Source organism: Papaver somniferum, chromosome 5, assembly GCF_003573695.1.
Source record: "Papaver somniferum cultivar HN1 chromosome 5, ASM357369v1, whole genome shotgun sequence".
In the NCBI taxonomy this organism is placed as follows: domain Eukaryota; kingdom Viridiplantae; phylum Streptophyta; class Magnoliopsida; order Ranunculales; family Papaveraceae; genus Papaver; species Papaver somniferum.
In genome coordinates this window covers 170,978,926-171,049,143 of record NC_039362.1, presented here as the reverse complement: position 1 = coordinate 171,049,143, position 70,218 = coordinate 170,978,926, and the positions used below count along the sequence as shown (strand labels likewise).

The 70,218-nt window shown below is 37.4% G+C and overlaps 6 protein-coding genes and 2 long non-coding RNA genes across 10 annotated transcripts in view; 6 read left to right on the top strand and 2 right to left on the bottom strand.

Annotated features, from left to right (window-relative positions):
- The first annotated feature begins 29,614 nt into the window (after window positions 1-29,614).
- LOC113283638 (zinc transporter 2-like) lies at window positions 29,615-32,882 on the top strand. 2 transcript variants are annotated; one of them, XM_026532969.1, is made up of 4 exons: window positions 29,615-29,878; window positions 30,539-30,626; window positions 31,883-32,055; window positions 32,171-32,882. In XM_026532969.1, exons 3-4 carry the CDS (start codon window positions 31,890-31,892, stop codon window positions 32,572-32,574), a joined length of 570 nt encoding a protein of 189 aa, XP_026388754.1. In that variant the 5' UTR covers window positions 29,615-29,878; window positions 30,539-30,626; window positions 31,883-31,889; the 3' UTR covers window positions 32,575-32,882. The 2 variants fall into 2 exon arrangements, with proteins under 2 accessions (XP_026388754.1, XP_026388753.1); XM_026532968.1 differs by having other exon boundaries at window positions 29,616-29,878; window positions 30,542-30,626.
- LOC113283637 (transmembrane protein 87B-like) lies at window positions 32,851-35,843 on the bottom strand. Its single transcript, XM_026532967.1, has 5 exons — window positions 35,304-35,843; window positions 33,951-34,881; window positions 33,728-33,823; window positions 33,355-33,491; window positions 32,851-33,173 (listed from the first exon to the last, which is right to left on the bottom strand). The coding sequence occupies exons 1-5, from the start codon at window positions 35,609-35,611 to the stop codon at window positions 33,026-33,028; spliced, it is 1,620 nt and encodes a 539-aa protein (XP_026388752.1). The 5' UTR covers window positions 35,612-35,843; the 3' UTR covers window positions 32,851-33,025.
- A 2,030-nt stretch (window positions 35,844-37,873) lies between these two features.
- LOC113283636 (N-terminal kinase-like protein) lies at window positions 37,874-45,348 on the bottom strand. The gene is made up of 21 exons (XM_026532966.1): window positions 45,125-45,348; window positions 44,660-44,758; window positions 44,423-44,574; window positions 43,950-44,022; window positions 43,605-43,727; window positions 43,347-43,455; window positions 43,046-43,125; window positions 42,326-42,407; window positions 41,973-42,112; window positions 41,753-41,863; window positions 41,505-41,621; window positions 41,294-41,383; window positions 41,023-41,076; window positions 40,832-40,906; window positions 40,514-40,589; window positions 40,185-40,284; window positions 40,014-40,083; window positions 39,620-39,687; window positions 39,370-39,476; window positions 38,720-38,968; window positions 37,874-38,503 (listed from the first exon to the last, which is right to left on the bottom strand). The coding sequence occupies exons 1-21, from the start codon at window positions 45,248-45,250 to the stop codon at window positions 38,181-38,183; spliced, it is 2,424 nt and encodes an 807-aa protein (XP_026388751.1). The 5' UTR covers window positions 45,251-45,348; the 3' UTR covers window positions 37,874-38,180.
- A 315-nt stretch (window positions 45,349-45,663) lies between these two features.
- LOC113283635 (DEAD-box ATP-dependent RNA helicase 20-like) lies at window positions 45,664-50,253 on the top strand. The gene is made up of 14 exons (XM_026532965.1): window positions 45,664-45,978; window positions 46,852-46,944; window positions 47,034-47,198; window positions 47,289-47,384; window positions 47,848-47,922; window positions 48,087-48,248; window positions 48,349-48,429; window positions 48,515-48,613; window positions 48,775-48,870; window positions 48,956-49,087; window positions 49,183-49,257; window positions 49,377-49,466; window positions 49,561-49,635; window positions 49,811-50,253. Exons 1-14 carry the CDS (start codon window positions 45,664-45,666, stop codon window positions 49,988-49,990), a joined length of 1,734 nt encoding a protein of 577 aa, XP_026388750.1. The 3' UTR covers window positions 49,991-50,253.
- A 5,256-nt stretch (window positions 50,254-55,509) lies between these two features.
- LOC113278649 lies at window positions 55,510-56,320 on the top strand. Its single transcript, XR_003325604.1, has 3 exons — window positions 55,510-55,556; window positions 56,052-56,126; window positions 56,257-56,320. It is a non-coding gene; the product is annotated as an uncharacterized LOC113278649 (long non-coding RNA).
- A 9-nt stretch (window positions 56,321-56,329) lies between these two features.
- LOC113278648 lies at window positions 56,330-57,737 on the top strand. The gene is made up of 3 exons (XR_003325603.1): window positions 56,330-56,373; window positions 56,689-56,790; window positions 57,681-57,737. It is a non-coding gene; the product is annotated as an uncharacterized LOC113278648 (long non-coding RNA).
- A 3,596-nt stretch (window positions 57,738-61,333) lies between these two features.
- LOC113283634 (ribosomal protein S10, mitochondrial-like) lies at window positions 61,334-67,913 on the top strand. Of its 2 annotated transcripts, none has more exons than XM_026532963.1 (2): window positions 61,334-61,766; window positions 67,405-67,913. In XM_026532963.1, the coding sequence occupies exons 1-2, from the start codon at window positions 61,380-61,382 to the stop codon at window positions 67,441-67,443; spliced, it is 426 nt and encodes a 141-aa protein (XP_026388748.1). In that variant the 5' UTR covers window positions 61,334-61,379; the 3' UTR covers window positions 67,444-67,913. The 2 variants fall into 2 exon arrangements, with proteins under 2 accessions (XP_026388748.1, XP_026388749.1); XM_026532964.1 differs by lacking the exon at window positions 67,405-67,913 and adding an exon at window positions 63,305-63,396.
- A 799-nt stretch (window positions 67,914-68,712) lies between these two features.
- LOC113280033 (WRKY transcription factor 55-like) overlaps window positions 68,713-70,218 on the top strand; it is a 1,526-nt gene continuing 20 nt past the window's right edge. The window contains exons 1-3 of the mRNA XM_026528671.1: window positions 68,713-69,230; window positions 69,327-69,458; window positions 69,566-70,218. The exon at window positions 69,566-70,218 is cut by the window's right edge and continues 20 nt beyond it. Of these exons, the coding sequence (XP_026384456.1) occupies window positions 68,713-69,230; window positions 69,327-69,458; window positions 69,566-69,896 (981 nt within the window). The 3' untranslated portion in view covers window positions 69,897-70,218. The remainder of the gene's footprint in view (window positions 69,231-69,326; window positions 69,459-69,565) is intronic.

Below are 70,218 nucleotides of genomic sequence, written 5' to 3'. Positions count from 1 at the left end.
AAAAATGGTAGGCTTGCGATATGTTGCTTATTCTTTTGGATGGCATTATCACATTCCTCGCTCCATTTGAATTTTTCTCCTTTCTTTAACGTCCCGAAGAAATCTTTACATTTATCTGAGGATCGTGAGATGAATCTTCCTAGTTCCGTCAAGTTTCCATTTAGCCGTTGTACATCTTTGATCGTCACCGGGGACGGCATTTCCAACACATCCCTAATCTTCTCTGGATCGTCTTCTATACCTTTATCAGTGATTATGTATCCCAGAAACTTACTCGAGGTAACCCAAAAGGTGCATTTGGCCGGGTTTACTCGCATATTATATTTTCTCATGGTTCGAAATATTTCCCTAAGATCATCAATATGATTGTCTGCCACCTTGGTTTTGACTAACATATCGTCCACATAAACTTCGATGGTGTCGTGTATTTTATCCTCAAACATGTCCTCCACCAACCTTTGATAAGTGGCACCGGCGTTCCTCAATCCGAATGGCATTTTGGTGTAGCAATATATCCCTCTAGGTGTGAATAAAGACGTATGTTCTTGATCCTCGGAAGCTAGGGGAATTTGATTATATCCCGAGTACCCGTCCATCAGTGTTATCGCCTTGTACCCAACTATGGACTCTACCAATTGATTGATGCTGGGAAGGGGAAAATTATCCTTCGGGCAGGCCTTATTCAAGTCGCTGAAGTCGATACATATTCTGACCCCTCCATTCCTTTTAGGGACTATCACCATATTAGATATCCATTGGGGGTATTGAGCCTTCCGAATGATCCTCGCTATCTGTAGCTTTTTTAACTCGGACTCTACTACTGCCTGCAACTCGGGTGCAATCCTCCGCATTTTTTGTCGGATCGGTTTGAATTTAGGATCTATTCTTAAGTGGTGTGAGCATACTTCTGGGTCGATTCCCTCCATATCATGCATCTTCCAGGCGAACACATCCAGGTGTTCCTTTAATAAGGTTATTAGTTGTTCTGTTTGTTCGTATGATAGTAAGGTCCCAATTTTTAATATCTTAGGTTCCTCCTCGGTCCCTAAGTTGATTTGTCGGATAGCCTCTAAGGACGAGAAGTTAGTCTTTGATTCTTCGACCGACGTCGCCTCCTTTGATTGCTACAAAATTTCTTGCTCACCCGTTTCAAAGGTCGCAATGGCTTGTGAGAGTACCTTCTCTAACTCCTCCGCTGCTTTAGCCTCCTTAGCTTTGTTCTTTTCTTGGCGATGTCTTGACCGCCTTTCATCATTTTGTTGAATATCCAGCTGCATACATTGTCTTGAAGCCTGTGGATCGCCTAGTACTTTCACAACCCCTCGGTAAGATGGGAACCTTAACTTCTGATTGTATGCTGATGCCACACCTTTGATACCCGCAATCCAAGGTCTGCCAAAGATAGACTCATAGGGAAATACGACATCCACTACACAAAAAGTGGTAAGTGTGTACAAGTATCCCTGTCCGTCCGAGACTTTCAGAGTGACCTCCCCCTTTGGCACTGTCACTGTACCTTGAAGCCGTAAATCCGATAAGTTGAAGGGATCAGAACGTCATCTGATAGCTCCATGCTCTTGAACGTGTCGTAAAATAGGACCTCGACTGAGCTCCCACTGTCCATCAGTATCCTTTTCACCCCCATGCTCTTGAACGTCATCGGCTGCATCATCCAGGGTTCCATAGGCAAAGTTTTGGCTACACTAAGGATCTCTTTTCCCGCCCGATCCCTCTTGCAGATTCTAGAAGTGATACTGCCCCCTAAGTCGAATTTTTGGGTCTCCGAGTGTGAAATGGTGTTGCAGGTGCACTGAGTCCCTCGGTCGATCCTCACTTGATGCACGGGAGCATCGGGATGTTGGGTCGATGTCATCGCTGTCTTAGCAAACTGTTGTAAGTAGCCATCTCGGATCAAATGTTGAACAATATCCTTTACCTCTCGGAAGTTGTTAGTCGAGTGGCCTCGGTACTGGTGGTAATGGCAAAACTCGGCATGGTTTCTTGTCTCTTCAAACTGGATTCCCCTTGTATTTGGGTATCTGATGTCGTTTCGCTTTTCTACTTCCTTGAATATTTCCTCTAATGGTGCATTCAGAGGAGTGTACGTCCTTGGTTCATGACGAGGTTTCTTTCCTTTCTCAAACCATTCCTTCTTGCCCGAGCCTTGTTGTGGTGCCATCGGCCTTTTCTCTGATCGTTTTGGGTCTTCTCGAGGAACAGGTTCCACCGACGCATTGGCTTCTTATAATCCTCTATCCTGCGCTCCCTCTTGTATCTCCTCTAAGGCGATGTAATGCTCTTGCATCTTCCTCATTTCCCTTAAGGTTTGCGGTTTCTCAGTATACATAGCTATCCAAATGGGGTCGGATTTTTCTAATGAATTTTCGAATCCGAAAATCTGTTGGTCGACTGGTACTTTTCCGATATCGGTGCACAGCTTCCTCCATCTGTCCGTTAGAGATCTTAAAGGTTCCCTGAACCTTCGTGCTAGTATGAACAGTTTGTTCACCCTTGGGCAAGAAATGTTGTTATGCATGTATGTTTCGAGAAATGTTTCCACTAAGACGCCATAATTTCCAATGAACTCATTGGGCAAAGTATAGAACCAGTTCTTCGCCTTGCCTTCTAGGCTTGCTGGGAAAAACTTACACATAACCACGTCATAGTTCTTCCACTGTAGTAGGGACATGTTGTACATCTTGATATGCTCTTCTGTGTCGCCGGTGCCGTCAAATCTGGATCGCCGGTGCTCGTTCAAGTTCCTTGGTGAAAGGAGTTTTATGTGCTTCGCTAATCACCTCTTCCAACTTGTCGTCCTCGCCGTCTCCCGCCAATTTCTTGACCATCTCCTCAAGTTGCTTGAGCTTAGCCTCCGTCGCCGCCTCAGATCTCCCATTATGCACTTCTTCGTCGGTTGAAGAATTTTCAGGTGGACCATACCCGCTTCTCGTCCGGTTGGGGTCGGGTGCATGTCCTCGGGTCAAGGGCGGTGTTTGAGTTCGTCCTGATCGGGTGTGGCTGCTGGAAGCTCCTCGCCTCGATGACCCTCTTGACCCAGATCTATGATTTCGAAGTTGATAGTTTTCATGCTCCAACGCCAGGTTCCTTCTCTGTAATTCCCTCATCATATCCTCATGTCTCCTCTGATTGGCCAAAATTGCCAGCAGTGTCGGGTCGGTGCTCTCGTGACTGGAATGACCATTGCCTTGGTTCCCTACCGTATTGGGTGTTGGAACTGGTGGTGCCACAGGAGGAGCTACGGGGGGGGGGGGGGGGGGGGGGGGGGGGGGGGGGGGGGGGGGGGGGGGGGGGGGGGGGGGTGGGGGGGGGGGGGGGGGGGGGTTGCAATTGGTTGGGATGTGTCGGTGGTGTTTACAAAATTCTAGGTGTACTCGCTTAAGCCTCTCTCCTTCTCGTGTTACCAAATTCTAGGTGTACTCGCTTAAGCCTCTCTCCTTCTCGTTCCAAAGCCCTCTGATTCTCTGCACGTTGCCGAGCTTGTCTACGGTCCTCTCACATTATTCGTGCTTCCTCGTCTTCCTCTGTGTCCGATACAGTCATTCCGTCAATCATCTCCCCTCGTCTCATTTAACTCGGGTCAATTCTTAGTTCTCTCGGGGTGAGTTCATCGTCTTGGCCTAAGTCGACTTCCTCATTAACAGTTGTCATGCCTCCACCCGGTGCCCGGGACTCTACTTGTTGATGATGTCGACTGTTTTGTCGAGAGTCCGTTACTCTCTCATGCGCGCTAGTTCCGGTTACAGTACGATTCCTCAGAATCCTTCCCATCCCGGAAGTACTTGCCATCGGCTCGCCCTTCCCTACCTATGCCAGAAAAATAAACAGCACCTCACTTTGGACTGTTTTGGAAAAAGTTAAGGATGAAGTACAGCAACTCTGAATTTCAGAAGAAGAAAAAGTTCAACCAAGTACGATTCCTTTTTGCTTCATCTTGCTGAACTCAGCAAAAAAGGTCGTTTTGACAAATAATACAATCTTTAGAAATGTTGTTTTGTTACGTCTCTTTCGGTACTTTTATTATGCATTAATCATTTTTTGTCCCAACATTCTTTGTGCCAGAAATCATTAATTATCCTTACGTTCGGTCGGAAAAATTCTTTCTTGACTAAGATTTGTGGTGATGACCTCCGTCAATCGATCTGTCGGTGTCTCACCAGCACTAGTTGTCCTAACGAGTTTTCTCTTCCTTTTGGATTTGTGATGATATTGTAGGGCTCTTGTGACAGGGTTAAGATGAGACTATTGTCAAAGTACTCATCACACCCTTTCTATCCATAGCTTTTGGAAAACCCTAACTCAACGATTTCGAGCTGATTTTACCGCTGCTACTGTTGTGATTAAGTTACCCACGACCAGCGGGGTGGTGTTTTTTCTAGCTTCTACCAAACATAAAAGACAGTTCTTTTGGGATTTTCAAATCCTTCTGATCACTCGTTTCAGTCACAAAAGAAAACACAACCGATCAAAACTTAAACCGGACTTCTTAATCAGAACTATTTGACGTAAAGAGAAAGTTGTCAAAAGCATACCTCACAAGCTTGTTTTACAAGAGAATCTTGTAAGATAAAGGAAATTTTGATTAATATGCAACGAGAATCTTGTTTTACAAGAGCACGACAGCTCTGATTGTTGACACGAGTCTAAATCATAAGTTTGCAAACTCCACGAAAATTAAATGAAAACGAAAGTAACAGACCGAGTTTCGAAAAGGAAAGAAAGACAAGAAAAAAGCTTTAAAAGACTCGTCCATCAACTCATATTTCTCAACCATAAGAGGTTTTCACTTAGCGTTAACTAACATCGAATGATGTGTTTAGGAGCTTGTGAATCTCTCTTTAATGGCTTTGATGCAAGGTATCAAAAGATGTTACACGTTCCCCTTAGTCGGCGCCAGAATGTAGATGTGGAAAACCCTACAACTACATCCGAAGATAAGCATACACACTCCTAATGAGGTAAGCAAATAAGAGAAGCACAAGAACACAAGATATACGTGGTTCAGTATGATTACCTACGTCCACGGGGGTAAAGGGATGATCTTATTACTTGATTCAAGGTTACAAAGGACGTCTCTTCTTATAAACTCTCAAGTCTCACTCTTAAGCTCTTGGTGTTCTCTCTTCCCTCACTGATTACTTGCCTCTCAACTTTCTACATAGCCCTCTATTTATAGCCGTAAGTGATGATACACTCAAGTTACAGGGTAAGTTGTGTGCATCTTTCTTGATGTCCTTATCGAGTTAGGAATAGAGTTTGGCCCGACATTCGGGGCCGAGCCTAGAATACCTTCTCCTGATGTTCCTTTGCCCGATGTTCTCTACTTAATGGATGCTTCCGATGTCGCCCTTGATATATTTAGCCGAGACTCTCTTTGACCAGATTCTTCTTATCTCTTCAACTACTTCGTCAGTGCAGTTATTGCTCTTGTACTCGATGGCCGTCTCTTCAGTCACCTCCGACCTTTACACGTATTGTCTTCACGGGTTCCTTTGGTATCTCTTTTGTCGCGCCAAGGCCAAGTAAGGTGATTTGGTGCTCCGCGGTTCATCTGTTATCGATGCTTCACTACCTAGGATTGTCCCACCTGGATTTGTGGATTATTTACACCTACAGTCAACAAGATACGTTTAAGTTTGTAAACTCTAGTTTGATCATGGGTAACTGGGAGATACTAGTGACTACCACCTCTCTTGCTTTTGTATTCCGCTATTTTTCTTTTAATACAACTTTCTCATTCCAAAAAGAGGAAAAAAGGAAGAAGGTCAGAGTGACAGTACAATGCAGAAAAATAAAAAAGATGGGTTCGGGAAAAAGGGCGAAAACTCATGCTCCAGATAGGCGATATTATGATCCTAAATATTTTGTTCTTTTCCACGAATAAATAACGATCTAAATAATTATACGGTAGAAAAAATGTAATCAGACAAGATCAAATATCCAAGGATTTTGGTACACAGTTCTCCGGCTTGCAGTCATTTGGGATCACAACATTTGACCTCCCATCATTTCGGTTATAACTAGTTTCCTCACGCCCTCACAGCTAATGGTTCTCAGCCTACTCCTAAGTTCTCCATGGCAGCAAGATTTGTACACAAGCCTAACCAACACCAATACTTGTGTCATGAGTATATAGGTATGGTGCAATTCTATTTTGGTTTTGTACTACTACTGGGGTGGGTGTATCCCTTAAAACGATTAGCAACATGTTTCTGTAAACAACAATAGAAGCCATCCTGATTGATTGCACTCACCCTAATATCTTTGCATTCCGAGCAATATTATACGGATTATTTATTTTTATGGAACTACAGCAATATCAGCATCACCAGATGTTGAACCCTGGAAAAAAATCTTCTTTTTGTGCATATGGTAGTAAAAATGGAAGAAACGCTTAGTAAAAATGGAAGTTAATGTGTAAAATTTATATATGGTAGTATTAATGGAAATTTTATATATGGTAGAATGGGAAACAAGTTATAAATCAGGGGAGAAAACAAGGGTGGATTAATAAGTGCATATTTCACATATATTTTGGTGTCAATTCCATGCTAGTATTTGTTGGTTTTCTTGCAAATTATTGTATGTTACGCTTGTTTTCTCTTATTTGTGTTTTATTAGGTGAATCATCCAAAAAGAAGTGAATTTGCGCTTAATTGTGCAATAAAAGAAGCTAGCTACAAGTGGGGAAGGGATAGAGACCAAGTGAAACTCGTTCAAGTACAAGATTTCTACTTTTCATTTTGTAGAGGAAGAGAAGACAAAGGCAATGGCGAAATAACGGAGTCATTCTGAGTTCGTACGAAGAAGTTATGAGCAAAACAAGAACTTAGAAGACTAAAAAGGGCAAAATGGTCATTTTTTTTAAGGATTTGATATTGGCACCCAACCGAATTTTAAGGGACACCTTCATGTTAAAGGGAAGACTGTTTCAGAGGAACTATTAAACGCAGTCAGTCTTTTGCTACGGGGCGTCCATTCTGTTAAGGGGAAGTCATATTCAAAAATCACTAAAGGAAACTGGATTATTACTCAGGGCACCTCTTCTTCTTCATTAATTTCAACATGAAGAACATGAGCAGTTCTTAAAGGTGGTCATCATGATGATCATGATTTCGATGGATTTCAGAAGAAGGTATTTCGGGCGCTTATAGACATCATTGGGTAATTGAAGGCGAAACAAAACATGGGTAGTCAGAAGGTGATTTTTGTGTATTATCTTCCACAGAAGTTGTGGAGATTTAGAACTTCAATTTATATGAAAACACAATACATATTTCAATAATAAAAGTAGGAGATACAGGTAGATCCTAGTTATTAGTCGGAGCCTTCAGTTGATGACCAGACTTGGTGTTTGGTTGTTGAATAACTTGCTATGCTGACGGAGATGACTGCGAGTCTTTTGTGAGCTGTTGATGACTTGTGCTGACACCTTCCCTCAAGTTGAACCGGAGTTGGCTAATGTTCAACTTGTCTCTTATGAGCTGAAAACGAATTGACAACAATCCCTTTGTAAAAATATCCGCTAGTTGGTCTCTGGTGCTTATAAACTTGACATGAAGAAGCTTACTCGTTACTCTCTCACGAAAAAAGTGATAGTCTATCTCTATATGTTTTGTACGCGCATGAAAAATAGGATTGGTTGTTAGATAGGTAGCTCATAAGTTATCACACCACAAGGAAGGAGCTGAAGTTTGAACACCCAATTCCTTTAGTAACGATTGTATCCATATAAGTTCTGAAGTTGCAATTACTACGCCGCGATATTCAGCCTCCGTGCTAGACTTGGAGTGAGTTTTCTGCTTTCGTGCACTCCAAGAGATGAGATTACCTCCCAAGTATATACAATATCCACTAGTAGACCTGCGATCATCTAAATTGCCGGCCTAATCGGCATCAGAGTAAGCATGCAGAGAATAATCCCTCTGAGGTCTAATAAACAAACCATAATCAATGGAATGTTTCAGATATCGCAAAATTCGCTTTACCAGCTCCCAATGTTCCACATATGGCTCATGCATGTATTGACATGCCTTGTTCATTGCAACAGAGATGTCCGGTCTGGTGATATGTAAATACTGTAACGCACCCACAACACTTCTATAAAGCGTAGGATCTGTAAACTTTTCCGAGCCTTGTTTCTGAAGCCGTGAGGTAGCAGCAAGAGGGGTGCAGACTGGTTTGATGCCATCTAGTTTCGTCTGGCGCAACAAGTCTGAGATAAACTTTCTTTGTGTAAGTACTAAATTGGCACCTTGGCGAAGTACTGCAACACCTAGGAAGAATGACAGTTCTCCCATATCTTTAACTGCAAAAGCATCACCCATATCAGAAACCAGTTTGTCAATTAAACCGGATCCGAGCCAGTCACAATTATGTTATCAACATATATTAAGAAATATGTTATGGATTGGTCGGTTTTCTGCACAAACAATGATGTATCAGCAATAGAAGCCGTGAAACCAAGTTGGAGAAGATGACCACTTAGCCTAGAAAACCAAGCGCGAGGTGCCTGCTTGAGTCCATACAAGGAATTATGCAATCTGCATACATGATTGGGATAATTAGGGTCAACATAACCAGCTGGTTGCTTCATGTAGACCTCTTCTTCCAAGACACCATGCAAAAATGCGTTTTCTACATCTAGTTGACGTAAGTGCCATCCATTCATCACAGCAATTGAAAGAACTAATATGATGGTGCGTGGTTTTATCACCGGAGAAAACGTTTCATCATAATCGATGCCCTCTTGCTGGTTGAACCCCTTTGCAACTAGTCGAGCCTTGTACTTGTCTATTCTGCCATCTAGATTTTGTTTTATCCTGTAAACCCATTTCGATCCTACCACATTCATTCCATATTCATACTTTACCAATGAGTAAGTACCATTACGTATCAATGCATTTATTTGCACATCCATAGCGTCTCTCCACTGCGGAATTTTACAGGCTTTGGAATAACACGTAGGCTCCATGAAGTCATCATCTTGCAACGGATGTTTGGTTATACTGAGACATAACTTATGAATTGGCTTTGTAATGCCATCTTTTGCACGAGTTACCATTGTATGGCTCGGAGATGGATCAGGTTGCAGAAGCTGATTTTGAGGAACTGCAGAAGCTGCATCACATTGCAGTGGATGATCTTGAAGAACTGCAGGTGTTGGTGACAGGTATGGGGTAGAAATCGTAGTAGACAAGCTGCCAGATTGCATAGGAGATGGAGACTGACTTGCTGCAGGTGAGGCTGGATGTTCAATTGTTGTGGCAGGAATGTGATGTTGCTGCACAGATACGTGTGCATGGTTTCTGAAAACTGGAGAAGCAAGAATATCCGTACTTGTGCAGTTAGTGGACTGACTGTGCTCAGGTGCCGGCTGCCGAGGAGGAGAGAATGGAAAATTGGATTCTTCAAATCTCACATGACGTGAGATATATTCTCTGTTTGTAGGTTGATGGAGACACACATACCCTTTGTGATCTGAACTATACCCTATAAAAATACAAGGCAGAGATCTAGGTTCTAACTTGTTGGCATCGTATGGACGAAGACACGGATACGCAAGACAACCAAAAACATGTATGAATGCATAATCAGGTTGTTTGTGAAACAAAATCTCAAGAGGTGTTTTCGACTCAGTTTTGGATTTTGGAATCCTATTAATAAGGTAAGTTGCAGTCGTAAAAGCCTCAGCCCAGAAATCTTTAGGCATATGCGCCTGAAATAAGAGAGCTAGACCGCTCTCAGTGACATGCCTAATACGTCGTTCTGCCATACCATTTTGCGCTGAGGTATGAGGACAAGAAAATCTATGCTGAATAGCACAATTGTTCAGATGGGATGTAAACTTTTTAAACTCAAGAGCATTGTCAGACTGAAAAACCTTTAAGCGATGACCTGTGAGATTTTCTACTTGTTTTTGAAACTTGATAAAGATAGATAATGCATCTGAACGTTGCACTAAAGGAAACACCCAAGTATAATGAGAAAAGGCGTCCATTAAAATCAAATAATAACGATAACCATGTCTAGAAAGATGTGGAGAAACCCAAATATCACTAACAACCAAACTCAAAGGTGTATCAAAAACAGTAGTACTGAGAGAAAATGGAAGTTTCTTGCTCTTGCTTATGTGACAAGAGTGACAAAAATCAAACTTCTTATTCAAGACTGGAAGGAAAAAAATCATTGATTATTTTGGAAACTGTGGAGAGCATTGGATGGCCTAAGCGCTGGTGCCACACAGGTAAACTGGCAGATAGATAAGACTGTGGAGACTTAGATCGATTGATACCACCAACACCATCAAAGATGTAAAGTCCATTCTCATTCCTCCCCTTTAGCAATATGGCTCCCGTGCACTTGTCATTCACAACAAAAAAGTTTGTGTGAAACTCAAAGTAAACTTGATTATCTTTGCAAAATTGATAAACAGAGAGTAGATTTGTTTTGATTTTAGGAACATGATAGATGTTATTTAAGAGAAAATATCGTTTATTATGGGTAAACGTAGCGTTACCAATATGTGCAATTTGCAGTGCATTACCATTACCAACTCTAACTTGGTCTGTTCCTTCATACTCATGCGGGATGCAAAGATTCTGGATATCAGCAGTTAAGTGGTGAGTTGCACCAGTGTCAGTTACCCACTGCTATTCAGCTGGACCTCCAGGTAAAGCAATATAAGCCGCAGGATCTTTTTGATTATTGGTGTTGCTCTTTTCATAAAAAAACCAACAACGATCTGTAGTGTGGTTCCTCTTCTTGCATATCTGGCAATAAATCTCTCCTTGAGCAGCACCTCTCTGCGGTTGTTGAGATCGACGGTTGTTGTTGTTGCTTGGAGGAGGTGGTCCTCTTGACTGATTTTTAAACCATCTTGGTGGATTTCTGCTGGTGGAAGCCGAGTTGGAAGAGATTATATTTTCCAGTGGCTGCTGCAGCTGTGACAGTTGGTGTTCAAGCCTCATCTCAAAAGTGAGAAGATGAGTATTGAAAGTCTGGAGATCCATGTTTTCAGCCGTGCTCAAAGTAGTAACGATTGGATCATAAGTTTGATTTAATCCATTGCAAATGGACTGTTTCATCTCCTTGGCAGGTACGGTGTAACCAGTTGCTGCAAGCTGATCAAACAATCGTTTAGCATCATTTAAATAAGCCTTCAGAGTCTTATTACCTTTGTTCAAATTATGCAGCTGTTTTTTGAGATTCATCTGGTGAGCAAACGTCTTAGGGGCAAACTCCGACTCTAGTGTATCCCATATCTCTTTTGCAGTTTCAAGTTTAGCAACCACACTGAGTACTTCAGGCGTCAAAGTTGAATTCAACCATCCAACTATGAGAGAATCTTGGGACTCATGAGCTGTAAAAGCAGGATTGATATCTTCACTATTTGGAAGTGTTCTTACTGGTTTTTCTTTAGATCCGTCGATAAACCCTGTTAGATCATAACCTTTTAGGATAGGCTTGAACTGAGCCTTCCATAAAATATGATTGGTTTCTGTGTGCTTCAAAGTGACTAGGTGATGGATTTGAACTTGACGAAGAGTAGTTGTAGTATCTGCCATTGTTGCGTTGTGTTGTTTAGGGTTTAGGTTTTTTTGTGTTTTGTTTTTTGTTTTGTTTGTTGTTTTAGGATTGTTGCGGAAGCTGTACTTGGATCGAAATGACTGATACCAAGTCAGAAGGTGATTTTGGTGTATTATCTTCCACAGAAGTTGTGGAGATTTAGAACTTCAATTTATATGAAAACACAGTACATAATTCAATACATAAAAGTAGGAGATACAGGTAGATCCTAGCTATTAGTCGGAGCCTTCAGTTGATGACCAGACTTGGTGTTTGGTTGTTGAATAACTTGCTATGCTGAAGGAGATGACTGCGAGTCTTTTGTGAGCTGTTGATGACTTGCGCTGACATGGGTTGTTGCCTGATTTCGAGTTTTCAACGAGAAACGGTTTCGTTGCTGATGATCAAGATCTCGGTGATTGATGGAGCTGCTGGCATATCAGAGCAGATGAATGAAGTGTGGTCCATACAATGATCACGACGGCACTATGGAGAGCTCGAGTTGCACAGAGAAGTTCGTGATCATGGATTGATGAGTGACAGAGCGCAGCAATGGGGCTCGAGTTGAAAATGGACTATTGCTGCTGCCAGCAATGACGATTATCTGTTGAGGAGCAGTGAGTGATGGGAGAACTCATATGGGAGGAGAACTGTTGCTGCCATTGATTCGAGCCAGTGATGAAGCTGCTACCATGATCGGTGATGGAACTCCGGGTCACTGCTGCTGCAAGCTATACCCACGAGTATAATGAAATCGAGCTTGGCAGAGATGAAAGAGGAGATTGCTGCCATTAGCAATGATAAGAAGAATGAACGGAACTCGACAGTTGGAGCTCGAGTATGTAGTGGTGATCGTTCTGCTCTGGCTCGATGAATACGGAACATGACAGTTATGCTCGAGTGTTGTTTGCTGCCTGATCATGGTTCGATGGTTTAACGGTGATTATTGTGAAACATGGTAGCAGTGGAGAGATTGACGTTTGCTGTGATAACTGAGATCGAGTAATAACAATGGAAATACAGAGACTGATGAAACTTTATCTCGTTCGAATATGAAGGAGGAGGTTGAGATGATGTTGCTGCCGGTTTTGGTGACGGAGCATGGCTGTTGATGATGCTCTGTTCACGAACTCATATTCAGAATTGGTTTTGGTTTGGTGGTACTCGGTGATTTAGGGAAAGAGGAGTATTTGGTGCATGCAAAACTCGACTGGGCCCCATGGCCAAGACACGCCGCTCTAGGAGAAAAGAAAAGAAAAGTGAAGCGGGACCCATCCGGCACGTGAAGCAAAGAAAAGTGCACAGAAAAGTATGGTCTACTCGTATGATAAGGGAACAACTTCTGATATAAAAAACAGAACATTCAACGCGTCTTGGGAAGGCAATGATCTGATGTAGCGCGGCCCATTGAAGTTGGACAAACCAACGGAGCATACGAAGACACATGGGGTTCTTGGACGATCCAATGGTTCGAAAAATTTGTACACATTTCTTAGGTCCGCACCGTTACACCCATCAGTAGATTCAGTACCGTTTTTCCTCCCACAGCCAATGTATCCGGATTTAGGGGGGAAGGTGGCGGTGACTTTCCTATATAAAAAGAGGTCGAGCATGAGAGGAAGAAACCACCTCTTCTTTTGGATTAATTTCCAAGGAGGAGAAACACATCTTCCTTTACTTCTCTTTAGGCATTTGATTTTGTTGCGAGTAGTCAGAAACATAGAAGGAGTTAGCTTTTTACCATGAGGTTTATTTTAAATTAAATTTCTTTATTTAATTTCAGTATTTTTTAATTATGAGTAGGTAAATTTTTATTGATTAGAGATGATTTCAAAGTCATGAATCATGAAACATTATTTTCTTTAACCACGTTTATTTCAAGTTTTATTTTATTGTTGATTATATTTATTATTTTTAATGTCTAAGAATATTGAGGAGTTATTTAAAATGATCAATTAAATTAACCAATCAATATTTCTTCTACTAGTTTAGGATTGTCTGATACATGTAATTGTCACATCAACTCTTTACACAGTAGTAAATCGTAACAGCTGACAGAGGGATTTTGTTAAGCAATTGTGTGTAAAGATAACACTAGTAAGCAGACTGAGCTTATGCGTCTGATACTGAGATCAACCTGATTCACAGAGTGTAAAGCATTCGACTAATTTACACCTTGAGAGCTTATTCTTGGTGGGTTGGTTGGATAGAATCTGGTAGTCGAGCACTTCCGTATCCAGTGACAGTAGGAATCCGGGGGATAGCAGAGCTTATTGCTATTCTACGGTTGGTAACAATATAAATTCAAAAAGAAATAAATATGCATTTAATTAGGCTTCGGTTCAGTGACGGCGAATGATTCGCTAATCATCTTTCTCATATTAATCTAGACCAATATTTTATTTTTTTGTTTTATTAGTTAGTTTGATTAAAATCTAAAAACCCCCCTTTTTGGTTATTTTTAACAACTAGAAACTCCCTTCTCTTTGTGGGAACGAACTCCTTACCATTATATTACCAGTTAATTGTGTGAAAAGGTGTAATTAATCTGTTGTGTTAACGACGCGCACTCATGGATGATCAGTACTGTGAGGTAATAATCTCTTCTTCTTTAAGGAGTAAAGAAGCAGGTTGAGTCGAAACGCCACCATGAATATTATTGCTGAACTCGTTATAAGAGGTTGTTTTCTTGTGTGTTTTTCTTGGTGCAATAGTGTTTAGCATTCACAGATGGTGTACGCCCCCTGAAAGTGTCGGGGCGGATGAATATGCAGATTTTTGTATTAATATATGCATGTCTATCGTTTGTATTGCTTTGGAAATTATAGACACCTGTTGGCACTCGAGGAAGAAGGTTGATGTAATGGGAATCGTCGTTGATTCTTGTGCCGTTGCTTGCTGTCTTTTCTTACTAATAGATACCTCGTGGCGATTCTGGAAGGTGTTAAAAAAGACCACCACCACTACAGATATTGAAGTAGGTACCGCTGCTAGAAGTTAAATTAGAAGATAAATCAAGAGGAGATATTATGAAAGTCATGGTGGTACTAGTGTATGACGAAGTGGTATGAACGGCCTGTTAGTAATTTTGTATCGAATTATCTTTAGTCTAACAAATGATCATGTAAAATTTTAAAATGGAACAAATATACATGAAGTAGAAAGAATAGTATCCAGATGTCTGGTAAATCAAAAGAAAATAAATTCATATATTAATAGGATAACATCATATTAATAGAAAAATCTGAAGGTTATTGAGACATGTTAAAATTTTATGCAGACTGAGAATTTAAATCGTATTGAATTATCAACGTCAATAGTTAACAATATTTAAGGGTTTCAATATGAAGAAATAAATAAATAAACAAAAATTTAGATGACTAAATTGTTTAAAATGTTGTGAAATATTTATATTTTATGAAGTAAAATTTCAGGCTACACTAGTTAAGATGGAAGTTAAAGATTAATTAATTTTAATAAATTAATACTTAGTTAATCCAGCACTGTGGAATAGTGAGGTTGGTAATTCTGATGTGTACAGGTGATACCTGTTACGTAGTAGGCAGTGTCAGACGTCATGAACCTAGACAGGGCAACTGCATTCTTGTATCACTAGGCATGGAAGGGAGACTTGCTTCTCTTAATGAACTGATAGATCCCAAATTTTACTTAGAAATTTTACTATAGAATATTTTCTCTTATAATTAGCACCAGTAACTTATTGAAATGGAAATTAGTATTTTGAACCTAGAGCCACAAATTTTTAGTTGTAGAATGCCATTAGGTTTGTGCTTTGTATTATGTTGTTTGCGCTTAGACAAGAGATAGGATTATCCTTTAAGGTGGGGAGTTTTGAAGACCAGAAGGATGGTTTTAGTTTTGAGGACGAAAATGAATAAGGTGGGGAGAATGTAAGGACCCTCAAGCTCGTCAACGCTATTAGACCAGTCAAGTGACGAATTAGCTGATAATAACTCGATTAGTTTACCATGAATGTTAATTAATAGAAATTAATTTAACAACTATCTATATACGAAGCTAGTACCGTTGAATAGATCTCGAAAAGTTACGCAGAATGGACTACTCGAACGTGTCATTTGGACACCGGACGAATAAGATATCATCAGATTATTATGAAGGGCAGAATCGTCATTTTAGTCTTAACCGCCTGGCTTCCCCCTTATCCGTTTCTCGGTTTCCTTTAGCGTTTTTGGGTCATCCTTATCTCAAATGTGAAGATAAATCCCGTTATTCTTTCTCTTTCTTCATTCTTCTATTTTCTTCTTCTTTCTTCTTCATTTCTTCTCTCTTTCTCCTCTTCTTCTCAGCTCGTGTTTCTCCGAGAAGATATTATGATTTTGAGATCGAAACTTAAGGGAAACTTTAGGGAATGATTGTTGGTGTTGAAGTTGAAGTTGGTTTAGCTTTGAATGAAGAATAAGCGATGGATTGATGAGAATCAGAAGTTAGGGTTTCTGCGTTTTGGAGTTAGTTGAAGATTTAGAAGAAGTTGAGGATGAAATTAAGTACTCCCTCCGTTCTTTTTTAATAGGCCAGTTTTGTTTTTAGCGAAATTTAAGGAAATTAAGAGAACTTATCATTGAAAGTGGTCCTCATGACACTTGTCAATAAAAGAAGTGAAGTGAAATGGTCCCCATGACACTTGTTAGCAAAAGAAGTAAAGTGAAGTGGTCCACATGACACTTGTCATCAAAAGAAGTTAAGAGAAAAGTGGTCCCAAAAAATAAAATAACATTTGACTTTCCCAATTAGGAAACTGGCCTATTTTTTTGAAACTTTTATTTATAGAAACTGGCCTATTAAAAAGGAACGGAGAGAGTAATAATTGATGGGTTCTTATCGAATTTATGAAGTGAAGCTAATTTTATGGTGAATCGAGAAAGGTAGGGTTTCTCAGATAATTGTTTAGAAGTTTGATTAGTGATGAATAAGGTGATAACAAAGAAGGGTTGAAATTTAATTAAAGCTTTGTAGTTGCTTTGGAGACGATCTGAGAATTAGGGTTGTGTTCTTTTCTTCCCCAAATTAAGAACTAGGGTTTGGAGGTCGATTGAAGATCGAATTAGTGATTGACAAGAAGAAAGTATAGACTGGGTATGGTTTTATAATGATTGAATTGAAGTTTGATTTTGTTTCAGAGAAGAAGAGTAATTGAGGAATCGAGAATTAGGTTCTGTTCTTGAGGATTTTTGGATAAGGAGAAATTAGAAGATGAAATTGAGATGATTTCAGAGTCAGGTCAGAGTAAAGAGGAATCTAATTCAATTGCTTGAGTTGGACTGTTTTTAGGTAATTATTCTTCTCAATTGAATTAGTAAAGTTATCTATGTATGTTGTCATGACTATGTGGTTGTTGATGAACAATGAATGGAGATGAGTATTTAAGATATTGTAGATTGTGCTGAATTTTAGGAGGATGGTTTGTGATAGAATGACACATGTAATGGGGTTTTAAACTGATGTTGATGTGAACTCTCAGATATGAGTTGATGGAGTGAGATAATGATGGGATTACATTTATGTTTGGTTATTGCAGGTGGTGATGTTGTTGTTGAAGATGAGATTAAGCTTAGTTTAGATGAATGTTTGGAGTTTTGCAGAGGGAATGAGTTTTGCCAATGGGTTGAGGCTGTGGTGTTACAACTAGAATTAGAATCAAGAGTGTTTCTTGAATGGTTGTATTGGTTTGAGTCTGATGAATTACAATTGCAAGGATGTAAAGTTGGAGGTACTGTTAGTGCTGAATTATGTAGGTGGTTGTGTTGAGTAAGGCTGCACAGGAACCGAACCAGAACCGGAGAACCGCACCAGAACAGGCAAATCGGGACCAGAACCGTACCGGAATCGGAGAAGGCGGTACAGGTACCGGTAATAGAATATGAGAACCGGCGTAGACTGGTATAGGTATTGGTTATAAGGAAGTACCGGATTGTACCGGCCTGAAAGTCCCGGTGAATAAGAGACGTTGATTATAGTTATATAAATCAATCTCAACCATCTGTTTTAGGTTTGGTATAAGAGATAAGGGAAAAATTCGATCTGCTTCTCATTATTTTTTTTCACTTTCAGGTTCTTCTTCACCTTCAAACTTCATCTTCTTCACTGCTACTGAAGAGTGAAGATTATTCTTTATTTCTTCTTTCTGCTTCTTCTTCTCTTTTCACTTCTTCTTTTCTGTCCTTCTTATTCATCTGGGTTAGGGTTTTAAGCAGCTATCTTTCAATTTCAATTAGAGTTTTAACCAATTGAAGAAAAAAGTCAAGGTAAATCATTCATCTGATTTTGGGGTTTATTTGAGACCGATTTAGGGTTTCATTCAATATCAATTTATGTTCTATTAAAGGAAATCGATTAGAGATATGGATATTGATTATTTGTTTCTTTTTCTTAGTTGACTTTAGAAACTAATTACATGTTTGATTTAGGGTTTGATTCAGAAGGAAAGGAGGAAAGAAATGGATGTTGGTAAAGTGCAGATGCAGTTCTTGAAGATGGTTGTTGGATTTGGTGGTTCAATTATGTTTATATCTATGTTTAATCAAACAATCTCATATTGTATCCATGTTCACATAATTATCAATTTATTGTGAATCAATTGATATTCTTCTGGACATTTTATGAATTAGCTTCTTAGAACCATTAATTGAATTTGTAGGGATTTGGTAACATGGGTTCTCTGATCTTTGGGTTTCCTTGAAAATGGTTGAATTTTGTGAATTTTAATGAATTGAATTTGTCGGTTTATTTTATCATAGGATTGATTGTTGTTAATTGATAAGGGTAATAGGTAAAAACCCGGTATCGGACTGGAACCGGACTTGCCTTACCGGGACAGGTACAAGTACCGGTACAGGTACTCACAATAGAGAACCGGTGAACATGAGGTACAGGTACCGGGTTCTTAGGAAACCCGGACTGTACCGGCCCATGTGCAGCCCTAGTGTTGAGAATTGAATGGAAGGAACGAATGTGTTGGTGTTATGTGGGATGTTGAAGTTTGGATGTGCAGGTTGTGGTTGTAATGGATCTGAGTTAGGTTATGTTGAAGTATTTAGAGTTTGAGTTACAAGTTGAGTTGTGGTTGAGTTATAAGTTAGACCTGCAGGTGTTGTAGTTGAGTTTCGGTGATGATTATAGAGTTGCAGTTAGTTTTTTTTGTAAAAGCTTTGAGTTGCATTTGCAGGTAGGCTTAATTTACAATTGTATTTGAGATTGAATTATAAAGTTGTTTTTGAATGAATGAAATTGTATTTAGGCCTGTGAAGTTCAATTAGCAAAGTGTTTGGCCTGTGCAAGGGCCTTGGTTTGTTTAACCTGAATCAGTCTTGTGGACTGAGTTGGCTCATTGATTTTTCCTGACTTAACCTGAGTTGGACCCTTTGACCGATTTGACTCAGTTGACCACTTGACCAGGACTTTGACTTAGACTTAGACGTTGACTGTCAATTGACCTGCGACCGTTAGTTTGACTGTTAGTTGACCCTGATGGACTGGGCCTTAGACTAATGGGTCGGGTTCGTGGACTTGGGCTTAGAGTTAGTTTTCTTAGTTTGATGAATTAGACCACTTATGTCCTCAATTAGCATTTGATTTCTTCTACAAAGTTGTAGATATTCATAATACTTAGCTACGGACTATAGAATCAACCTAATTGGATTATTAAACTCTTTGTTATGTTAAAGGTAGAGAATGAGATACCATAAATGGGCTTAGAACCATTAGATAGACTTGTATGATTCTTGTGTGAGCCGTTTTGGCTAGATTCTTAGAGTTCTTGTATGATTAACAGTTAGTTATTAACAACAATCGATTCAAAGGATGGACCAATGGATTGTGGATCTCGAGGTGGCGAGACTTGTCATCAAAAGAGGAAGGAATGGATAACGAACTCTCTTCTATTAATTATTGTTTTACAAATCAATCTTGGTTTTGTGAAATTCATGCATATCTTTGTCTTCTCTGTGTGGTATGAGATGTGTGCCGACACAATATATCAGTATTCTATGGCTAGGGCGATACACCGCAATATTACACGGCTAGGGCGATACACCGCAATATTATTCTTCCTTCATATATTTAGTATTTTATGGATAGGGCGATACACCGCAGTATTACCTATTCGGTGTGGAATTGGCATCAATATTACTCTTCCCTTATGTGCGGCAACACACATCTCATACATGGATGCTTACTGTTATTTATGGATGTCTTTGATGAATTTTTTACTTTGTGTTTTACTGTCTTTCCGTGTATTAATGACTTTCGATAAAACCTGCATTGTCTTCGAATCATATTAATGTATACTTGAAAACTAGTTGTTATTCCTACGGGGCACCCCTTTTAGGGATGATGTGCACACTCATTCCCACTTTCAGTTTCAGAGACAGATCAAGATGTGCATGTGACGATGAAAGCTTCAAAGAATTAATTATTTTAATTAGTTAGCTTCCGCTATTTTATTTTGTGTTTGTATTCTATTTGTAAATCAACTCATTATTGAATATGTATAATTTGAGAGAAGTTCTTGTATAGATATTTCAGAGTGGGGATAGTTTTCGGGTTAAGTTTTGTAGCAGAATTTTTTAATTGAATGTTTAAGTAAATCATTTAGATTCTTAGTGCCTCTTTATTTAGTTAATCTCTTGGATTAGTCAGCTGCTAGCTTTGGGGGCGCTACAGTGTTGGTATCAGAGCTCACTATTAGATCTTATATGGAAAAAGATAGGAATAGCCAGTGTCAGTTAGTGAACTAGATTAGCTTATAACTGGGTTGGGTTGTGAGATAAATCTTAATCACTAAAATCTATCAATAATTAAAAGAATTATTTGATTTATTTGATTGTTTGTATATGTATTGAAGTAAAATTGTAGGGTACACCAATAACTTTAGCTAATAAAGATTAGAGAATAATTAACCTAAAAGTGCGAACATGTAAATAATTCAATACTAAACATAATAAGATTGGTGTTATCGACTAATCTTGAAAGTCACATAGGAACTTATTAGATACCTTGACTTATAGGTAGAATCAACAATTTGTAATTGCATTAGTGTTAATAATACTTTTGGGACTTAATAATTTTTGTAAGAATAGTTAGAAATCATCAATGCTAATTAAAGTATTATAATAGTAATTATAGATGACAATAATAGTAATAATAACTTTAATAAAGTAGTTGTTAGCATTTATCCATTAATATCATGTTGAGCTTAATTTAACTAAAATCTCATTAAAGATATATAAAGATAAAAATAGTAAATTATAGTTTAATAGTTACGAAAAATTAATAACTATTATCTATGGTTAAATTTTGTAAATTAAATTACTGACAAATTAGAAATATATGTTTTGCGTTCAAACTATATATTTAATTTAATACTTATTAAGTGTCAGATGTAAGAAGGTAAAGATATAATGCATAAAATAAAAACACTCAACCTGTTAGTAATCTTGTATCGAATTATCTTTAGTCTAACAAATGATCCTGTAAAGCTTTAAAATGGAACAAATATACATGAAGTATAAAGAATAGTATCCAGATGTTTGGTAAATTAAAAGAAAATAAATTCGTATATTAATAGGATAACATTATATTAGTAGAAAAATCTGAAGGTTATTGAGACATGTTAAAATTTTATGTAGACTGAGAATTTAAATCATATTGAATTATCAACGTCAATAGTTAACAATATTTAATGTAGGGTTTCAATATGAAGAAACAAAATAAATAAACAAAAATTTAGATGACTAAATTGTTTAAAATGTTGTGAAATATTTATATTTTATGAAGTAAAATTTTAGGCTACACTAGCTAAGATGGAAGTTAAAGACTAATTAATTTTAATAAATTAATACTTAGTTAATCCAGCACTGAGGAATAGTGAGGTTGGTAATTATGATGTGTACAGGTGATACTTGTTACGTAGTAGGCAGTGTCAGGCGTCATGAACCTAGACAGGGCAACTGCATTCTTGTATCACTAGGCATGGAAGGGAGACTTGCTTCTCTTAGTGAACTGATAGATCCCAAATTTTACTTAGAAACTTTATTATAGAATATTTTCTCTTATAATTAGCACCAGTAACTTATTGAAATGGAAATTAGTATTTTGAACCTAGAGCCACAAATTTTTAATTGTAGAATGTCATTTAGGTTTATGCTTTGTTTTATGTTGTTTGCGCTTAGACAAGAGATAGGATTATCCTTTAAAGTGTGGAGTTTTGAAGACCAGAAGGATGGTTTGATTTTCGAGGACGAAAATGAATAAGGTGGGGAGAATGTAAGGACCCTCAAGCTCGTCAACGCTATTAGACCAGTCAAGTAACGAATTAGTTGATAATAACTCGATTAGTTTAACACGAATGTTAATTAATAGAAATTAATCTAACAACGATCTAGATAAGAAGCTAGTACCGTTGAATAGATCTCGAAAATTTAAACAGAATGGATTACTCGAACGTGTCATCGGACACCGGACGAAGAAGATATCATCAGATTATTATGAAGGGCAGAATCGTTATTTTAGTCTTAACCGCCTGGCTTCCCCCTTATCCGTTTCTCGGGTTCCTTTAGCGTTTTGGGGTCATCCTTATCTCAAATGTGAAGATAAAGCCCGTTATTCTTTCTCTTTCTTCATTCTTCTATTTTCTTCTTCTTTCTTCTTCATTTCTTCTCTCTTTCTCCTCTTCTTCTCAGCTCGTGTTTCTGCGAGAAGATATTATGATTTTGAGATCGAAACTTAAGGGAAACATTAGGGAATGATTGTTGGTGTTGATGTTGAAGTTGGTTTAGCTTTGAATGAAGAAGAAGCGATGGATTGATGAGAATCAGAAGTTAGGGTTTCTGCGTTTTGGAGTTAGTTGAAGATTTAGAAGAAGTTAAGGATGAAATTAAGTAATAATTGATGGGTTCTTATCGAATTTATGAAGTGAAGCTAATTTTATGGTGAATCGAGAAAGGTAGGGTTTCTCGAATAATTGTTTAGAAGTTTGATTAGTGATGAATAAGGTGAGAACAAAGAAGGATTGAAGTATATTTAAAGCTTTGTAGTTGTTTTGGAGACGATCTGAGAATTAGGGTTCTGTTCTGTTCTTCCCTAAATTAAGAACTAGGGTTTGGAGGTCGGTTGAAGTTCGAATTAGTGATTGACAAGAAGAAAGTATAGACTGGGTATGGTGTTATAATGATTGAATTGAAGTTGGATTTTGTTTCAGAGAAGAAGAGTAATTGAGGAATCGAGAATTTGGTTCTGTTCTTGAGGATTTTTGGATAAGGAGAAATTAGAAGATGAAATTCAGATGATTTCAGAGTCATGTCAGAGTAAAGAGGAATCTAAGTCAATTGCTTGAGTTGGACTGTTTTGAGGTAATTATTATTCTCAATTGAGTTAGTAAAGTTATTTATTATGTTGTCATGACTATGTGGTTGTTGATGAACAATGAATGGAGATGAGTATTTAAGATATTGTAGATTGTGTTGAATTTTAGGAGGATGGTTTGTGATAAAATGATACAGGAAATGGGGTTTTGAACTGATGTTGATGTGAACTCTCAGATATGAGTTGATGGAGTGAGATAATGATGGGATTACATTTATGTTTGGTTATTGCAGGTGGTGATGTTGTTGTTGAAACTGAGATTAAGCTTAGTTTAGATGAATGTTTGGTGTTTTGCAGAGGGAATGAGTTTTGCCAGTGGGTTGAGGTTGTGGTGTTACAACTGGAATTAGAATCAAGAGTGTTTCTTGAATGGTTATATTGGTTTGAGTCTGATGAATTACAATTGCAAGGATGTAAAGTTGGAGGTACTGTTAATGCTGAATTATGTAGGTGGTTGTATTGAGAATTGAATGGAAGGAACGAATGTGTTGGTGTTATGTAGGCTGTTGAAGTTTGGATGTGCAGGTTGTGGTTGTAATGGATCTGATTTAGGTTATGTTGAAGTATTTAGAGTTTGAGTTACAAGTTGAGTTGTGATTGAGTTATAAGTTAGACCTGTAGGTGTTGTAGTTGAGTTTCGATGATGATTATAGAGTTGCAGTTAGTTTTTGTTGTAAAAGCTTGGAACTGCATTTGCAGGTAGGCTTAATTTACAATTATATTTGAGATTGAATTATAAAGTTGTTTTTGAATGAATGAAATTGTATTTAGGCCTGTGAAGTTCAATTAGCAGAGTGTTTGGCCTGTGCAAGGGCCTTGGTTTGTATAATCTGAATTAGTCTTGTGGACTGAGTTGGCTCACTGATTTTCCCTGACTTAACCTGAGTTGGAACCTTTGACCGATTTGACTCAGTTGACCACTTGACCAGGATTTTGACTTAAACTTAGACGTTGACTGTCAGTTGACCTGCGACCGTTAGTTTGACTGTTAGTTGACCCTAATGGACTGGGCCTTAGACTAATGGGTCGGGTTCGTGGACTTGGGCTTAGAGTTAGTTTTCTTAGTTTGATGAATTAGACCACTTATGTCCTCAATTAGCATTTGATTTCTTCTACAAAGTTGTAGATATTCATAATACTTAGCTACGGACTATAGAATCAACCTAATTGGATTATTAAACTCTTTGTTATGTTAAAGGTAGAGAATGAGATACCATAAATGGGCTTAGAACCATTAGATAGACTTGTATGATTCTTGTGTGAGCCGTTTTGGCTAGATTCTTAGAGTTCTTGTATGATTAACAGTTAGTTATTAACAACAATCGATTCAAAGGATGGACCAATGGATTGTGGATCTCGAGGTGGCGAGACTTGTCATCAAAAGAGGAAGGAATGGATAACGAACTCTCTTCTATTAATTATTGTTTTACAAATCAATCTTGGTTTTGTGAAATTCATGCATATCTTTGTCTTCTCTGTGTGGTATGAGATGTGTGCCGACACAATATATCAGTATTCTATGGCTAGGGCGATACACCGCAATATTACACGGCTAGGGCGATACACCGCAATATTATTCTTCCTTCATATATTTAGTATTTTATGGATAGGGCGATACACCGCAGTATTACCTATTCGGTGTGGAATTGGCATCAATATTACTCTTCCCTTATGTGTGGCAACACACATCTCATACATGGATGCTTACTGTTATTTATGGATGTCTTTGAAGAATTTTTTACTTTGTGTTTTACTGTCTTTCCGTGTATTAACGACTTTCGATAAAACTTGCTTTGTCTTCGAATCATACTAATGTATACTTGAAAGCTAGTTGTTATTCCTACGGGGAACCCTTTTAGGGATGATGTGCTCACCCATTCCCACTTTCAGTTTCAGAGACAGATCAAGATGTGCATGTGACGATGAAAGCTTCAAAGAATTAATTATTTTAATTAGTTAGCTTCCGCTATCTTATTTTGTGTTTGTATTATATTTGTAAATCAACTCATTATTGAATATGTATCATTTGAGAGAAGTTCTTGTATATATATTTCAGAGTGGGAGTTAACCCATGCTCATGCAACATGGTAATATCTTTCCTTAACTCTTTTTCTTCAAGTGGTAACAGTTTCTCCTTGTTCATGCTTTTAATTTTATTTTTAGAACATCGAGGACAATGTTAGATTTAAGTTTGGGGGTGGGGAAGAACTTTTTAGTTGCACTTTTGAAACTTATAGCGTCACATGGTATCCGGTTAGCTAAGTTTACATATTGTTTCTCACCGAAAAGATAGAAATTGGAATGCTAGGGATAACAACCTTTTGAGACATTAGAGAAAAAGACATTGAGATCCTTGAAATTCAGGAGAGAACTTGTTCCTTTTAGAGGGTAACCGTGATGGACATAACCATACATGATGGAAAGGCAAGTAGGTCAGGAAATGCCAGAAAGACAAAGCAACCTCACAATGTAGTCTTAGTTACTGGATTGCGACTCTCTCTCAGTAGAAACTTATCAACAAGCGGAGCGACATCAAAATCTATGAAGAAAGTTGAAGACGTTTTAGGTTTAGAAGCAACAATAGAAAAGAATAATTCAAAAATCAAAGTTGAAGTTATAAGAGCAAATAGTTGTTAGAATCCATGATACCAAGAAATCACAAGTTGCGAAGATCCAAGTTTTGAAAGTCCTTCTCTCATGGCCATGTAAATTGTTGTCTTGTAATTTTTGTTTCCAAAAAAAATGAAAAAAAAATGAAAAATGAAAAAAAAAAATCATCGTTACGTTTTGTTCAATAAGGCCAAAGGGAAGTAGAAATTTATAAGTCAAGCAAGAAATCAAAGAGAAGAGTTAATTGTCAAGGTTCTATGAGGTTCGATAGTTTATCATCAACAGTTGAAGACCGAAGAAGACGTTGTTTCTACTGAGCACTATGAGAGAGTCGAAGAAAGATACATTTGGTTGCTTTGTTAGTCCGCTTTCAATCTGGTACAAGATATTTCTAGCACTGGTTTAACTCATCACACGTAATTAGTCCAGCTGTGTAGCAGATGTCCCTCTCATCTTTATCTCTCTCCTAATCTTATCCAGCTGTAAAGCAGCGGAGGCATCTTATAATGTTTATCTAGTTGTGTAGCGGATATCTCTTTATCTAGCAGTGTTGATGATGTGTCTCCCCTTTTCTTCAGTCAGCTTTAGAGCTGACACCTTTAATTTCTATGGCATTCTAGTTACTTGGAGATAGGTTGAGAATATGTATGTCCTCATAGCTCTTTGGATACTTGTGACCAATTAGAAGTAATGGTTTTGTGGGTACACCTCTGGTAAACCCTCCCGAGATTAACTCGGTTTTATTTTCTAGATTAATTTTGCTCGAGGACTAGCAAATAATAAGTTTGGGGGTATTTGATAGACACATTTTTGTGTCCGAATTGTCCTCAGTGTCTCTATTGTTAGTGCTTGATTTTGTACTTATTATGGTGTTTTTATGTTTGTGTAGGCGTTTTTGGAGAAATACACTTGTGTGGAAAAAGTTGCTCGAAAAGTGCTATTTGGACTCCCGGAGAAAAGTACTAAAGGCACCCTCACTTTGGATAAGGGCACCCCCAGGCACCCCCAGCTGTTAAAGGCGCCCACGTTTTGGTTAAGAGGCACCTTCATCCCCTTCGTTTGAAACTGAATATTGGCGGGAAAATAGTCACAGCTCCTTGCAGTTTTCTCGATCGGAATTTGGATGGGTTAGAGGTAGACTAAATCGCTGAAACTTCATGGGTGGACGTGATATAGCCTAAAAAGCTTGGTATGGGCCTTTGGTTCGATCCAATTTGGCTGGATATTACGCGAGAAGCAAAACAGAGCAGTACGTGCATGGGAAAGTTATTTCACGGGATTGCATGAGTCTGAACGATTTCTGAGCATGTTTGTTGACTCGAGCAACAGTTTGGAGCGTGTCAGAGATAAATAAGGAGAGTGTGCAGCTGTAAGGCGCGTGAAGAGGTAAAAAAAAAAGGAAAAAAAATCCCGTATCTTGCATGGAGAATAATCATAAATATTTTGCAATTACTCGAGAGATTTGGAGTTCCTGCGGGTATAAATATGTTTCTGGGGACTCAGAGAAGGGGTGTCGAGAGTCTGGGGGTCTGAGGAGATCCAGAGAAGAAGAAATTCGAGTTTTCCCAAACTCGGTTTCTGCTGTTGTTGCTGCTGATGAACATGAAGAACACGAAGAACGGACCTGCAGAGACAGTCGTTTTCCAACAGTAACAACGACTCACAGCTGTGGGTCGTACATCAGAGGCAGACTTATTTGCATAAAATAAGAAATGATCCTGAGGTGTAAGAAGGTAAAGATATAATGCATAAAATAAAAACACTCAAACTTGTTAGTAATTTTGTATCGAATTATCTTTAGTCTAACAAATGATCCTGTAAAAATGGAACAAATATACATGAAGTAGAAAGAATAGTATCCAGATATTTGGTAAATTAAAAGAAAATATATTCTTATATTAATAGGATAACATTATATTAATATCAAAACTGTCTAATTTTTTACTTTTAGTTTCTAGTATCCAATGAATATGAATCCTCCTATAAGTTGTGAAGATGATCTCCCATTCTTATCATATCAAAACTGTCTGATTTCTTTTTTTTCCTCTAACCATCATCAGAAACCTAATTTTGTGTGTTACCGGTTGAATCAAGGGGTACACAGCTTGAATTTAATTACGTTGTCATGGGGTTTCATTGTATCCATAATTCACATACCCGTCGTAATTCTCAATTTTATTGGGAGGATCGAATTAATTGTCTAAAAATAACCTGTAGAGCCTTGAAGTAGGAAGTACAACATCCCTGATAGTTTTTTCGTCCTTATATTAGTGCGATTTCCAACATCTCGAATGGAACACAAGACTATACTCTTAAATGGATGCATGGACTAGATGTAGTTGTTTTTATGTGTGTCATCACCTGGTGATATCAATTCCTAGAAACTAAGAGTAAAAAATTTCATCTCGGGCTCATGATTTTGGTTATTCTAGTAAAGTATTTTGGAACAAATTAGATATAAAATGCAGTACCATATTTGTTGAATGTATGAAAGACCCATGCATGGGTAGGCATGGGATTGAATTGGTAATTTTTGGAGTTTTGGATGAGCATGCTATTTACAGGACAATTTTTCTTTTTTAATTTCGGAATAACAATAAACTAGACATGATATACAGCATCTCCAGAGAGCTTAAACTTAAAAACCAACACCATCTTGTAAACTACAATGGTGATCATATTATTGGCTTGGAAGCAATCAGACATTGTAGCGCAAAGTCAACTACAAAATCGCTTTTCTTTTCTGGTTGAGTGTAGGGCTGCACATGGGCGGGTATGGGCGGGTATAAGCTAAAACCAATCTCGCATCCACAGACTGCGGGTTTTTTTTCATAACCAACCCCGCACCCACAAACAGCGGGCGGGTTTTGTTACCCGCCCGTTACGGGTTGGGCGGGTATGGGTTTAAACGGGTTTAAACCCGCTTTATATTCAAGTATTTAGAGTAACTTCTACTCTCCTTGATTAAGTGAGAAAAAAAAAACCAAAACCCCCAAAATATTCATATCTAGGAAGTTCACAGATGAAGATTAAGTGTTGAATCTGTTGATTTTTCGATTGTTGTCGATTTCTGGTGAAGATTCGAAGTTGTTGTTGTCGATTTCTGGTAATTGTCGTTCGTAGGTGAAGAAGAAGAACTGAGGAGGAAGAAGAGGAGAGGCCGAACAGAGAGAAGAGTGTAGAAAGTGAATGAGGGTTATCAGTTATCCTATATACTAGTATTAGGGTTTCATAATGGACGACTAGGATTAGTTTTATCTAATGGTATATAATCTGCGGGTTTTTTGGGCGGGTATGGGCGAGTATTAGCTTAAACCAACCTCGCACCCACAGACAGCGGGTGTTTTTTTTCCATAACCAACCCCGCACCCACAACAGACGGGTATGGATTAAAAACCCACGGATTTAGCAGGTACGGGTGGGTTTGGATATCGTGGGCGGGTCTTGTGCAGCCCTAGTTGAGTGTGATGACTCTTTTAAAGTTACTCATTTCTTTCTGTCTTGACTACAACATATATACTGCATGTCAGTGAGATGCCTTCCTCATCCAAGTCATCCCATGTTTCCACGGTAAGAAATGATATTATCTTGGTAAGGAAGAGAGAATAAGTTATAACGAAAGACGTCATTTTTTTATTTCCGTCGAATATCCAAATGTGGTTTATTATCGATTTAATTTGTTTATGAGTTTTTGGAATCATTTGACTTCTTTTTTTTGCGTAAATTTCTACATAAATAAATTATGTTATCTACTAATACAATTTTTTGATTTATCAAAAAGAAATAAAATAAAAAATCATCTCACGTTTACTCTGAGTATGCATATCTACATAACACCAACAAAGCCAACTAATTAACAAACTTAAACCCAGAAAAATATCTTTAAAAGACAGTAACAAGTGGCATGTCGGCCCTGAAGTACTATTACCACCCGGTAAAAACAGGATGTCATGAAAAACTCTAGAAAATTCCTGGCACGTATCAGGTACGTGCTCCCTTTACTTTTTTGGTACCGCGCCGTCACTATATTCTCTCTTAAAACTAAATTCTTCATTGTCATTCCGCCATTTTTCTTCTTACCCTCATTCAAAACAATCTGAAACAAGTAGAGCAATGGTTCTTGGCGAAAGGATTGTTTAGACTAACTAGGGTTACATTCGATTGCGAGTGGGTAAACCTAAAATCATCAATTTGAGAATCCATTTCCTTCTTCATCATCAAGCCGAGCGACAAGCATAAAGGTGGGTATCACTTCACAAGTTGGATTTTAAACTGAAAAGAGGTACGGGGTTTTCTTCCTTTTATCCAGTAGCTTCTTTTTAATGGAATGTTTGATGAAATTTCTCTTCGTGATCCTTACATTCCATATATTGAGTTGGGTGGGTACTATCTAGTCTTGTGTTTATATGAATTTGAAAATCCATCTTGTTTCTGTACTAGCTGTATTTGACATTTTGCCTCACTGAATATTAATTCCACCATTTATATTTGTAAATGCAAACTGATTGATCCATCATCACTCGTTTCACCTCTCCAAGGTGTTCGCCATAAGTCCCAACAGAACAAGATTCTCTTAATTAGTTAGTAGTATTTGGAACTCAAGTATGTTTTGGATTCTAGAAGTGTTGATATGAGGACATTAAAATTTAGGGGGTGGGGTGGGGGAATTCTTGGTTTTGTCTTCATTTACTTATTGAGCATGCTCTATATTCTGTGCTTGGTACTTGATTGGAACAAGAAACTTAAGCAAGCTTCAAATTTTGGGAACATAATATTTTCTGTTTCATTAGTATTGATTTTTGCCAATGTTTCTCATCAGTTGATCCCCTTATATTCCTAGATTTCCTGTAACTTATACATGATAGATAATTTTCTGCGTAACAATTTTTTATGATATCTATATACTGGTGACATAACTTAGCTATTATATGTTTGGCTGCAGCAGGGTGGTGAGGCTATCAATTGCACTGGAAGTTTTTGCATTTGGATCTTAGGACGAAGAAGGCTCGTGCTGCCAGACAAAAGATTAGGTACATTTTCCATAATTCCATGTGAAAAATTTACCCAAAATCTTTTCAATTTGGATATGGTATATTTCTTATCTGATAGAGCCTAATAATGTACTACCAGACGTAAAACCATGTAAACTTTAATTTGTCTCATAATATTTATAGAAAGTGACTAAATATGCACATTAGCTGAATCAAATTGATTATTCTCTCTAAACTCTAAAATGTTTGAGAGGTTGTCCGTCTTAAAAATGATTTGAAAATCTAATATTTCAGTTACATGCTTACTACCAGAAGCAAGCTGAGTGTATTCGCCAACTTTCCTCTTACTTGACTAGGTCATCCATAAAGAAGAAAGAAATACATTTTCTTGAATTTATACATGACTCGGTAATTTTAGTGAGAATCATATGATACTGACTAAAAATATGATTCCCAGTTGATACCACCAAATATTTAGTTGAAACTTGATGCCAGGAGACAGTTAGGAAGAGAAGAAATAACCTCGGTTCCTTTTCACCACTTTCCCTTCGATATACTAGGTGACATCTTTTGATTGTAGCTTCCGTCCTATGGGATGTTGTAAGGGTGAGTTTGTTGGTCAGTTTGGGATAGTATAATAACACTTTGGGATAATTCATTTAGCGCACCTGAATTGTTTCCGAAGCTTTCCATTTGGTTAAAGCATGTTGGTGTTTTTTACACCTTACGAGCTCTGTTTTCATGTGAAAATATGTGTAAATTACTTGGCCGGAAAGGGTAAAAGATGTGAATTGAGTTTGTTCCCCAATTGTCAAGCTAGTTCACTATCTTTTCTTTCAACCCACTATCTGACTTATCTAGATTTTTCTTTTAACTTCTTTTACTGATTTACAATCACAGTAAACTAGACAATTTTACCTTAAGACTGTCTTTCATTCACACTTTAGCAAAACTAGTCTAGATTAAAAATTAGACTTTCCAACAATCATGATACTAGAGAGGGAAATTCCAAACTCTTACAACACGTGACTATAACGAACATCATGAGAATGTATACAACATGCAATTGAGCTCAGAGATGTCTGAGGAGGCTGTAAGCGTGAAGTACCCATTAGAACAGAAGTTTGACCACAATATCCAAATTTTAGGAAGTTGTAATGGTTTGATTTGTGCAAGCAACATGGGTTTTGTAATGTATGTCTGGATTCACTTATATCAACTGCTTGACATTTTGCTTCACTGAATATTGATTCCACCCTTTGTATTTGTAAATGCAATCTTTGGTTTTGATGAAGGTTTATAATGGGGACAATTCCACCAGTGGAAGCCGTTCAATCGCTGATCTTTGGAATGAACGTGGTTATTGGGGCTTCAATTTCGTTCAAGTTTTCTTCAGTAATTACTATGGTTCTCATACTTCTACTCGGTGTTTGTTCTGGTTTGGAGGGCATAGCAGTTGGCATTGCAGGTATTCATGCTACTACTACATCAAACTACTCCTTAGTTCATGAATGTTGAGTCTTAGTTGTTTAAATGTCTGAATGAGATGAGGACAAGTGTTAGTTTTTTGATTTAATTTTCAGATAATGAAGCAAATGCATGGACAAGTTTGTGGAACGTATCACTGCCCAAGATGATTGCAGCCGTCACCTTTGGAACTGGACTGTTCGAGTTGTTGCCAGACAGGCCATACCTTGCATCCATTGCTTACTTATCTGCATCCTTTATTTCAACTCCAATTGGAGTAGCCATAGGTACTCGCATTGATGCCGCTACACAAGCAGCAGTAGCTGAATGGATCTTTGTCTTCACAGCGGGGTGTATTGGTGGAATTTACGTCTATGACACTGCTCTCTATGGTCTTTCTAAACGCAACAAACGATTGAAACCTAGTTTCTTAGGGGTATTTGCTTCGGTGCTTGTAGGCGTGGGAGTGGCGGCTGTTATCTCGACCTTGGAATCATATTATAACCAGTCTATGTCATGAAACTTGTGTAAGACTCTCTCCTTGTTGGTATTTGCTTCGGGGCTTCTAGGCGTGCGAGTGATGGCAATGGCCATGATCTGGGATGTTTCTTAAACCTTAATGTGATGCTTAAGACTTTGTCTGTGTATATCCAAAATTTCTCTAATGTGCAGTAAAACCATGACTTTTGTTAACTTCTCTAATGTCTGTTTGGTTTGCATTGTAAATTTTTGTTACCTTCTCTGATGTCTGTCTGGTTTGCAACTAATAACTAGAAATTGACTTTTACAAGAGATCTTAACAGCGAAAAGTATACTCTTTTCTAGTTACTCATTTCATTCATGTGTTCTTTCCTTCCTAAATGTAACAGGCAAAAAAGTGTATAACAGAACATATTTAGTAAGCTAATAGTGAACAGGTATGGTTTGCCGATACGACAAAAGAGAATAAGTACATCAAAATGGTCATGTTGTCACTCTCGTTTGTCCTCCTCAAGGTCTTCCCCGCCAATCCCGAAAACAAGTTCCTTTCTCTCTGTCTTGGCTGCAGTATCTACACTGCCTGTCAGGGAGATACCCTCCTCTTCCAAGTCGTCCCCTGTTTCTTCTGAGTAAGCGTATCTGCAGGACACAAACAAAGCCAATTTTTATATGACCAAACTTTACCATGGCAAATTTTAATCTCAACAAAAAATTGGAGAATGGCTGAGCCTATTCTTATATGACGCCAGGAAGAAGAAATAGCAGGGTAAGCGTCAGTGATTCAATAGTGGAGAAAAAATTTCAATGAAAAATTGAGTACCTAGTGGGGTTCTGAGAAGGAGCCCAAAGGACGCATATCACCAAAAGGAGCAAGTAAGCTAGCACACTCCAAAAGGCTGGGATTATCCACGCTCTTCGCCACAACTCACTCAATGGATCTGTTGCATTGAAGTACAACTGCAACGATACAAATATCAGAACGGGTATCAGTGGACAGCTAAGTTCAGCAAGTAAAACCACCGTGTTTTCACTACAGGGACTTATCTAATAAACACAGTTATAGATACACCAGAAATAATGGGCATGCTAACGAGGGTTTAGGAGAGTAGCTCGATTAAGCACAAAAGAATAGGCATTACAGATTTTGCTAACATGATGGATTGGGTAAAGCAATAACAAGAACAAAATGCTACCTCGTAGCCAATCCAAGCAACAGAAAGCAGCACAGACACAGCTAGAGAATTGGTGAACTTCCTGTAGAGTTCCAATTTTGCCATGCTTCTCCGCATCTGTACCCAATAAGCAGAAAAGAAAATGCATAAGACATGTGTTACCTTGTCCTATGTGCAATACCACCCTGGACAGGAGCTTGAGCAATGCAAATCGGTAGAACCTAAATCATAAAATAAAGATTACCTGCAGCTTCTCCAGAGTCTTAGATAAGGATGAGAATATCCAGAGTATAAAGCACGCATCCAATAGAGCAACAGGAAGCACCAAGAACAGCTTTGCTTTTCCAGAGAAGTCATTGATGTTTCCCAGATTTTCAACAAGCTCAAGCGCCTCTGAAGCCAGAAAATAAACCAGACCTAGAAGAAGTACTTTAGAGGTTATCCCGCCAAGGGTTGGCTTTACAACACCGAATCCCATTGAAACCACTAAAAGCAGTAACCGAGAGACAGTCTTCTTGACGGCGCTAAAGGTGACCGCCCACATAGTAATACCCATTGGTCTGGCCCCAGTAGAATTGAAGTTTGCATACTCAAAATACCAGAAAGCCATTTCACACATCCCCAAAGCAATGACAATAGTGATGTAGTAGTGTAGCTGTAATATATCTTTCCAAAATCGAACAAATTGTAGAAACCACAAGAGACCAAGGACAAGATAAGCAAGTGACATGAATCCGTAGAATGTCATAAGCGGACCCATCTTTCCAGGCAAATAACCATCTGGGTTCCTCCAAACAGTTCTTCCATTAATCACTGTGCCCTTAAGTTGAGGGTCACAATACATAAAATACAGATAATACATTCCAGTACTATCCACTTCAACAGATAATGGCGTCATTTTAGCCTCTTCCTCTTTTCCTTCGAAGAACGTCTGGATACGTTTAGGCCATTCACCATTCTCCTGACGGTGAATAATAACTTCTCCAACCTTACAATTTCCGTTTTTGGCTAGTTCGGGAGTACAGCACAACGCATCAGAACCAACAAACGAACCACCAATCCTATCCCGGTCTTTGACCTCAAACAAAATAGCTTCTATCAGTCCAGTCTTTTGTTGCATCGGATTTTGCCTTTCCGTAGCTTCCTTTGTTCTTCTAAAAGTGACAGACTCGAACCTAGAAATCATACATGTAATACACACTAAGAACCACTAGATCAAAAAAGTAACCAAAATGTGATTAAAAATGGCATGTAAGTAAGACATTGTTCAAAATCACAAATTCATCATTTCGTAAACCATTGAATACCAGTTTTCACTATCGAAATACTCAATCTAGATGCAAATCAAACGGCAAATGTTCACAACACTCACTCAGTACCCTAATTTATGATACTCAAAACTGAAAAATGAACCGTTTCACACTTCATAATGAACAGTCAATTTAGCTATTGCAATGTATTCGGATTTTGTTCCAATTCAAGTGTAGATCAATCAATTTCTCATTTCCTGAGTTCCCAATATCTCCTAAATCACAAATTTGAAAGGAAATGTACATTGAAAATAGGCAAATCATAATGGATAGAGAAATTGACTTACCGGACAAAGGACTTGCCATTGATAGGGGGATTTTGTTGTTCTTGTTGTTGCTGTTGATCATCTGGGGTTGTTAGTGTTGTTGTTCTATCACCCAGAAATTTAGAAGCGTAAAGACCTTCACTACCACCATGAAAGAAGAAGGAATTTAATTGAGGTGTAAATGGTTCGTTATTGTATTCATGGATCGAACTTTCAACAACTGATACGAAGAAGAAGAAGATTAGGAAACAGAACCCTAATTTTATGATTAATTTTAGATCAAGCGGATCAATGGAACAACTTCTGAGTCTGATCCTGTTGTGATCCATCTTCTTCCTACTGTCAGTGGGAGTGAGCAGTGGGAATAGTGTTGATTAAATTGGGAGGAGGATCGATCTGAGAACTCAGATTTTGATTTCGGATTCTTCTATTCTATTCTATTCTATTTACTTGAAAATGAAAATGATACTTCGCCAAGAACTACATGAAAAACGAAATCTAGCAAGTCTCAAAGAGGTAAATCCACGTGACTTGTTTTGGGAGTCTAAGTGAGTGAGTAATTTACTAGTACCAGATCATGTCATGTAATAATTTACTTGTTTTAAGTGACTTCATGTTTCATGAGAAAAATGATATTTCAAAGAAAATTCAATTTAGCCTGTAGTATAGAAGGATATTATTGGGGCGCCACATTTTATTAGAGAGGCGTCACCTAATAGGACAAAAACGGATCACTCATAAGTAATATCGAAAATCTCTTATCTCAAATAATTTTATAATGACCGAATAACCCTTTAGTTAATTTTATTTTTATTTAATTTAATTAGATAATAATTAATTTTTACGGTTGGAATCAATCCAAACCTGGACGTAAAACCAATTTCTATGGTTGGAATCAATCAAAATCTGAACGTAAAATCAATTTCTACGGTTGGAATTAAAAGGAACCTGGACGTAAAATTGAAATTTACGGCTAGGTTGACGAAAGGAAAATTTAGTAACTAAACCTAGACGTAAAATTGAAAATTACGGTTGGAATTCAACTAAACCTAGACGTAAATTGAAAATTACGGTTGAAATTCAACTAAACCTGGACGTAAAATCACTTCTGTGGTTGGAATTAAAAGAAAACTGGACGTAAGATCGGATTTTACGGTTGGAACTAAAAGAAACCTGGACGTAAAATGAGCTTCTACGGTTGGAAACTAATCCAAACCTGGACGTTAAACTACATGCAAATAAAATTTTACGGTTGAAATTAATCCTAACCTGGACGTAAAATCGCTTCTACGGTGTTTAAGTTTTAACTTAGTTAAAGGGTAAGCTAGACATTTTGTATATGTGTTAGGATATCCCATAACTATTTTTTTGGACATTAAGAATCCAAGTGAAGCTCCTCTATTGGAGTGTGACGCCCCAATAATAGCCTTCATAGTATAACCCCTATAACATGATAGCGTCAGTACCGGTAAAATTTATCAATTTATCGCGATATTAGATAATCCCATAAATTAATAATTATTAATTTATCAAAATATTTTTATAGTTCTTACGAAAAATAATCAACAAAATGAACCAATACACCTTATTCCATTGCAAATTGTTTCCGTCATTGTAAGATTCGTTCAATGGATGACACCGCATCAAAGTATCCAAGTAAAGCATTAGATAATGAAGAAACTAGAGAATTGCAAAATTTGATCAATGAATTGAGTTATCACAGTGGAATGGATGTTGAATTTCTTTTAAATTTCCCTCAAAAGGCTATTATTTCAATTTTGTTGACTGAGGAAGAAATAATTGAGAGTGTCATGGGAAAAGACGAAAGTGTTGATGGGGAAGTCGAAGATGAAAGTGTAGTTATACAGCCACCTTCCAAAGCTGCAAAGATATTGAATAGGTTTTTATTGCATCAGGAAACGACAACACAAAAAACTTTTCTAATGTTAAGAAAAATCCAAGATGAAATTCAATGTGACTCCTACTAATCTTACTGTATCACAATAATGTTTTCTTACTAAATGGTGAAACTGTTGATACATATTTACCCAATGTATCAATTTTTATTTAAAAAAAGAAACGATAATTATATTTATTTACGATTTCTTTGTTAGTTAGTGGCATTATTGATCTTTGTTTTGGTATTTGTGGGAGCACCATGTACCAATTGGTTAGAACTTACAATAATGGATGACAAGCCTTGTTTATGAAGACGAGGAAGGTTTAGTTTAATATACAAGTAGAGCAATGTCAAATCTTAATAACGTCTTGTAGACGAGACGACCTCGGCCCTCGGGAGCTAATAAAGTTTTCAAACAAAATCATTGGTCGTCGAGCCTGATAACGTTACTCATGAAAAATGTTCAGAGAAATTTTTTAATGGAGGTTGATAAATGAGGTGAGGTAGCTTCCAAGGCACTAAAAGGTGTTGGACAAGACCCTCTTGCTTCCATCAAAAGCACCACAACAACCGGAAAAAGATAATTTCGCAATTCTACATCCTCTTCGCTGCCTTGTCCAACAAGAGCTGGCAAGAACAAAATTTTATAGTCAGACAGCAAAAACAAAATGCAGAGCAAAAAGAAGTAACAAGATCTGTAATTCTGGAAGATATTTTCAATTAAAAATGGCCGCCACTACACACATTTTTCACATAAAGATTTGTCAGAACTAGCAGTAGAGTGTTTTAAGCCCTAAAATAATACAACTGGAAGAATTATTACAAATCAAAAGTTAAAGGGAAACAAAAAAAATAAAATTAATATTACAACCTCTGGAAACTACTAGTAGATTTACCACCACTTTACCCAATTCAAGGCTTCCCCTACAAAAAATCTGCAGAAGTGTTTCTGTTTTTCGTTGTGTTTGTTTGTCTATGAATTGTTTTGAATCAGAGTTCTAAATTCCACCTGAGGATGTTCTGTTTACTCTTTGTGCACCCAATTTCGGGGCAGCGGGTTTGGCTCCACGACCTCTTCCAAGAGACAATGGCTTGGCCCTGGTAGTTGGTGGAGGAGCAGCAATGGATGCCCATGGATCGTCATCGTCAGGTTTTGTTGATGATGCTGATGCCAATGATGATGTTGATGCCGTTGACCTCATGTTTAAGGATTTTGATGCTGATGCCGTTGACCTCGGGGCAGGAGCAGCAATGGATCCCCATAAGTCATCATCTTCATCCTTGGCTGCCCTCACTGTGCTCTTTGGTTTCACACTTGTAACTGAATGACAACCAAGAATCCAAGCTTAATAAGAAAAGGTAAAGGTAGAATGCCTTCTCCTTTTTGTTCTTGAAGCAGGAGATAGAGGCGAAGCTGAGATTCCTTTGGTCACGTTTAGGTAAAGAAGCAGGTCTTACAGCAAAATTTAAAATTTGCTTGCTTGACAAAATGATTCGAAATTCACATCCAACACTCATACACAAAAGATGATTTTACCTTGTGATTTTGGTTGCACAATGGGTCTTTTCTGAGCAGCTTGAATGTTGGCAAAGGCTGCAGGTTTTGGCTCCTCAACTGGTTCAACATCATCCCATATGTCTTTTTCTTCTTTGTCTTGCTCTTCAAAAATACCATTTTCAATTTCTCCCCAACCATCAGTTGATGTTGGAGATGATGGGACGGGTAAATCAGCTGAATCAGTAGTAAAAGTTGGATAGGCCGGCATTGCATCCGGAGGATTCACCACTACACAGTCACAAGAAAACAAACTCGGTAAATGAAAACAATGTTCTACTAATAAACCAATGAAAAAAATGCATCTACTAATAAAGCCATCAGGATCTATGAATAGTAACAATTTCAGAATTTCTATGTTACAAGTCCCACATCCATCACCAACTAATCGCACCACATATTTCTGTGCTCACTCTAGTCAGGAATGTAAAACCAGGTACAAAGGCTGTTTCATATCTGATTTTAGTTTCCCGAATTTACGAAAACTTACGTAAGTTGCAACTTCAGAAACACCGAGTACAAAGAGTATGTTACCAAGTCCACTTCAATTAAAAGCATAGGGTCAAACAGCTTGGATGCCATATTGTCAATGGAATAGTAAGATAAGAAAACTAAGTAATCGAGACACAAACCTGAGCTTGCATTTGAGGCTGCTGCAGTAAGTTGGCCGCTTGATTCTGCTGATGCAACTGGTGCGTGGTCAGCTTTACCCTTGATTGTCAACGAGCTCATCGCCCATCTGCATTGCAATCAGTGTATCACATTTCAGCTACAACATATAGTGAACTTTTATGGTATCAATTCACACCAGTCTACAGGAAGTCCTCAAGAGAATTTGGTCACTGTCATCTGGTAATAACTCGAAAGGCCAAGTTGACTTACCCGAGTAAACCTGCATTTCCAGCAGATGTTCCCATGCTTGAAGTTCCAGTAGTATCTCCACTATTAATCTGCTCAAAATATTAAGTCTTACTGTTATCTGACAGATAAGAGAACCATTACCAAAACCAAAGACGCTAACAACCATTATAGTACCTGCAAGCTAAGTTATATAAGGCGCCCTGGGCGCTCGCCTAGGCACATGAGTCGCCCAGGGGGCGCCTAGCAAAAAAAAGGCACAAAGGCGCCAAGAGATGACCAATTTTTTTTTCCTGGGGGCCCAGGGAGCCTAGGCGCTTGGCGAGGCAATGGGCTTGGCGCCTCGCCCAGCGCCTAATACAACATAGCTTGCAAGTGTAAATAAATAGATCAAAGCAGCAAGAGTAGAGATCAATACCTTTTCATCATGCAGCTTTACAATCTGTAAAAACAGGTCAACAGCTTGAAATGCTTTTGATCGAACATCACTGTGTAGGAGAAATAATAGGATTTTTTAACCTCCTCCGAATTGAGTACAGCCAAAATTTCGCTTATCAGGGGAATGGAAAAAAAGGTTATTTGAGCTTACCTATCAGGATCAATGGTAAGTACAACAATGTTCGGCAAGATACGGGTTGCAATCTCCATTGTGTCATAATATGAACTTGTGGCACATAAAGCCATGATACCTTCAGCAATACAAATTTCATAAGAATTTAGCTCAAGGAAATAATAGTACAGAACATTATGAAACATATAAAAGTCATTACACGATATTACCAACAATTCTCAAGACAGAATTGTAAGCTTATATGCAGTTGCTGAATCCTTGCTATTAAAACATTCATTTCATTACATGTATGTGTAGAATTATTACTTGTGATCCAGAGCTAGGTTGGATGCTAAGGGGTTTATTACCTGCTCCACGTGCGGGCGAGAAATTATCACGTAGTGCACGTACTGTAAATGCATTAATCAAGACTCGTTTCCTTGTCTGCATTATTATTAAACCCAATGTTAAGATTAAAAGCTCCAACTGCTCACTGGAAGACATATATGACATTCAACCTAACTACTACCGAATGTATAGTGTGATCCTCCCAGAATGATGACATTTCATATTTATAAAATAAGATTCACCTAAACAAAAAATAATCAAGCACGGAGAATCAAAATAACTGAAAGTGATACCGTAGAACTGTGAAATAAAACAGATTAGGGCATCAAGAATCTGACCCCATCATTAAGATGGCTGGCAATGTTCCCCAATAGAATTGTTGTGTTTGTTCTAATAGCTGCTTCTTCATCCACCTGTATGACTAGCAAATTGTAAACTACAAGAAAGACTAACCTAAGATATAGTAAAGAGAAGCAATCTTAACTTACTATATCATTGATAACACAACCATGAGGAGTTAGCGGTTTACCTGCAACTTCGATAGATACTTCAGCAATGATCCCGCAATAGTTCGCTGAGACAGCTGCAATTTCATGCCAAACAAAAAGTGTCAATTTTGCAGTCGACTATAAGTACGACTGTAGGAGAGTGTTAAGCAAGTAAACTCGGTGAAACGTTTAGCAGATTTCAGTTGATAACCCTTATAGCTAAGCAGTACGTATATAGTCAAATTATACCATTAGACTAATCGTGCACTACTTCATTCCAACAAGAAAATAAGTAGTAGATTGTATCCATACCTTGGGTGCCAAGATGAGCATTGACTTAAGTGTCAGTTCCCGAAGAATAGCGGATGTATCGGAAAACCCAGTGGCAACATGAGGATAAACCTAATGTCAAGCAATATTAGGCCCACTTATTTCCAATCAGATGGAACAATATTAATATGTATCTATTAAAATAATATTTCCCATTAGCTATTAGAGTAACTGTTAAAATTTGACAACGTACTTGTTCATCTACAACTTGAGAAGATAATGACTCTCCAAACTGATCGATATGTTGTAGAAGGCCTACTCTAATAGCACGGTCATTTGAGGCAAATAGTTTCACAACAGTTGGCAATATCTGTGAACAAAGTAGGAATACTCAGAACCATCAACAGTATAAACACAGAACAGAAACATAGAAGGTAAAAGGAGAGGTGAATTTTGTTAATAAAGAATCATAGAATGCAAGGGTCGCTGAAAGAAAATGACCTTAGCAGTGAATTCTTCAGGAGACAACCATGAAGCCATTTTCAATAAAGCAGTCAAGGCAGGAGCAGCAGCTGAACCAAATTCTAGCGCAGATGCTAGTAGAGGCAGTAACTGTAATAGCATATGATATAAGCATGGCTTAAAGACTGAAAATTGACAAGAAAATGCCAGAAACGTCTAAAAAAGCACAAGGTTCAGGTGAATATGTGGAGTGTAAGACCTTTTTCAAAACAATTGGGCGAGGAAGTTGCTCAGCCAAGTTTGGAAGTTTACGGAAGAAGGTATCTTTCTCAACACTATCTTTCAAACTCAAGATTTCCATGAATTGGATTGTCTCCACCAGCCTATTCTGAAAATACTCTGACAAAACACACATGCTGGTATATCAGTACTGAGTCTGAGTGGAAAAAAGCAAAGACATGCAAGTCACAAGAATAAGAAAAAAAAATCGATAAATCTTCAAAGAATCAAACACATAGATTATCTAAACCTCAACTATGAAAAGAGGGACTTGCTCAAACATGTACTAGGATTGAAGAAAGAAAGGATGCACACTCAAAACATCAAACTTACCACTGTTCTCAATAAGCTTTGAAGTATTCAATCTGCGAGGGGGCATTGAACTCAAGAGCTTCTGGTAATCTGGAAGTAGAGACTGTGAGACAAGAAAAAGGATAAATGCAAATGGACTGAAAGTTTATCAATGGAGAGAAAAACAGTGCGCTAATATAAATAAATACAAAAAACTAAACATCTGTGTGCATGCATGACTTGGACAACTCATAATGTAAACTTTATGCCTTAGTTAGATGTCTTTTTCTTATCTAGGCAAACAAACTAGATTTCAATAAAGGAAAAAGAACTACTATACAATACCAAAAGGAAGATGGTTTGAGCGAAAAATGTATCCATTGTACCTTCAAGGAGTTTCTTTCTATTTTTCTAATTTAGATGCTGGTATACAAATTACCTAAATTTTCAGTTGGAAGTAAAAAAATCTTTAAGCAAATATCACTTCTTCAATCAGGATGGGTGGCGTTATATTCTTATATTATGGTCCTGATTATTTTGGGCACGCAATACAGGTCTGACTTAATGCCAATATCATTAGAAGAGATACTTGATGACCTTATAACAAAATTTTGAGCCTTAATGAACACATGTCACAACGAATGCTATATCCTACATAAAGACAACATTATAGGCTAGAAAGCAATTAGGTCGAATATACATACCAGGGTCATATGATGATTAAATTAACACAACATATATATAGTTCAAATGTGTGCTCACCTTTGGAATAGATGAGGTGTTGCGCAGCTCTTCCGTTTTGGCCAATTTCATACCAGAGAAAAGCTCATAAATAAGACAACCTAGCACATCGATTAACACATGACACCAACAAAATTGCATCAGTATGGATATAATCAGGTCATATGTCTGAAAACAAAAATCTTAATATCCAGAAAGCTCATAGATTAAACAATAACCAGTGAAGCCTACGACAGAATACTTGTCCTCTTTTTCGATGTGTTTGGTATTCAAAAGCAAACAGCAAAGAAATAAAAACAAGAAGGATCAACTGAAAACTTACCCAATCCCCAAGAATCAATGGCATAAGGCGGTGATTTTCGGATTGCTGCCCAATCAGATTTTGTCAATTCCATCGGTTTGTACTGTGCTCCGACTAGCCACTCGTATTGCTGCACGTGTATTCTTTAGTGAGAAACCAATAGAAGGAGAAAACAACAGCTCCCAATAAAAATTGAGATTGCATAACAGACCATGATGGCGGACAACTTGTGCACCTAGAGAAGCAACCATTGAAAAACATAAAGCACTTAAGAATTACCAGCATTGGTCCAGTAGACCCTTCATTATTTCCATCAAACTCAGATAGCACGTCAAAAGCATGCAGTTTCCAGTCCAACGTAGGAGTCGCAACAACACTTGCCAAGCATACATTACCATGAACCTGTAACAGTCAGAGGAGAGCAAATAAGCAAATAGATTCCAACAAGTGTTTCAAAATAGTGAGATACCAAGATTTATACTAAAATAAGAAATCGGGCACACAAATTTAATGAGTACATGTGCTAGATAAATGCAATTCCTTAACCACTGTGTTTTGGTCAGGGTTGTAAGATGATCAACGAGAACAATATATATGAACAGAATAACAAGTAAAGGCTCTTACTAGTTTGCAGTCGTTGTTCAAAAAGCTCACAGCCTTAGATATCTGGCGCAGTCCCCATGCATAATACTCATCCCTGCCACCAAAATTGTTGTAACGCACAAGTCAATCAATATACTAGTAGCTAGGATCACAACAAAGAACTGAAGAGGATGAGAACAAACTAAAAGTATCAGAAATGCAGATCCAATTAAAACTAAAAAGAATTCTGCAGTGCTGCGGCACTTTTTTTCCTAAAGGAACATGCTAAGGCACTTATAAGCTGTAAAATAAATAAAAGCATCTGGACAAACTTCATAGGCAAAACGCAAAAGTTTATAACATGAAAATAATAGAATCATTAACCAACCAACAACTGTATCTATACATATCCCGCCCCCTCAGAGTTCTTCCGAGCAGTTATTTTAAATAACACTCAAACATTAGAAAATAACTCTGTAGTTACAGAAGAAGCTAAAAAATCCTGGTATGCATACCTCTGAGTACCTTCAAGGCCTAGTTCCTTAATCTTCTCAGAGAGTGGCATGACAGGCTCTGTAACAATGTAGATAGTATGCTTTGGAGTAGCACCATCAAATATCTCAGCCTCTGTGCTGTGAAGAAATGATAAGATATTTGGATGCCTGACCTGCAAATGAACCCACAAATATACTCGAATTAATCGACTAGCTAGTGACCATAATTTTTCCGTAGTACATGTGACTATATATTACCGTTCGTAGACGTTTGACACCATTACGACCAGCAGCTAAATGTCCATCTTGAGCATTACTCCCTGTAAGTGAAAATATCGACACCAAGGAACCATCGTCCTGGTAGACCAACAATCACAAACAAGTTAGCAGAAAAAAAACAGTCAATGCAAGAGTTTATTGTTTCACTAATGCTGACCGAAACCAAATCATGAGAATTCAAAATTCCACATAATCTGAAATGTTAACTTCAGATAAGAATCAATTTCTTTGCTATGTCAATAATTAGTTAATACATATCCCAGAATCAAACTTATCATCTTAACACGGCACTAATGCCAATTCATAATTTTCCAATTATGATCAAAATACTAATTATAACACACTGTAAACTAGAATTTCATAAAAATGAAACTCCCAAAATTGATATTCATAAACGAATTGCATGGAATTAGAGTGAGAATGACGAAGAAGAAGAAATAATACCTTGGAAGTACCGCGAGAGTGAGTCCATGAACCCCAAGCAGAAGAGTAAGGTTCGCCGATATTATAAGGTAGATCTTTCAATCCTGTACCAGATCCACCTACTACTCCTTTCAGAAACTTAAACATCTCTATTTCTCTGTACAATTAACAGTTACACACACAATCTCCTTCTTCTTCTTCAGAGAGAAAATCTCCCTCTGAATCTCCCTCTCGATCGATCTGTGTAAATGGGGAAAAAAATAAAAACACCGAAAAAGAAAACGACGAATAAATTGTTAATATACACCGCGTTCCACCGTGTTAAATTGCCTTCGTCTTGTGAGTTACTTGTTGGATCCGGGTCAAGCCCACAGAACAAGCCCATATGATGATCATCATCATCTCATCGTTGGTTCAAAATGAAATCAATTCAGACCTAGTGTGTGTCTCCAAAGTACAATACAACTTCTACTTGAGATTCTCATCTCCTCTACACTCTTCTGCACTTCAAGACTCCATTTCCATTCTTCTTCTTCATATCTCTTCAAACAGGAACAACAATGCCGTATGTGCCGCCACATCTAAGGAGCTCCTCATCTCAATCGTCTTCTTCGTCTTCTCAATCTACAACTGGAAACACTAAACCTTCTACAGAAACCCTAGATTCTTCTTCTGATCAGCAACAACAACATAAAACATGGAATTCCAGCAATAACAACAATAACTCCTCATCTTCTTCATTCAATGGCGCTCGTCGAACAACATCTTCTTCTTCTTCGTCGAATCTGCCTGTGTCTAAAACTATGGTTGTTCCTGAAGCGGTGTTTCATCAATGGAAACCATCAGAACGTGTTTCTCGTCTTCTACCTGAACAGGTAATTACGAATCATATACCTAAATCTCTTATTATTGATTTTTTTGATTTTTTTTTTTGTTGATTTGAGCTTTATTTTTTGAATTTCATTTTCGAAGATTTCAATCTATTACCTAAATTGACTGATTGTTGTTGTACATTCGGTAAACATTTGAGAATTGCAGTTTTAATTAGATTGTGCTTGTGTATTATTCACATTTTAGGGTTTATGTGTACCTTTACTGACTCAATGAGCTTTGATTGGAAATCCTTTTTTGTACTCACACTTTGTTATCTACATTCTCTGACTAGTACTGTGCTAATGTTGTACATTGAAATGATAGTTTACTGGCACATTCTAGGGGTTATGAAAGGAGACTCGATCGGTAATGTAGAACTATAACACGATGGTTAGTAATAGGTGAATGAAATTTTGGGGACTTTATGCATGCATGCTTTGATCAGTAAGTGGACCATGTATGTGGTCCCTAATTACCAATTCTATGTTTTATCGGCGATATTGTCATGTACCTTAAATTTGTTCCAGGAGCTACTACATAATGAAATGTTAGTAACCGCCATACAATGAAGGCTGTTTGTAGAGTTTTTATTCTCTTCCCTTGTATAGGTTTTGCTGTTACTTAATCACGAGTAAACAGACCGAACGAAGATAAGTTAAAGAGAAAAGGACACAAGAAAAAGGGTAATGTTCTATGAAGGAAATTTCCTGCAATATGTAAAAGATAATGAAATTTGTAGGTAATGACATACAGCCTGGATAAAGACCTATTGTAATCATATGGAATTTCTAGTTAGGGGGAAATCTTATAACATAGTTCACATGTAATTTCTAGTTCTAAGTTCAATGAGACTGACATACCACATTCTTCTGCAGATTGAAGAGGTTCGCTTACGTCTGAATGTTGATGTTACTGCTGCGCCAGATTCCGCTCCTGCACCTGCGCCAATTGAATCATTTACAGACATGGTACATTGTTTTCTTTTTTCTAGATACTACAAGACTGTGTCTGTGACCAAGATTCACATTTCTATAACTATGTGTAATGTCTTTTTCAGTGTTTGCATGAAAGTATCATGAAAGATATAGCATTTCACGAGTACACTAGACCAACCTCTATTCAGGCCCAAGCTATGCCAATTGCTCTTCAGGGAAGGGATCTTTTGGGTTGTGCCGAGACGGGGAGTGGGAAAACTGCTGCTTTTGCTATTCCAATGATCCAGGTTTTCTTTTGTTAGCCTCCCACCATCCATGCACATTTTGTTCCTTTTTTATTGCATTATGTTTATACATGTTTTGTTTTGCCTCTGCAGCATTGCTTAGCCCAGCCTTCTGTTCGGCGAGGTGATGGTCCTCTTGCATTAGTGTTGGCACCTACCAGAGAACTTGCCCAACAGATTGAGAAAGAGGTGAGGTTACTGGTTATTTACCACAGGATTAGAAATGTTTTAACAACTGGTACATTCGTCTTCTGAGTATTACAAAATGAAACTTGCTGTATCGTAAATAATTTTTCCAGGCAGTCTTTGCATTATCGTTATTATCTGTAACCATCACTTGAGCTTGTCACAATTTTAATTTTCTAACCCTTATGTAAACAAACTAAAGTCATTATTCTTGGGCTCGTCGTTATCTGAAACTTCACTTTTGCTCATTGAAAAGAACCATACAATTTTCTTCATATAATGTTTCTTGTTTCAACTGGGCTCAGTATTATTTGGCACTTTCTTGTCTCTCTAGGTAGACGATAATATGAGACGAGTACACCAAATTTCGTTCAGTTTGACTATTTTGAAGTCATTATACCTTATTACCTTTCTTATTTACTCGTCTGATTCTCTGTTGCTAAATGATTGTTGGATATTTTACCAGGTTAAGGCCTTTAGTAGATCTATGGAGTCTTTTAGAACTGCTATTGTTGTGGGCGGAACAAATATGGCAGAACAGGTAATTTCTTGTAGTTTAGGTATTCATGTCTTATGATTGTCGCTATTTTGCATTTCTTGGTTTAACTGAAGTATGGAGAAGAGAAAACTTCAAACATGTTGTGACCTTAGTGTATCTGTATTGGTTTTATATTTTCCAATCCTTAACGCTTTGTACCATGACAGAGGTCTGAGTTGCGGGCAGGAGTAAATATTGTGGTTGCCACACCTGGAAGATTTATCGACCATTTGCAACAGGGGAACACCTGTCTCTCTAGGATCTCATTCGTTGTTTTGGATGAGGCTGACAGAATGCTGGACATGGGGTTCGAGCCGCAGATAAGAGAGGTCTAGCTTCGTACTTGAACTCCCTACTTTCAGTGTTAAAATGTGTGTCTGCTTGTGTGTAATAGTACATAGTATTTATTGGTTGTTTTCTGGCTTTCAGGTGATGCGGAATCTTCCCGTAAAGCACCAAACATTGCTGTTTAGTGCAACTATGCCAGTTGAAATTGAAGCCCTTGCACAGGTATGCTACACTTGTGCGCATATGACCATGTGTAATAATTTTTCTTCCAAGGACAATCATTTGTGCTAATGAGCATGTGTAACAGGAGTACCTCACTGACCCAGTGCAAGTAAAGGTTGGAAAAGTAAGTAGCCCTACAGCAAATGTGTCTCAAATGCTGCAGAAGGTTCCGGAGAATGAGAAGGTTAGCAACATAGCTCATACTCACACTTTCGGTTATAGTGGCAAGTTTTTGCACGTTTTAATATACCATCACATATACGTTACTTTTTTTGATAAGAATTTACAAATGTATTGTTGCTGTTACATATGTTAAATTTGTTCTATATGGTTTTTTGGAAAAAGGTCGATCAGCTTCTGTCTTTGCTTGTGGAAGAGGCGGCTCAGGCTGATAGATCTGGTCATCCACTCCCGTTAACAATTGTTTTTGTTGAAAGGAAGGTAATGATGTTTTAGCATGATTGATGACTTCAACGTTTGAAGCGCCTATGAGATGCTGACAAGTTATGTTAATATCATCTTGTAGACTAGGTGTGATGAAGTTGCAGAAGCCCTGATAGCGCAAGGTCTGCACGCTGTTGCTCTTCATGGTGGCCGTAGCCAAAGTGAAAGAGAAGCTGCTCTACGCAATTTTCGAAATGGTTCTACTAATATTCTGGTATCTCATTCTCTTCTGGATCTGATTATGTTAAAAAATTGCTTAGTGTTTGTATTACACCCTGCAACGACTTAACTTCCAAACTCGCTGTGCAGGTCGCCACAGATGTTGCATCTCGTGGTTTAGATGTCACAGGAGTTGCTCATGTTATCAACCTTGATCTTCCCAAGGTATATTTTTCTTCTGCACTATGTACTATTATTCAATTTGTTCAGTTTTGTCCTTGTTTTCTTTCGTTAAATACCATGTCTGAGTTTTATTGTGTGTGTTGCGTCTATGTGGGCCATAGACGATGGAGGATTATGTGCACCGGATTGGAAGAACAGGGCGTGCAGGATCGACTGGACAGGCTACTTCATTTTACACAGATCGTGACATGGTCTTGTTCTGCTCTTCTACAGTTTCTTGTTGTATGTTTGTGTAGAGTTACTTGTATTGATTGTTCCTTTCTTCTTGTTTGTTGCATCTCATAGTTCCTCGTGGCCCATATTAAGAAAGCTATTTCAGATGCAGAATCTGGGAACTCGTTTGCATTTGCAACTGGCAAGGTATGCTTATCAGAAACATCTTTTAACCTTTTTTTTTTCTTTTGCCAAACCCTGATTGGCAGTCACATATTTTCTATCATATTATTTATTTTCAAAGTCTCTATTTGCGTTTTTTCTACAATTTCTTTCTGTCATCTAGTGATGGGTTTAAAAATTTGCATGGGCGATATTCTAGGTTGCAAGGCGGAAAGAAAAAGAGGCAGCAGCTGCACAGAAAGAAGCGAGGGTTGCATTATCAAAAATTTCCGTGACAGGTCCAACCTCAGTAAATGTAGAGGATAAGTACAAGTACATGCTTGCGCCTCCTTCAAGTACAAGGAAAGAGGGTGCCGCTGATGATGCTTGGGATGACTAATGAAGAAAGCTTCCCCATTCTGTACAACATATCAATCTGACTTAGGTAGCCATTAGCACCAGAGGAATTAAGTTGGCCCTCTTTCGAGACTGTTAAATGAGTCTATTATCTGTGGACCTGTGGTGGGTGTCCAAGTCGCAACCAAATTTGTAAAAGAAGTCATTTAAGCTTCTATTTGGAAGCAAGAAAATCATTACAAAAATCAATATTTTTAATTTTGGTCACCCCATGATTAGAGAAATATATCCTGATGAGTTAGTTCATGGACCAAATGCAAATTGGTTCTAGTTATACTGTTTCAGCTTCACTAAAAATGCGAGAAATTGAGAAATACCCCCCCTTCTACTGTTTATAGAGTGGGATGAGCAAAGTAAATACCATACAACAGAATATTACAAACAACTTGAATGAGAATGACTGACTACTACGAAGGTTGGTGAGCTATGCTTATGATCCGGGCACCTTCATAGCAATATTTTGATAAAGAAAGTTTTTTACAGAACCACTGCTTGGTCTTGCTCACATTTTGAACCTTGAACCGTTTCGTAATCAAATTCCACTGTTATATCTTGCATCCCTTCTGTGTTCAAGTCCATAACCAAATTCCAAATACCGCATTCAGTAGGACACTAGCATCTATAATACTAACATTGTTTGGCATTTGGATTCGGATACATTGTCGCACCCGTCTGTAAGGAACTACAAATTTCCAATTTTCTGAAGGACACTTGGAACTGAAATGAAACTAAAATAAATTACCATGCCAACCAGAAATTCAACAACTCGAAATCGGACAGATATTAAAGAAGCTAACAAAAATCATGTTTTCAAGTACTTGAAAAGTTGAAAGATGTACCCGGACAAAGTTTAAACATGAGAGTTTCATGACATTTACAGGTCATAATATAATACCAAGATCCAGAGCTACCCGGACAAAGGTTATTGTCTTCAAGTTCATGAATCAAATAACCTCAAGTATATATACATAAATGTACATTTACCGTCATCGGAATTGTTCCATAGAGTGAGCATATATCTTCATAGATTAGAAAGGTAGAATTGAACAAGAATCCAAATGAAATCAATCACATACCTTTGTTGATGAAGTACTTGTTATGGTCTTCTTGTAGTCTTCAATCTTCAATCTTCATCCTTTAAGGATAGCTTCATTCAACTTCTTAGACATATTCTAGTCTGAAACTATCTTTAGTATACTAAATCAAGAATGCATTTTGGCAACTAAAATTGACGACTAACTTGACATACCAACGCTAGTGGGTTCAACCGAGCAGTGCTCTAACAATTACCACCTGGTAAGAAGGCATTAAGAAGAAAATAGATTTATACAGAGAAGCTGTTGCAGCAGTTAAGAATTGGGAGGTGCATCAAATGGATGTCCATAATGCATTTCTTCATGGTGATCTGGAGAAATAAGTGTATATGAAGATACCTCTGGGATTTTCCAAAGGAAATTCTAATATGGTTTGTAGAATGAAGAAATCATTGTATGGCCTAAAACAGGCGCCTAGATGTTGGTTTGCAAAGTTATCAACAACTTTGAAGAATTATGGTTTTAAACATTCATATTCAGATTATTCTCTTTTTACTATGACAAAGGAAAAGATGCAGCTTAATGTCTTAGTTTATGTTGATAATTTGATTGTGGCAGGTAGTGATCTAGTTGGAGTTCATAATTTTAAAACTTACTTGGGACAATATTTCAAGATGAAAGATATTGGAAAGTTGAAATGTTTCGTAGGATTAGAAGTGGCTCGTAGTAAACAAGGTTTCTACATATGCCAAAGGAAATATGCATTGGATATTATCATGGAAACAAGATTATTGGGAGGAAAACCTGTAGAGTTTCTAATGGAAATGAATCATCAACTGGCATTGGCAAAAGGACATGTACCTAGTGATGAGAAAAAATATAGAAGATTGGTAGGTCGTTTGATTTATCTGTCAGTCAAAAGACCAGACTTGCTTACTCAGTGTATATTTTATCACAATTTATGCAACAACCAAGAGTGGAGCATTGGGAAACAACGCTTCGTGTGGTTAAAATATTTGAAGAAGAGTCCAGCTAGGAATTTTGCTGCGCTCTGATAGTGGTCTTAATTTAAAAGGATGGTGTGATTCAGATTGGGCAATTTGTTCATTAACTCGACGTACGTTAACAAGTTGGTTTGTTCTTCTTGGTTTTCTCCTGTTTCGTGGAAGACTAAGAAGCAACATACAATCTCTCGTTCATCGGCAAAAGCAGAATACAGATCTATGGCAGCAGTAACATGTGAGTTGAAGTGGTTGAAACAATTACTTGGTGATTTGGGAGTTCACCATATGCATGAGATAAATCTATTTTGTGATAGTCAATCAACATTATACATTGCTCAGAATCCAGTATTTCTTGAGTGAACAAAACATATAGAAGTGGACTGTCATCTTGTCAGAGATGCCATAATAAGGAAGATTATATCACCCTCCTATACTCCTACAACGGTGCAATTGGTTGATATCTTCACAAAAGCCTTAGGGAAAGCTCAGTTTCAGTTTCTTTTGTCCAAGACGGGCATCTGTGATCTCCATGCTCCATCTTGAGGGAGGGTATTAGGAAATGGACTATATTTTAGGATATTCAGAGTTATATTAGGAAGAGGTTTTTGTATGATTCGAGTCTTGTGTCGTACTGATCAAGTCTTATGAATGTATAAATATCTTGCTGATTAATGAGAAAGATGGAACTTAATCGAGAATTTAACCGGTTTCGAAGAAGTAAGTTTGCAAAAACTTGTATTCAGTAATCATCGCATTGTTGGTTCATGCAATGGTTTAGTATGTTTTCTGTGGGAAAAACTATTTGCAGGTTACCCTACCTTTATTATTTGCAATCATGTTGCCGGAGAATATGTTTTTCTTCCAAGAAATAAAAATTCACAAAATTGGTTAAAAAGACCAAAATCAACAATTTCTGAGTGAAAAAGACATCTAAATTTTGATACTGTTTAAATGGACAAAAATGTAAAAATAGGCAGGATGTAAACAGTTTCATCCTACCCATTTTCAAATACTTTTTTTTATTTCTAAATCCTGCGGTTTATAATCCTTTGGGCCTCTCCACTCATTGCCAATTGGTTTTGAGTTGGATGCACGTATTCTAACATGGTATCAGAGCAGGCAATTTGCGACGAGTCTTTAGACCGCGCCTTTACTCCGCGTCACCCGATTTATTGTCCACGTGTAAGACCCAATGAGGCTACACGTGAGGGGGCGTGTTGAGATTATTAGTCCCACATTGTTTGGGAAATCTAAGATCATGCGATTTATAATCCTATGGGCCTCTCCACTTATTGCCAATTGGTTTTGAGTTGGATGCCCGTATTCTAACATGGTATCAGAGCAGGCTATTTGCGACGAGTCATTTGACCACGCCTTTACTCCGCGTCACCCGATTTAATTGTCCACGTGTTAGACCCAACGAGGCTACACGTGAGGGGGCGTGTTGAGATTATTAGTCCCACATTGTCTGGGAAATCTAAATCCTGCGGTTTATAATCCTTTGGGCCTCTCCACTCATTGTCAATTGGTTTTGAGTTGGATGCACGTATTCTAACACATCCAGTTTCATCTTTGCTATTTTTTAAGTTTAAGCTATAATGAATCCAGTTTCATTCTTGCTATTTTTTGTGTCCATTTCACCCATACTAATTTTTACTCGTCCATTAGAACTATATTTTAAAAATATTTGGACAAATGAACCATTTTCCGATAAGAAATTGCATCCAAAATGGGAGGATCCGGTAGGTGGATTTGGTTACGTCGAATCCACTAATGAGTATAAGGTTGTGAGTATCTATAATAGTTCGCTTAACAGGAAGACACGCACCCATTTGTATACTCTTGGGCCTTGGCAGTAAGGTTGGGGAGATTCATCAGTGATGAAATCCCTTACATATCGAAGAGTTCGGTTATAATGGAGCTATCCATTGGTTTTACGACTCCGTCACTGATAGAGCATGGCAGTTTGAGACTAAGATTGTGGCTTTCGATTTGGCAGATGAGGTGTTAAATCCGTCCCAGCATTACCTCAGTATTACAATACATCTAGATTGGCGTTGTTGGGAGGGAACTTATGTGTTGTTTTTCATTTTCCCGCCAGGATTGATATGTGGGTGTTAAAAAGGAAAAAGGTTGATGTATTTCTTCCGGCCAAGAAAATGATTAGACAGGATTACGACCGGACTTGGAATTGGAGTAGGGAGTTTAGGATATCCTGTGAGAGTGCCCAGCACGGTACAATCCATTTGCAGTTACGGAGAGCAATGAAGTTCTTCTATGGCGTAACGATAAATCCCATTTGGACTGCATCTACCGTCATGACATAAAATAATTCCTCACACGGACAAACTTGTTTCCTTGAAAGATCTGGGAGAAGTCTCCGACAATAACAGGAGTTCAGCACATAACAAGATATATCAATACGTAAGGGCTAAACTGTGGAACTATTAGCGCACATGTCTATTCAAATAAGCATAATATCAATAGATTGGAATTTTACTACTAGTTCTCAAACTAACAACACTACAATGGTATAACTGGATCCGCAACATCCATATAGACAAGACTAGGAGTATAATTCATTGCTGCACAGCAGTTATAATCTTCAAATCCTGTCCTTTCCAGCAACTTCCAAGTACCCAAACGTAGATTCTACATATACGATGGTCTTACTGATGATAAGCTATGAATTCTCCTTTCGTCTGGATGTATTCAACAACTTCTATGGTGCATAACTCTTGGGTTTCTATATTGAATGATATTAATGAGTCACAATTATGCGGATGGAAGTAAAATCCACAAACATAATTAATTATTCGGTTTCTATGGTGCACGTACACAAATCACTTCCTACTCCTTTTTACGTGGATGGAAGTAAAATCCACAAACATAACAAAAATTATGCGGGGGAGTCACAGTTACATGTTCTTTTGTAACCGGATTCAAAATACACCAAACTGGCGTTGGACTACATGTACTTTGGAATATTAGAAGTGAAAAATACTAGAACCCCCTACTATATGGGTTCAAACATATAGAAGCCCCACAAAATGGATCCTTCACCCTCAACTCCACACTTTCATAAAATGATATTATTAGGCCCGAAAAATCAAATTATCTTTAGATCAGGCCCATAATTAATTATTCCGAATTTTAATAATGGCAACATTGCCCTTTAGTATTTATACAAGGGAATCTCAGAAGCTTCTTTTCATTTCTGTATTCTCTTTCTCTTTCATCTTTATCTCTCTCTGTTGTAGAACAATGGTTTCTAGGGTTCCTGAGATTCATTTTCGACTGCATCAAATCTTCTTCGTCTTCATCAAATCTTCGACTGCAACAACAACGATTGATTGCATCTTCTCCTTTTATGCCTCTGTAGTTTCATTTATGTCAAAGATCGATTGAATCTGATCAAAAGATAGATCTTACGGAAGATGCAGATGATTTGTTTAGTCTAATAATTAACCAAAGAAATCGAAGAGAAACATCAGGAAAAACGAATTGAAAGGTAAGTTAATCTTCCTTTAAAGCTTTCATTAATCGATTTCGAGTTGAAAACAAATTTCTCGTGGTTTGATTTTAATGATTTTGAAAAAAAAAATGAAAATTAATCTCGATTTCATTATCTGATCCTTAATTAGAGTTTAGATCCTTAATCATGGGAAAGATGAGCATGATTTTGCGTATAAGTATCATCTTCTCTTAAGGATTTTAGGGTTTTCAGAACCTATATCTTCATTTTTTTTTTTAATTAACCTATCCTAATTGAAATCGAAGCATAGATCTACAATTTTCTACTCACTCTGGTTGTTTTGATTTAGATTTTTTGAAAAAACTTGAACAAAAAATCCATATCTATTCGTCGTAAATCTTAATTTGTAGCTACGATCTAAAATAATGTTTTGAGATTCAGTATCAAAGAATCATTGTCTCTGTTACCCATAGATTTGATTTGATTTTTCATCCACTCATATGAACTGGTCTGGTGATGTTGGTGGTGCAGGTAGGGGTTCTTTAGGAGGATGAGGAGGCACTGGTGATATCAGAATTGATAAATTGAATGAGAACTGCTTCATTGGTTAGTTTGTTTATCCAAGTGGCTATAGATGAAACAACAGAAAACACTCTTGAATCACAAAAGAGTTTGATTGCTCAATTGTTGTACTTTTCTGAGAAATTAGAAAGCTCTGATTCATCCATATCACCAGGCTCATATGTGTTGACATATATGAAAGAAAGCAGTGCTGAGAAGTAGAAGTCAACTGATAAAGATGATTATAGGTACTTCATTTCAGATGCCATGCTGCCAATGTTTTGCTCTTGAGGTAAATTTTTTGGTTGTTTCTCACTGGTTGTGTCTTAGTTATTTGGTTGTTAGGTACTTCATTTTCCGATGTCATGCTGCAAATGTTTTGGTTACTCTGCAAATGTTGGAAGTATGTTTAATCTGTTTTTTACGTGGTCCTAGGTCTGTTTTGGATACTCTGCAAATTTTGGTCATCATTGTAACTAATTTTGTTGTTTGATATACAAAGGTGTCCTCGTTAAGCATTTGATTCTCTGAAATTTAAGTATAATTTGTACAACTGACCCAATTTGATAAATTTCATCTAACATGCTTATCTGTTATATTTATGTAGCTGCTCTGAGATAGGAGATCGCAGATGAAACAAATAAAGGGACATGACGCTCCAAATCTATCTCTACCGATCCAATTCATCTCAGTATCTATTCTCCCAATGGTAAGATGGCTTTAAAAAACACTGAAGTGTAACTGCGGCTTACACATGCCATATGCATGTGTAACTTCCTATTACATATGCTTATGACATATGTAACTGCGAATTACACATGATATATGAATGTGTAACTGCCGATTACATGTAGTACAGTTTTCTTGTGTATGAACTTTTACCAGGTTTCCCACTTCACAGTGTAAGGCTTTTTTACCAGCATAGTATTGGTAGACTATGGATGTGTAACTAGTAGTTACACATGCTAATTAGATGTGTAACTTCTAGTTACACAAGCTAAATTGATGTGTATATATTAGTTACACATGCAAAATAGATGTGTAACTATGCTAATTTGATGGGATATGCATATGTAACCTAATATGAAACTTCTATCCGTTATTAGTTGATTGAAATAGCATAAAATTTCATGTTTGAGCTTATGTTGGTTGGATAAGTAGTAGCTTTTAGAGTCTCTAGTTTACATGGGTTATTTTCATAGTGTTGTAATGCTTAGTTTTTTTTCTTTGTCACTGGTCTTGCTGAGCTTGTATTTCAGTAGTTATATGGATGTGTAACTAGTAGTTACACAAGCTATATGGATGTGTAACTGCTAGTTACACATGCTGTAAAACCACATATATTACTCAAGAAAACTTGAAAGATGGAGTTTATGTTTCTTCCACTTGCTAGATGGTTTTATCCTTTGTTCAGTCCCATAGCTTCGTGCAAGTACATTCTTTTGGAAGTTTGTTATGTCGTATTCTGCGAAACTTGTATGACATGAAATGAGAACATATAACTATTACATATTATGCATTAGACGAGCAAAAATGATATCATGTGGTTGCATAGGATATTTCAGTTTAATGATTTTATTATGTTTAATGTTTCAGCAGTTTCTAATGCAGAAAAGCGACTCTGGAGCATAGTCAAGTCCAGATCATTAGACTCCAATGCTTAATGAGAAGGAGAAAGCTAAAGCTGAGATACATCATATGTTGTAAGTGTCATTTATCTTATTTATTGAGCAACTCTATGTGATATCCCTGTTTCTAGCGCTGATGAAGATAATTTATATGCTCTGAGTACACAAGCATATGGATGTGTAACTGGAGATTACACAAGCCATATGCAAGTGTAACTGCCGTTTACATAAGCCATTACATGTGTACCTGCTAAGCACCATGAAACCCAACTGTTTCAGTTAGCGTGTTCATCTTGAGTAGCATTATTGTGTTAGTGAAATTCTTTGTATGAAGGATCTCCTCTGGCTAATAAGTGGCGGTGGTGGTATATGTGCAGGTTTTGGAGCCGGTGGTGGTGGTGGTGTTGTAGTTGGAGCTAAGGTGAGGATATGCCTTTGTTATATACTTTTTGCTGTTAAATTTTGATGGATAATATGCCACCAAGAGTTTCTGATGCGCATTATATGTTGCATACATGTTTTGATTTCCATTTGCGAGATTGATGAATATGTTTCTTGTGCTGAATTGCTTTTAGATTCGGATATTGATTTTGGTTTTCACTTTGAAAATTTTAGGGATCTTGTATTGTCTGGTACTGACTACTGTGCTGCAATTTTCAGGGTGATGAATTGTTTCATAAGAAGCATGGGATTCATATATCTGGGAATAGTGTGTCGTTGCCACCTCAGAGGTAAAAGCTCAACCCTGTTGACTTAATCATTTGTCCTTCATATGAGATGATAATTCTTGAAAACCACATTTTAGATCTCAATTACATGCCTCAAACAATGTATAATAATGATGCATTATCTCCAGATTACAGAATGGTAGGATAATACTGATTATTAGACTGATTAGATACATGTGTAACTCTTAGTTACACAAGTGAGATGCATGTGTAACTATTAGTTACACATGCTAATTAGATGTGTAGATACCAGTTACACATGCAAATTAGATGTGTAGTTTCTACTTAGATGTGTAACTTTTACTTACACATACTGATTTTGGGTACACATATCAATATGTATGTGTAACTCCTAGCTACACTAGTCATATGCATGTGTAACTGCTAGCTACACTAGCTATATGCAAAAAATAGACATCAAAAAGAAAACACAAAAAAATACAATTATTACTTTAATATTCATTTACAATAATTTCTTAGCATGTGTAACTAGAAGTTACACACGCATCTGTTTAGTGTAATTGAGAGTTACATGTGTCTATCTAGTGTAACTGAGAGTTACACATGCATCTGACTTGTGTATTCAGCGTCAACTCCAGTTCCAGCGAGACCATTACCACGTTTAGGGTGATGAATTGTTTCATAAGAAGCATGGGATTCATATATCTGGGAATAGTGTGTCGTTGCCACCTCAGAGGTAAAAGCTCAACCCTGTTGACTTAATCATTTGTCCTTCATATGAGATGATAATTCTTGAAAACCACATTTTAGATCTCAATTACATGCCTCAAACAATGTATAATAATGATGCATTATCTCCAGATTACAGAATGGTAGGATAATACTGATTATTAGACTGATTAGATACATGTGTAACTCTTAGTTACACAAGTGAGATGCATGTGTAACTATTAGTTACACATGCTAATTAGATGTGTAGATACCAGTTACACATGCAAATTAGATGTGTAGTTTCTACTTAGATGTGTAACTTTTACTTACACATACTGATTTTGGGTACACATATCAATATGTATGTGTAACTCCTAGTTACACTAGTCATATGCATGTGTAACTGCTAGCTACACTAGCCATATGAATGTGTATCTCCTAGTTACACATGTTATATGCATGTGTAACTCTCAGTTACACAATTCAGATGCATGTGTAACCGCTAGCTACACTAGTCAGATGCTTGTGAAACTGAAATATACATTGTTTTATGTACTGTTCATTTTAATCGTATAAATACTGATTGCTTGTTGTTATATTTCAGGTTTTAGATAACTTCATAAAAGCTAATTGCTTAAACGTGGTAATGGTCTCGCTGGAACTGGAGTTGACGCTGAATACACAAGTCAGATGCATGTGTAACTCCTAGTTACATAATTCAGATGCATGTGTATCTGCAAGTTACACATGTTAATTAGATGTGTAACTTTTACTTACACATACTGATTTTGGGTACACATATCAATATGTATGTGTAACTCCTAGTTACACTAGTCATATGCATGTGTAACTGCTAGCTACACTAGCCAGATGAATGTGTATCTCCTAGTTACACATGTTATATGCATGTGTATCTCTCAGTTACACAATTCAGATGCATGTGTAACCGCTAGCTACACTAGTCAGATGCTTGTGAAACTGAAATATACATTGTTTTATGTACTGTTCATTTTAATCGTATAAATACTGATTGCTTGTTGTTATATTTCAGGTTTTAGATAACTTCATAAAAGCTAATTGCTTAAACGTGGTAATGGTCTCGCTGGAACTGGAGTTGACGCTGAATACACAAGTCAGATGCATGTGTAACTCTCAGTTACACTAGATAGACACATATGTAACTCTCAATTACACTAAACAGATGCGTGTGTAACTTCTAGTTACACATGCTAAGAAATTATTGTAAATGAATATTAAAGTAATAACTTTTTTTTTGTGTTTTTTTTTGATGTCTATTTATTTGCATATATATACAAGTGTAACTTTGCATTACACATATCATAAGGATGTGTAACTTCTGTTTACACATGCCATATGCATGTGTAACTTCTGTTTACACCTTCGCACTGTATTTTAATAATTTCGGGCCTAGATTTAATAATTTTGGGCCTAGATTTAAATTTTATTTAATTATGGGCTTGACAATATGCATAAGGGTATCAAGGTCTTTTAAAAACTCAGGGCCTAGATTTAAACTTTTTTTAATTAAGGGCCTCATATTATGGGTTATCCATGGGTTGGGTCTGAGCCTAATTTCCCCGAAAACCCTTCGTATGAACTCCAGAGACCAACCGGCCCGCCGCAATACTCATTGAATGAACTAATAGCTAAGCTTGTAGCAACATTCTCATCTTTACCGTCAAAAAGAAAAAGCTTGATGTCACTGTCATCTTCCTCATCATTAAGAGATTGCACAACAATGTCTGGAGTAGATCCGTCGAGGTGTGCACGCTTTGTCGTTAAGTGACATAATAAGTCATTTTGCTGCCACAACTGGAAGATGAATCTGCTGGAAGTCTAAGGAGTATGTCGCTCATGATACCAGGAGGAAGATAAGGCATCATAGGACCTTCCTCCTCAATTGCTTCGACACATTCATTGGAGACGGCTTCTGGTAACTCTACATGAAGAGTTGCACAAGCCATTGCTTTCTTCTTCTTTTTTTGGTAAGAAATTGAAAAGAGAATACAATATTTATAGAGCCGACGTATACCAAGAAACAGAAACAAGAGTAAGAATAGAAATCGGAATTGGAAAAGGAAATCACTCAGAGACTCGGTGTTAAATCACAAACCGGTTCCCTTAAACTCTTGGGCCTGGGTTTGAAACAGGAAAGCCTTTTTATGTATGTTTTTATCTTAATCATTTCTGTAGTGTAGAGAGAGAAATCAGGAAATCTTCTTCAGATTTCTTGAACCCTAAATCACAAAATGGCAACAAAAAATCCATCAAAAACCCTAGTAAATCTCTGCAGATTTCACAGATCTCTGAGTACATCATCGTCCTCATCATCATCAACTCAATCTCAAAAGCTTATTGCGAAAACTCAGGCATTCTCATCGCCATCTGATTCATCATCATCGAAAGGTTTGATTAGATTGCCTGAAAGAAGGAAGGTTTATACAGTAAACAGATCACCACATATTGATAAGAAATCAAGAGAGCAATTTGAGATGAGAATTAAGAGTCAATATCAGGTTATTAAAGTATCACCAGGTGAATTACAGAACAAGTATTTTTGGTTGAAGAGACAGCGGTTGTCTGGTGCTCAGTTTGAACTTCAGTTTAATACTAAGACTCGCCTGGATCTTAAAAGGGTAAGCCCTTATATGAATCCTAAATCTCTCTTTTCAGCTTCATTTATTTGGGGCTTAATTTGATTTGTTGTTATTGTTATTCTGCATTACTTTTATCATGATTTGTTTGTGTATGGTTCCAATTCTAGGGTTTAATTTGTTTGTGTATGGTTCCAATTCTAGGGTTCAACTAAGATATTTTTAACCAGTAAAGATGAAATTTAGGCTACTGGACTAGTCATATGAAAGAGGACACACTTACTTTGGAGTAATTCAACCTAGAATTATTAGTCTAGAATCTCTGAATCTGTATTACATTTTGATTCAACCTAAAATTCTCTCACTAGAACCGAATGGGTACTCATAGAAATCTTGTTTTATAGGATTTGATTTGGAACTTGGGTTTTGAAATAGACGAGACTAGAGAGTAAACTGTTATTTTGTTTGATTAATTTTAAGCAATTATCACAGATGTACTTTAATGATGGAAATGTATCATGTAAATCAAGTATTGTACATCTGTGATGTAACTTTACCTCCCAGTGAATGGAAAAAAATCTCTAATCTCTAATCTCTTTACCTCCCATTGAATAGCTAGAATCAGTAACTTGTGTGAAACCAAAGTAGGCCTTTAATGTTCAAAGTCTTGATTAAGGCTTTAACTCGTTTACTGGGATAGTTCTGGAAGCTACTTAGAACCTTAGACTATTGGTTTTTCTTGCTATTAGTAATAACAGATTTTAAGCAAAGTCTCCAAAGGGGTTAACCAGAGCTGAAATACTTTGAAATGGATGATAACCCCATGTTCATTTTGTTACTCGCTGATCTTTAAAATCTGGTGAAAGTATAAGAACCTAGACTTAGCTATTCAGGAAAATTTCATGATTTTTTTGTCTTCCTTATATTATGAATCTGAGTAAATTTCCATTGGTTTTAAATAATTTATCTCATATTGAATTGATGTAGAAATATGTTAACTGGTGTTGCTGCTATAGATATCGAACATGATCAGAACTTGGATTACATGTATCCTTAATATCAAACTCAACTGCAACAAATCTAGGTCTCAAAATTAGACAAAACTAGAGTAAAGTGTTATCCAATTAGCTGTGTTTTCACCTGTTTCAAATGGATTTGAGTTGTAGTGTTTGTTTGATTTGTAAGCAATTTATAATCAACTATCGTCTATTAGTGCATTGGAGTAATTCAACGAATAATTCCTAATCAAATGTGTAATCCTAGAATTCTTGGAGTGAAGGAGTTGATTTGAAACTTAAGCCTACCTTTCTACATTCAATTGATTTGAAATCCTAGCTCCATTCAGTTTCTGAACCACAGTAATTGGTAAACAACTAAACACTACTTAATGTATAGAGCTAGGCTAAATAAAGGTACCAAAAAAAGAATCCTGTTGAAATATCTCATATGAATTGCATTTTGGCAAGCACTAATGTTGATGGTACTTGATATACAAAACAATCTTATATGATTTTCATATGCCAAGAATGGCACATATGGCTTTTGTCTAATATCTTTTAGTGATTTGGGCCAACTTGCAGTTGTCAAAGGTGGCTCAGGAGTCAATTTATACTTGATATCCTTATAAATATCGAACTCAACTGCAACAAATTTAGGTTCCGAAGTTAGACTAAATTAGAATTAAGTGTTATTTTATTAGTTGTATTCTGACCCCTTTTAAATAGATTTAAATCTTAAGTCACAGTGTTTATAAATGATATCGTTTGATTTATAAGCAATTTATAATGGAAATATACCATGTAAATCAAGTACCTTACATTTAAGATTAACTTTTTAAGGGGTTAGGACATATATGATGCAAAAGATCACTTTATTCTTCTCCTGCATCATCTAGTTTTCCCGATAGATAGCTGGAATTGAAATCTTTTTTTTTTTTGTGGAAACCAAAGGAGCGTTTACACTTCAAAGCGTAGATTGAAGCTTGAATTTGTTTACTAGGATCCTTCTGGAAGCTACTTAGAAGCCCAGTTTTGGTTTTTCTTGCTCTTAATAATAACAGATTTTAAGCTAAGTTTCCAAGCGATTAACTAGAGTTGAAAATAGTTTTAAATGAATGGAAACCAATGGTGTGCCCATATGATTGCTTCTAGTAAAGCTTTTAATTCTGCCTGCTTGCTATCCTTAGTTGGAAAAAACCATGTGTCCTTCTCACTCAGGTGTTTTGTTATCTTGTGCACCCATGCACAAGATAACAGCCAATCATTGCGGAAATGCAAAAAATAATTTTAAGAACATGAGAGATGATGTTAATTTGCATTGGAGAATGCAAATGTTAATAAATTTTCTACATTCTCCAATGCAAACAACATCACCTCTCATGCTTTTTAATTGTTTTTTGCATTTTCCAATGCAATGATTGGCTGTTATCTTGTGCATGGGTGCACAAGATAACAAAACCACTCAGAAGCGTAGTTTCTTGTTTTCCTTGCTCTTAGTAGTAACATATTATAAGCAAAGGTTTCCAAAGGATTCACCAGAGTTGAAAATACTTTAAAATGAATGATAACTGATGTTGTGCCCATATGATTGCTTCTAGTAAAGCTTTTGGCTCTGCCTGCTTGCTATCCTTAGTTGCTGTTTGTAGTTCTCGAGATCCATAATTAATATTAGAATCCCGATGCACACAGTGACATTAGCAGTTGTAAAGGGAGCATCAGAATATGTGGATGTGTTAGGATGATGATTCCATGTTGTGAGCTGTAGTTCAACGTGTGTGTAGTAGCATTGCTAGGAAGCGAAGGTTTGTATGAATGCATTCTTCTATCTTGTTTATAGTCGCAGTAGGGAGGGTAGGTAACCCAGATGCACCACTCTGCTATTATTGTTGTAGTAATATTGGTGGACGCTGTGGTGGTGAGGAGACTTCAGGCCATGTAGAGAAACTCTGACCTGGTTGGAGCTGTACTGCTGTAGAAGTATCATAGGAGACCAAACCCACACCAAACAGCTCTTGGAAATTCTTAGTCTTGCTGGCTTAGGGGATATGTATCAATGGAGGGGCCAAATCTGCTTCAGTGGTGATTAAATAGAAGAGTTCCTTGTGAGTGTTTCCATTGACATTATATGACACTTTTAGATGTCATAATGAGAGCCTTTTTGTGGGTTTTTTTTTGTAGTTAAAAGGTGAGGTTGAGCAGTTATAAGTAACTTGGAAATAAGTAGATTTAACAGTTAAGTCTCAGTGGTTATCATCTGCCTGTGATTTGTATTTGCACCTTGAATGGGACATCTAACTTGGGTAGTATCCTTGATGACTGAAGAAGGAAAAGTGCTGCATTATGTTCATGTTTCTCTTGAGTTTTTTATCGTGATTCATATCAAATTGCTTTTTCTGACTTGAAGACGCGTCTTTTCATTCTTATTAGCTAACTGTTTCTAGAAAATGGATTGAAAACTCCATAACTATGGCTTGCATAATCTCAAAGTTGGTGCTCTGTAGCTTTTAGTGTGTATAATCTGCTGTTACGTATTAGGTTTGGTATAATGTTTGATGACTTCATCTACTTTGTTGTGTGTGCTTAGTCCGGATTAGTCTCTCGAAAACCAATTGAAGAAGATTGGAAAGGCGTAGCAATGAGTGGTTACACACGATGTTATGAAGATTACAGTGAACTATATGAAGTTGCTTTCTATGGATCACTATTAATTATACCTCCGAACGTCCTGCATAACCACCTGTATAGTTCATTCCACCTCCTAACTTAGTGTGCACAGCCACTTGACATTGTTTTCCCGAACCTGTTTACATATATGCACTGCTATCTAGCATTAGAAATCAACAGACATTCATAATTTTGAGACAAGCTAGCCTCGTCCATCTCTGTTGTACATAATTTTGACTGCTTTTACAAAATATTTGCAGTCTTCAACAAGGTGGATGTTAATAAGATGATGCTATTTCTCCCATATGATTGCTTATAATAAAGTTTCCGATTCTGCCTGCTTGCTATCCTTAGTTACTGATAGTAGTGCTTCAGTGCCTGCCTGCAGAAGTTAATATGACAACAGTGACAATAGCATTTGTAAAGGAAGCATCAGAATATGTATCCGTGTTGTGAGCTGCAGTTCAATGTGTGTGTAGTAGCATTATTAGGAAAAATAGTTTTTCAGGAATGCATTCTTTTAAACCTTGACCCTTCGAAATGGAATTAAGTCGTAGTATTTATAGTTTGATTTTCTAAGCAATTTATAATGGAACTGTACCGTATAAGTCAAGTACCGTACATCTTTGATGCAACTCTTAATCCGTTGGTAAAGGGGTTAGGACATATATCTTCTCTAGTCTCTCTATCTCCCATCAGATACTGGATTTGTTAGTTTGTGTGGAAATCAAACTAGGCTTTTACAGTTCAAAGTCTTGATTGAGGCTTGAATTTGTTTACTGGGATGGTTCTGGAAGCTACTCAGGAGCCTAGTTTCTAGTTTTTCTTGCTCTTAGTAATGACAGATTTTAAGCGAATTTTCCAAAGGATTAATAGTTTGAAATGAATGATAACCGATGTTCGTTTCGTTACCAATTGAGTTTGGAATTTAGTAAAATTACAAGAACTTGTACTTGGTCAGTCAGGTTATCCTGGAAAAATTCCTGAAAAAATTTCTTATCTTATGATTCTGAGTCCCCATTGGTTTTAAGTAACTTATCTCGTATGTATCATTTGAGTTGGAGTTGAAATATGTTAACTGGTGTTGTTCCCTTAATTCTGGTTTCTTGGAGAGATTAAGAAGAAACAGGATTTAAGTTTAATCCTAGGCTTTGTCGCATAGGTCTGAGTTCTTGATGGTTTTGAACTTGATGTCTATGTTTTTGGAAGTAACGAAAACAGTTAGTCCCTCTGTTTATGGGAAAGAGATACTATCTCTTTCCCAGTTTGGCCTATTTTTAGGCTAAAAAGAATAAGTGATAGTATCTCTTTTCCATAAGCAGAGAGTATCTTTTCTTATTGAACAACCATATAGGAAATCTAATGCTTCTTCATGTGTTATTTTTTCTCTCATTATTTTCAGTTGTTTCAAGTGTTTCTAGTTTTTACCTTTCGGGAAATTCATCAACCGTTCCTTTAGTTCAGTTTTCTCTTATTATATCCTCTGCCAGTATCCATCTATTCTGGTGGATGTATGAAACTTGCTTGGTTTTCTTTAGTTGTTGCTGCAACTTAAGGGTTAATGCATATGAGTTTCGTTTTTCAGTTCAATTTCTTTACAGGTTTCTGCTCATTTCCAATTTAATACTCATTAGAACATCTAAGCTCTCTGAAGAACAGCTGATTTAGTGTTTGAACAGCTAAGTTAGGGTAGAATAATTGTGTAGAATATGGTTTTTACATGCATGTTAGCAGCTTCGAGAAACCTTTGCTGTCTGGTAACTTTTACATTTACCAGGAGAATCGGTACACACTATATAGCCTACGTGATTACATTTACCACGAAGAATAGAGCTAGATTGAAGAATGGTACCAAAATAAGAATCCTGTTGAAATATCTCATATGAATTGCACTTGACAAACAGTAATGTTGATGGTACTTTGATATACAAAAACTATTATATATGGTGCTTTATATGCCAAGAATGGCACTTATGGCATTTGTCTAATATCTTTTATTGATTTTGGCCAACTTGCAGTTGTCAAAGGTGGTGGCTCAGGAGTCACCTCAAGAGTAGAGTGTGCAGGGAACTGGTCTTGCTAGGCTGTAGTAGAATGAGCTAAACAGAACCGTATTCAGGAAGTGTTCCTGCTAGAGACAACTGGAACATGTGCTGCTAATACTGTGGGCAGGCGAAGTCAAGTGATTCTGGACAAAGTTTGTTATCTTGTAGCAATTAATAGTGACTTATCGAGGTTAAGTATATTGGTAGAGCATGTAAATGGCAGACTTCATAGCCAAAGAATCTAGGCAGTAGTATGATAGTTGGTTGATTATAAACCAAGCCTTTCTCTGTGGTTGTGAATTCGGATCTGTCTGATGAGATTGGCCTGTGGATGTCATGATGGGAGTGAATCCTACTGATAAATTTTGACAATTTTCTATTCACCGGAAGAAATCATGTAGTGACTGCAGTTTGTACTTTACTTGCTTTTTCTTAAAATAAATCAATTTTGGCCTCTGGTTGCAGACCAGTTAAGATGGTTAGGGCTGTTTATTCTTGACCTCTCGGTATCTCGGTCTCCCTCTTGTGGCCGTTATTTTGTGTTTATGTGTGGGCTCTCATGTTTCTGCTTGGTTGGGGAATGATGCGACTGTAAACGACTTGAACTCTCCGACTCCAAGAGTTCCTGTTATTTTTACTGCACAGTCCTTGGACGGTTAAGGCCAGTTGGAGTGATTCATTCAATCAATCCATGATTTTGTTTGGCAGAAAAATACCAGGTATTTTCATGGAATTGAATGTCAAGATCTGTCTCGTGTTTCTGTTTTATTTGATAAATTATTTTGATTTGTGTTGTTCATGGTACACTTTCTTTTTTTTGTGGTGTGTGACCAAGTCGAAGCCAATTGCTTCATGATGAGGGTAGTTGGACAATGCCCCCCTACCTGTTTGAAATCGAAACCTCCAAAGTACATCTAATCTATTCTTTCACTTTGCAGAAGAAGTCTTTCAAGCTTCTAAGAAGATTTAAAGAAGAAAGTAAGAATTTTCTTTTTCAAAGTTCAAAGATTCATTTCCATTCAATGAGCAAATTAGAGAGGAATAGTAATGAAGGTAAAGAAAGGCCAAGTCTTCCCTTGGACTGAACCACAAATAAGACATTGAAAGGAGAATTCATGGTTGACCCCATGACCATTTGACCAAGTCATCATAATTTTACTACTAGCAGTCCATTTATGTATAAATAAATCTATATTTGGAAGAACAGAATGGAATCATCATCTCTTAAGAGTTTCATTAAACCACCTCAAAGTGGAAACCAGATAACTACCTCTCTTTAGCATGGAAGAAACCTTGTCGATGATCATCCACGGGTGCAAGCTAGCTAGAGATCTCGAGTCGAATCTCACAAACCTGACAGGCCAGCCTAATGTTCTCTCCAGCTCTTGTAATGAGATACTGAGAGTATTTGAAATGTCTGCGAATCATTTGAATGATCTGATGATGAACAGAACGATGAGCAACTCTTCAGCGATGGCGACTATGACGTCATCTTCTCCTTTATTACTTCCTGCTCTTCCTCCTCAACTTCACCATCCAATTGTTGATTATGGAGAGTTATCATTGTCGGAACCTCATGGTGTTAATGCAAGGACAACTGCACCAGATAATAATATACAGGAATGGTTGAGGTCTAGTTACTCGCAGGCAGGTCATGAGAACACGGGTCATCATGCGTCAGTAAACATGGTAGAAGATCATGCGTACTATCTACAGCAGCAACAGCAATATGAAAGTAACGTAGGGTCAGATCTTGGCAAGGGTGTTCCAGCAGTCTCTGCACAAAGGGCGCGGAAGAGGTAAGGATATGTTCAGAACTTTTCTTATATCGGATTATATCCTTTTCACATTTCAATATCTAACACAACTTCCTTTTTCCTTAAATCAACCTTTAGAAAAGATGGAGCGGACAAGCGTACAGTGAGAGTAGCAGGTCCTATCATGGGAAATTTGGAGATTCCACCGGACGACGGATTTACTTGGAGAAAGTATGGCCAGAAAGAGATTCTTGGCTCATCCTTCCCTAGGTACTTTCAAGACTCCTATGACCTGCCTAGGATTTTATATCTTCAAGATGATTTTGATAACCAGTTTCCTAGATCTAATTTGGTCATGTCCTCATTTTATGCAACAGAGGTTACTACAGATGCACTCACAAGAGCTTTTACGGCTGTGAAGCAAAGAAGCAAGTACAGAGACTGGATGACGACCCTAATACATTTGAAGTAACGTACTATGGTCACCACTCCTGCTGTAACAGCAGTGAAACAAGCAACACGATACCATCCTCTTCTTGCTCCACAATGGTTCCTCACCATTCATACATCAGTTCATCTACTTATATGCAGTTGGGAGAATCATCATCACCAGCCATGAATGCCGATGGTAATCTATTGAGGATGATGATGGCAATGACTGGTACTAGTACTTATACCACCAGCACTACCACTACCATTACTAACTAAATTTTCATTACTCTTTTGTTTATTTTTCTTTCTTTTTTATAACCTCTTTATTGTAAGTGGAGGTTTATTTTTTTACCCGTAATGCCTGGGTAACCATATGCATAGAGAAAGAAAAATCTTTTCAAAGCACGCTAGTGCAAGTGAGATTCAAAACCCAGGCATATCTAGGTACAACTAATAAGAACCTAACCAACTCAACGGTTGGATGTAATTTCCTTTCTTGTCATTCATTCTTCTCCAGGACTAGTAGTCTCCCTTTTGCTGTTATGTTTTACATTGATTAAGTTGTAACTCTTTAATCTGTTCATTCTTTCGTAATTAA

Excerpts from the sequence above, each read along its gene's own strand:
- LOC113283638 (XM_026532969.1), top strand. The coding sequence starts at position 31,890 with ATGGGGACAATTCCACCAGTGGAAGCCGTTCAATCGCTGATCTTTGGA. Across the intron at positions 32,056-32,170 it reads CATAGCAGTTGGCATTGCAG|ATAATGAAGCAAATGCATGG; the intron begins GTATTCATGCTA and ends TTTAATTTTCAG.
- LOC113283637 (XM_026532967.1), bottom strand. The coding sequence starts at position 35,611 with ATGGATCACAACAGGATCAGACTCAGAAGTTGTTCCATTGATCCGCTT. Across the intron at positions 33,824-33,950 it reads AGACTCTGGAGAAGCTGCAG|ATGCGGAGAAGCATGGCAAA; the intron begins GTAATCTTTATT and ends TATTGGGTACAG. Across the intron at positions 33,492-33,727 it reads TTGCTTGGATTGGCTACGAG|TTGTACTTCAATGCAACAGA; the intron begins GTAGCATTTTGT and ends GTATCGTTGCAG.
- LOC113283636 (XM_026532966.1), bottom strand. The coding sequence starts at position 45,250 with ATGTTTAAGTTTCTGAAAGGAGTAGTAGGTGGATCTGGTACAGGATTG. Across the intron at positions 41,384-41,504 it reads CTCAAGTTGTAGATGAACAA|GTTTATCCTCATGTTGCCAC; the intron begins GTACGTTGTCAA and ends GCTTGACATTAG. Across the intron at positions 38,504-38,719 it reads TGTGCAACCAAAATCACAAG|TTACAAGTGTGAAACCAAAG; the intron begins GTAAAATCATCT and ends GTTGTCATTCAG.
- LOC113283635 (XM_026532965.1), top strand. The coding sequence starts at position 45,664 with ATGCCGTATGTGCCGCCACATCTAAGGAGCTCCTCATCTCAATCGTCT. Across the intron at positions 48,430-48,514 it reads AAATTGAAGCCCTTGCACAG|GAGTACCTCACTGACCCAGT; the intron begins GTATGCTACACT and ends CATGTGTAACAG. Across the intron at positions 48,614-48,774 it reads AGGTTCCGGAGAATGAGAAG|GTCGATCAGCTTCTGTCTTT; the intron begins GTTAGCAACATA and ends TTTTGGAAAAAG.
- LOC113283634 (XM_026532963.1), top strand. The coding sequence starts at position 61,380 with ATGGCAACAAAAAATCCATCAAAAACCCTAGTAAATCTCTGCAGATTT. Across the intron at positions 61,767-67,404 it reads CTCGCCTGGATCTTAAAAGG|TTGTCAAAGGTGGTGGCTCA; the intron begins GTAAGCCCTTAT and ends GCCAACTTGCAG.